Genomic DNA, 60,948 nt, shown 5'->3' with positions numbered 1-60,948 from the left:
TCAGTGTAAGAGTTGACTGAAGTCTCTTGACTGACCTTGTATTCTGATAAATGACCTTAGACCTAATTAAAATTAATGATGTTAGACCTAATAAAAAAGATGAATCATTCATTCACACTCCAGTTTGATTGGATGTACTGTTCATGGACTAATCAGACAGTGCTTCCAACCTACCAGCTACGAGGTACTAAAATCAGTTCTGTACCCATAAAAGTGTGTTTATGACTCATGGATGCCCAGTGGATTGCTCACTCTCAGATTTATTACCTCAGTCCTGAAAAAAGGTTTGCGTGTACTCATTAAAGATCACTGACATATTATTACAGATAAAGAGGGAATACAGATGAGCGAGATGAAGCAATACACACCCTGTGTAAAATGCCATTCATATTCATCACCTCCTTACTATCATTGTTTCTACAGCTAGCAGCTCACCTTTTGCATCTGAGTCTGACATTAAGCTGTGTGTGTATGTTATTTATGAATCCAATAAACCCATATATCCAAAATATATCCAAGTTCAAAGAACAGAAACAAGACAGATATAGACTTCAACCTAGATTTTTACTGAAAAATCCATTTTAGAAACATCTTTAATGCTCAGTGCTGTACTGCTACAGGACAAGGTAAAACCATACACTTCAACTGTGTAAGTACAGCGTTACAGTAAATCTGTAGAGTTTAATACAATTTCTGAAATAAATAAATATACTGGACTAATAAAGATATAAACCATGAGTTAGCTCATTGTTCTCTAAAGTATCAAAATTACCAGAGGAGTCGCTTAGTTCAACACTGGACCATTCAAAGTGCCCTTTACTCCTCACTTTTCACTTCTGTGAGCTGACAACATGCAGCGCATTCATGATGCTGCCAATCAGTCGTGATTTAATCCAATCATCATCCCTGGAGTCATTTAGAAAAGAACGATATGGCAATGGGCCAACCAAAAAGACCTTAATCTTCACGCCTCCTGCAAAAGGTTTCATTTGCGGTTTGATTATTCAAGGCGCCTGTGAGAAATGATTTCATATGAATCATTACAGCCCACTTTTCCGAGAAGCAATCAGATGGTCAAAAGGACCTCAGTGTGACTTCTTTCCCGACCTTGAACATTAGTGTGAAATTTTTGCTGTGCACATTTCACCCCATTTCGTCAAAAATAAAGCCAGACCCCTTAAAATCAGTATGCACTCATCCTGGACATCAAACCTTAACTATATAAGTAATGCTTTACTTTGTAAAGTGGATAGTGTTCATAGAGATACATGACACCTCAATAAGCCCCAGCATACAGTAAACCTATATAAACATTTCTATGGGATTATTTCAACAGTCATAAAAAGTGTTTTCTTCGATTTTGTTGTGACACATAAGCTTGTGTTATGACACTTTTGGGGCTGACTTGAAGGAAAAATCAATAATCAATAAATACTATTGAGTGGTTCAATGGAGTTGACTTTTTTTTTGCATCAAATTTCTTTCATCAACATTTTGGTCTATTTTCACTTCAGTGGACATACAGTTTACCCACAATGCCATTTGACTACCTGCTTTTTAGTGGTGCCAGCGGGATTTAGCTCTTGCTTTATCTCTACCTAAAGAGAGTGATGCAGCGGTGCTTTAGTCCCTTAATCTGTCAAGCTTTCTCACCTCCTCATCTGTACACTCTGCTCAAACAGTTCGGCTTCCAAAGCTTCAGCTTTCATGCTACTATACATGCTAATACCATTGTGCTTGTCATCTTAGATCGCTAACTAGCCAAGCTGAGTTTCTGCCGTAATTCAACACAACTGTGGCCCATAGCTGCGTTGCATTCTGGAACTTTGAGTCCAACATTTGCTGTCTCCACTATTTCTACATTGGATTTCTCATGAATGTGAATGTAACTGCGCTAGCAATAACAATGTCCCCCTATGATGTCAGAGTGGTAGACAACTGCTAACTTCTCATGACAGTAATGAAAATACAGCACCAACCAACAAATTAGCACCAACATCTTTAAGATATTTAATATCTAACATATTTAATGTGGTTCAAGGTGGAACTTTCCTTTAAGTTAGGATGTCATGTCACAGTCACATGATAGCGATGTGACATTGTTTGCTAAAGGAGGTTAGCTGGAAAATTGAACACTTGGGTGTTTCCTGTAGTAGGCACTTGGTTTTAATAACACTGACATGAAAACCTGCTGGGTAACACTGTTAACTACATCGGGAAAGCAACGCTTAAGTTAAGCTTTTCAATAAAGGGGATGTATACTGTGACAATTCCATGATAACACAATGACAGATATGTGCATATGTGTGTATTTTCATTGTCCCTTAAGTAAAGTGAGTTTAATTTTACTATTTATATGATCTATATGAATACTCAATGGCAAAACCATGACACCATGATGGCAGGTAAGTAATGTATATTTGCTCTTTAAATTAGAGAGTGATGTTTGACATGTCATGCCATGCCATCACCATTATGTGACTCTGACGTACCAGAAGTGCAAAGAACTACAAATTGTCTTTAAAATTTAGGATAAGTCAGTCCTAAAAATGTCATACCATAATCATATGTCAATAACAAATCTAAGTCACTTGACGTAGCTGTTACGACTTGACATCAATATTGAAAAAAGCCTTTTTTTTGTTGGGGTTTTTTTTTTTCAACTGAGGAGATAAGACTTTACAAACATTTATGTAGGTTAATATCATTTGTCATGAAAGGCTTATGCACACTAGGCTTATGAACACTACCCTGTTACCACTATATATCAATAACATATTAATAAAGTCAGTTTATAATACCTTCTAAAGTTAAATCTCACAAGCACTAAAGGACTTTGCTGAACAATAAATAGTGTCCTTAGTGTAACATTACATTAATTAATACAATACATCTACAATTACAGTTACTATCTGTTATCTGTTAAGCATTTTTGTCCTGAGTCTGATCCTAAACATTTCTGTGTTTCTCACACTCTCTATTGCGAAACCAGTGTCAGTGATTGATTAAACAATAGTCTGAGATACACATGAAAACATATTACACATACAGATTGGTCTACAGTTAATGTCACAATGTCTATTGCTACAAAATATAGCCGTGAATTCGAAGACATCTAGTGAGAGACATGCAAGTTTAAAACTTCCTTTGAGCTCAGAGTCCAGTCTGATGGAGGTGATGTAATTCATGACGCAGAAATAACTTCCATCATTTAACGATCTGCTAAGTCTCACAAACTCAGTGTAATATCACACTCCAGGTTTAGGTGAGGCATGTGTGTTAGTCACAGTCACACGGTGTCCTGTCCGAGAGATTAGTGCCCAACACCCAGATGGTTCTACGTCTCTTGCTGAGTCCTTATGGTTCTCGCATGTGGCTGGCTCTGAGCCCAGGCCTCCAACAAGCTGATTAAGGTCAGTGGTATTGTTCTTGTTGACCTACATATCCTTGGCTCATACGTACATGGATATATCAGGAATGCAACCAGGTAGCAGAAGAAAAACTAATAGCACAGTGCTGGAAAAATAAAAAGTGCTATACATGAGTCAGTGAGCTAGCAGATTAAATGTAGTCCTCTTATTACAGGATTGATCAAATTTAACAGAGCACAGAAAATACACAGGTGGTTATTATTACAGCTTATACCACAGCATTGTTGAATTCTTTATATTAATGCGCTTGTTCTAATATGTTGTTGTTCCTATAGTATCAAGGACGCTCCATACAAATGTATTTAAAACATGTCTAATTGTTTTCTGTTTAACATTTAGGGAAGGAGTCTCCAGTGTCAGTGCTTTGTAACAGTCAGAGATAAAGCTAGAACTAAGCTTTTTAACACAGGGAAGTCTTCAGGAAGGATCTTATTAACTTAAAGAGAAAGAAAAACAGGATAACAGGAAATAACTTGTTTTTGGATGTTCCACAACATTAATTGTAACTATAACTATAACTAACTATAAACAGATAAAGCGTACAACACTGGAGAATTGCTGTGGTATAAGAAGAATAAAACCCTTTGAAACATGCTATTATTGGAAAACAATCAACTTCGGGGTGTTGACAATAGCTCTGCTTCGTGACAGGCTGCACCAAGTCGTTGATTATTTTCCTATAACTGCACAGCCTACCATATTTTATTTATGTTATTACTTATGTTTAGGCTTATGTGCATACAGAAGCAAATGGTGATGTGTCCATATAAAACAAACCTCCTATTTTACTGCCATAATTAAAGAAAAAAACTGAAAGACTTTAAATCGTGATCTAAAAACTATCACAGTAGCATTTGGTTGGTAATGCTTATGATCATAAAAGAAGTATTGCGAAGAATTGCACCCTTTAACCTTATGTTATGAACAAGTATCAGTTAAGGTCCTTCCTTCTAACATTACAGAGATGGAGGTCTACATTAACAAAGGATCAATACACATCTGAACAAGTAGGAATGTACACACGTACATGTATGAGAGGTTTTACAACAATATCAGAGCAATCCTGCTCTACACTCTGAATTTCAGCTTATCAATATACCTCAATAATCACAAAACATGAAACAGTTTTAACTAATATTAACATCTGTCTAGGCATGTGCCTATAGGAAATGTTCTAATCATTTAAATGACCTAACTTTTTATCATGTTATACAATATTATCACAATATTGTTTTGTGATATTTAAACAGTTAAACTTTTCATTTTCAAAAACTTCCTGAATTAGAGCAAGAGATTTCTCAAGGTGTGTTTTATACACGCTCATTAAACACTCTTCCAGCGAACCAAATTATCATCTCAGAGAAGGATCCATACAATGGTTATTGTGAATCAAACAAAACAAACAAAAAAAAAAGATACTTAATTTTTAGGCTTATTTGTCATTTGGAAAAATAATACTGTAACAAGTTAACACAAAGGTTTAATTTTTTTCAGTGTGCGAACATGATCCCATTATAAATTCAAGGGGAATAAGATTGGACTTTGCTTGACCTCATGCAAATAAATTTGTAAGAAAAGATGAAAAATACTAATTCTAACCTTTCATCATTGCAAATTTACATATAACTTAAGTCATCTGATTTGTTTTGAATTTGCAAGTGTGAGACCATATTGGACCAAATGCTGCACTGTCACTTTTAATAATATTGTCGAATATCATGACGTAACATATAACTCATTTTTGGCATAAACCTACATCCAACAGAGACGACGGTTTTAAATCTGGCATCTGCTCGGCAAATTTATAACAACACCCAAGTTTATTCAAGCGTTCATATTAGATGCCTGAAAATCTCCACTATGAAATTCTAAATTCTAACTCTATGGAAATCTAGCACACACGCTCAAAAGAAATTCTACATTATATTTTGTCTGACCTCTTGTTTCCGCAACTCCCAGTACTCCTGTTACTAATTCTGAATCATTGCTGTCTACCAGCCTGTTCTCTTTTGGAGTGCAGAAGAAGGTCAGGGAGGTTACTTTATAAAACCTGAGTTCTCCTCCAGAAAAAAAAACAGGCCATATGTCAAAAAATATCAATGCTCTGAATAAGCACGGAATACAATGACGAATTTCTCGACTACAGTACTATACGGAGTCCTGTGAGATTAGTAAAATATGTGTTTATTTTACTGTCTCTACCTGATAAAGAACATATACAGTAAGTACTTAGTTTCTAAAGAAGACTCAATCGGAAAGACCGAAAATGGTCCCTGTTGGTTCATTACAACACAGCTACACAGCTACTCAATAACAAATGTGGCTATGTTAGCTTCCTCTCCAGGGACGTCCCTTAAAAATTCAATTTCTGTTAAAACACATTATTAAGTTCTATACGAACCTACCATCCATCACCATTATCCGTTACATCTCTCATTCTTAGGTGAGAGTTCAAAAGGTCTGGGCATACAAATGGCACCTTATAGCAATGGCTGAATCTCCTGCCTTCATCTGCATGTCAGAGCGAACTATTCAAACAGCCGTCTTCATGCTTCCTCATCACCTTCCTCCAGCTCAGAGCATTCACACTGAGGCTCTAGAGGGGAACACAGCCACGGTAGGGCTCTAAATGGAGCTACACGCCTCTCTCGGGCGCTCTAAAGAGAAAGGACGAGATGTCACAAAAGGTCGTCGTAGTCGAGGAGTTTGGAGTGCTGCCGGCTCTTCCACAGTCGGAACAGACGGAAGTCAAAGTACATCTCGATCATCTCCTTCCCTACAGCAGCAGGAGGAAGAACACTTTCACTTGCTGAGACTCAAGACACGGAAAATGTTACATAGTTGGTTTATGGCCTTATATTGTAGAGTTTAAATACAGCTTCTTATTTAAAACACAGCTAATTATCTACAGCAGTGAGACATCTGATCAAGCTGCGCATGAAGCCATAGGAGATAAATAAAACAGAGACAAAGTAAATGAGGGAAAGAAGGAGAATTAGACGGAAGGAGAGCAGGAGGGAGCTCTCCTGGGACCAATAAGGAGAGCAAGTCTGTAGAGGGAGATAATGAGAGTTTAATTGGAATGTAATTAACAACCAATCAATAGTCGTGGCCAAAAAGATAAGCATGAGTTCAAGTCAGATTTGTGCACATATCCGTGTATGCTGACCACCTGTCTTGAACGCACGTATGATTCATGTGTGTGATTCTGCTTGTCTGTCTTTCTGTCTGTGATGGATGAGCATCATTTACTGCCCCACACCATGACTTAGTAGAGATATTGGAAACCTGCTAAACAGGCCACATGACTGAGCACCACATCATGTTTTTTTTGATGAGACTATTATTCCAAGTGTGCATGATTGTGTGAGCGTGAGAGTGTGAGTGTAGTCACCTTGTGCAGAGAGTTCCAGAGGACTCTTAAACTCCACAGCATATGGTCTCATCAGCCTCTTGAGGTTCTGCACAAGCTGAAAGAACAACAAAGTCCTTTGCTCATCACTCGTTCCAATGTCATGCACAACAGAACAGCAAATCAGCATGCACATTTAAAGGAACAAAACTGTTCTACGAGTACATTATGTCTAAATTCCAAACAGCTGAACTTTTTTTCCAGACAGTATTAGATGAAACCTACAGAAGAACGTGATGGTTATCAGTGTTGTTGGGAGCCTGAGGGAAGCGGAGGCGGTATGTGTGTCACGGAGCAGAAGGAGTGAAATTACAAGGAACAGTAGAGTGCTAAGCTGCCGGTTTTAGTGAGGATTAAGATTGACCTTTGCTGGAAGGGGCTCTGATGTAACATCTGTGAGAGCCCGTTCTCTGTGGATCAGATTATTTCTCTAAACCCATGTCCCAAACGGAGCGCTCACGGTTTAACAGTCTTCCTTTTCACGTGTGGTCTGCAAGGCTGTACGGTTTTCTATTTTGAGGTTCATCTACATATGTAGAGAATAAAACATGATGGGACATACTGTTATTGGTAGATGGAGTGGTGTGATACCACCCTGAAGTTGATTATTTTCCTTTAACAGTACATCCCAAAGTTACTCTTATACCACAGCAATTTGCCAACACTAACCTTTTTTTATTTATTAAATAATGAAGTGTCATACTTTTTATCAGTTTATAGTTATATTTAATGTTGTGAAATATCCATGAAACTAGTTAGTTCCTGTTATCACTAATGTATTACTAGCTATAAACTGTTGTTCCTTCACCAACCTCTGCTTTTCTCTCTATTGAAGGTAATAAAACGAAAAAAATGCACGTTGAATACTTTCCTGTGTTGGAAAGTTTCAGCCTTATTTCTGACTGTTACAAAGCACTGAAACTGGAGACTCCTTCCAAAAATGCCTCCTCTCAGAAAACTACTATTTTTTTTAAATCAGTTAAGTGGAGCGTCGCTGTATATGCTGTTACTATATTAGAACGAGCATATTAATACCAACCTTACAGCCAAACTACTGTTAGATCTGCTGTTACAGAAAATAATCAACACCTTCTAATCAACTGAAATCAATCCACCAGCACTGTGTTATACAAGCCCTTAATGTACCCTTTAGCAATATGTGCATGGTGTAGACTCAACAGTGGTTTCTTTTCCAAAACCCCTGGTGAAAATGTGGATTTTGTCATTAATTTAATTTCAGTTTGCAACTTAAGACATGCCTGGAAATCTAATTTCTAATTGTATGGAAATCTAACACACACACACACAAAATACTATTAATTTGTTTTAAATTACTGCTAAGTGCAAAAGTCATTTCATAAAACCTGATTTATTTTACAGTTCAAAATAAACAGGCCACTTTTAAGAACTGTCTATCGGTGCCCTCAATGTGTAAGGAATACAGTACTGGATGTTTCCTGCAAGTTTTGTAAAGACGATGAGTCTATTCTGCTGTCTCTTGATGACTTGGTAATTAAGCTGCGTTCACGTCATGCTGTAATTACCATAATTAGGAGATTCCGACTTGTAAAAAGCGTTCACCTCCTCGTAGAACTAATAATTACAACTTGTAAACTACGAATTTTCTGAGAGCTCCGACTCGTACCACCTGACAGCTGCAACGTCATGTGGAAACTCTCAAAATGGTGGCGGCTTCAGCAGTAAAATGTAGTTAAGTAGTTATCCTGTTACATTTCTGGGTAGTAATTCATATAATTGACTATTATTAATGTCTTAATAATGCAAGATTAATCTAAAAATAAATGAAAGACATGCAATACAGTTTAATCTAGCTAGCACAGACTGTTACATGTTGTATAGTGGTTTTATCTATTGATATTGATAATTCCGAGTCCGAGGACATGAACAGCTCTGAGTAGAATGCTCAGGTTGTCATCTAGTAATTACGGTAATTCAGACATGGCATGAACACAGCATAAAGGACGACCTAAAGTCATCTATACTCTACATCATTTGATACAGAGCTAGTTCATAGGCTATAAATATTGTTTATCAGCATGGTACAACATCCATATTTATCAATGTTATCTTGTGCCATTTCTCTTTCGGCGAAGGCTCTGATAAATTGACTCATTCATCCTAAGATGGAAAATGTCACCCATCATCACACAAGCATTCGAGTGAATTATGACACACCAAGTTCATAACAACTTTTGTTGTCCCAAATGATCAGTTTTCACACTTGAAGACTCTCAATGTCTTCAAAGTGCAGACTGGGAAGAGGACTGTGGAGCTTAGAGCGTCATCTCACGCATACCTTTTCTGTTCTCAAATCATTTTTCTTTTACTCTGTAAATGCTGTCTCTACCATTCTGTCTATTCTCTTGAACATCAATCACTTGAGCCGCAGCCAGACTAATCAATCAAAGGCAGATGAGTTAAAATCGATCACACCAGACTGTCTCGGCATTGTCAACTGTTGGGCCGAGGTCTAGATGCAGACCAAGCAACATATTTCAGTGGACCAACTGAATACTTGAAAAAAATATGGTAGCAGGGTCAAAAGTATAGCGTTCACTATAGTTCACTGAATCTAGTTTTCTAAATATGAAACAGTAGCAGATCCTCTATTGTGGTTTATCCATTCACATTCATTTAAGTAAATTATTTAGCTGAAGGCATCTCATTGAACCAGAGACTAGCTACTTGGCTGTAGACATTATGTCAGTAAAATGAGTTTTTGCAGACTTTTCATTTACTTGCATCTTGTATTAGCAAACTTACAACATGGCTGATGATCTGATGATGAAAACATTCTCCCTGCATTAAATAATAGATGTGTCTCATCTCATCATGGCACTAGTCAAAAGTGGTAAAGTGAAGCCATCACAAAACCAAATAAATCCACTTTGAACGGTCTTATTTTTAGTTATAAACTAAAAATTAATGATTAAGCATTATAAGATAAAGGAACTGTTGTTACTATTCAGTAATGTTAGTCACTTATCCAGACCTTTGTGTCTGGTTCTTGGCCTATTTTCATAACCGTCCTTTTTTATCAAGCTGATCTAAGACTAAACATAGTCATAACTACAAAAGTACCAATAACAACCATAGCAATATCATAAACAATAGCAACGTTCCCAGACACAACAACACAAACATTGCCACAACTGCACCCAATAGTATACAAACTGAGAACTCAGGCTGCCATTTTGATCAATGTGCTCAGTACAAAAAGCCCTCTACAAAGAAATATAATGTACATTTCTCCTAAAACCTTCCTAAAGTCTTCCTATAATGATAATAATAAAAAATAATTCACAAGACAAATGCCTCCATGCTGGTAGCTTGGCTCAAAAACTGCCCTAAGACTGCATTCTAAGAATACATTACTCTTATGTGACAAGCATCTACCGCTCTCTAGAGAACAAAAAGTTGCGTCAAGCGCAGTGTGGCACGGCGCTCTGAAGTGCTGCAGACATGTAGATGAAGCAGGGCATGTATTTATAGAAGGATGACTAAAGTTTCCAGCTGCCCCCCCTCCATTAGTAAAGAGCTGAGGTAGTACAGGTGGGAGCGTTGGGGCAGAAAATCTCTATAAGTAGCAAAAAAAACAAGAAATGGCCATGTTTCTTTCCCCATGTAGAGCTTTCAGGAGGAACATAAGTGCAGAGGTACATACAATAGTAAAAAGTGTGTGTGTGCCATGTGAGTACATAGCTACAGTAAAACACTCTCATATCCATCATCTGGAGGAAGCAAAGCTTAGTGGCAGAGGTATAAATGGACTAACAGGGCTAAGCTCCCATCTTTCAAAGACATCAATATAAGGTTTCATGTTATCAAATGTCTTAAGACTGATTAGTATTTTGGACTTTTATGGAAAAAAGTCCAACAGCTCCACCAATGGTTTTAAGAAAAACACAGAGAATGGTATGAAGAAGTGAAGGTAAGGCTGATTTCTTTCTAGCCCAAGCTGTCATCAGTGACAGATACATCCGTAACACGTCGTCATCCTTTTTCCCCCACAAAATATCTTTGAAAGGGAAACTAAAAGTAGATAGACTAAGCACACATTGTCCAATCAAAGTACAAATCACACAAAAGGACAGATGACAGAAACAGATGTTTAGTGTATTGTTTTTAGGTTTTTTTTTTTTTTGAATGAATGAAAGTGTTACAGCTTTCTGTTTATTATTTTTGATATTCGGAGGAAACATGGCATGAACCCAGTAGAGCATTTGAAATATTTGATATAATGCATCAAACCTAATGTGCAAATATAATGCTCAAACCTAACTATTTCATTGGTTATTGCAAATGTGGTTCGTCATTAGCCATTTTTTGGTCCTGTTTTCTCCCAATTGCTGTTTTCATGATCAGAAAAAAGTACATGAAGTTTTGCAACAGGGACTGGGAAATCTGCCAGCCCAAATTGGTGCATGAGTTACTGCTTTCCAAGACTTAGGCTTAAGGCTTAATGTCCTGTCCCATTTCTTACAACCTGATTTTGTTACCCCACTTTAATATAAATAGACTATTTTACCCAACGACTCACTAAATACAACAGAATAAATTGAACAAATAAGAACGAACATCTCAGTTATAGGTACTGAATGTGAATCAGACAGATACATAATGTACAGTATGTGGGTGGAATTTGCACAAAGTATCATATATTCTTCAGAAATAAAAGAAATGTTTAACAAAAGGAAGTAAATATCAGCTTTATCAAGCTTATAGCCATCACAAAGACAATGTATTAGCCGTTGTAAACACCCACACAAGAAAATAACAAACATAAGATCTACAAGGTTCTGTACATTCTTAAAAAAATGATAGGAGCTGAGTTGATTCTCTGATCCTTTATATAATTATGTTGATTTTATTATTTGCCAAATTACCATCTGTGAGGATAAAGAATATGCTAACAGCACAATGCCTAAGGTAACCTGTAAGTGTAAAATACATTAACAAATCAGCAATTTTAGAAACACGCAGCAATGCTAAATATACAGGGCAAAAGTAAATAACATATGATGTTATTTTAGATATGCTTTCAACTGTAAACAGCATTAATATGATTATGCAAATGCTGAAAACCCTAAAGGACTCCAGCCTAAAGGAATCCAGATTATTTGTGAAAATGTTAAATCATTTTCACTAGGCTAACAACTGGATAACAGACTGAAAAAGTGCAATTCTTTTTCCATGTGATAGTCATACACTGTGTCCAACAGGCATGTGATGTACAATAAGGACCTACACTTTCTGTTTTGAGTTGTTGATGATGTATTTCCAAATTTGCTGTTGTGTTTTGGTTTCGCTGTTGTGTTTTTGAATTTATTGTTGTGTTTTCTGATTTGTTTCATTTTTAGTTTCACTGTTGTGTTTTTGAATTTATTGTTGTGTTTTCTTAATTGCTGTTGTGTTTCTGATTTGATGTTGCATTTTTAGGTTTGCTGTTGTGTTTTCTTTATTGCTGTTAAGTTTTCTGATTTGATGTATTTTTAGTTTTGCTCTTGTGTTTATTGCTGTTGTGTTTCTGATTTGATGCTGCATTTTTAGTTTTGCTGTTGTGTTTATTGTGGTTATGTTTCTGATTTGATGTTGCATTTTTAGTTTTCTGATTTGTTGCATTTAATGTGCCATATCTTTATGTTTGCATTGTGATAATGCTAAAACCTTAATAGATAACTAATAAACTAGCAGTTCAATGTGAAGTTCTGGTAATCAGAGGCAACCATGCCTCAGTGTATATGGTGTGTGTTTGTGTGCATCTTTGTGGTTAAAGTTATACAAAAAAAAAAAGAGTAAGACAGAGATACAGTTATACAGCAAGAACATGAAGCGCAGAGGTGGGCAGGTCAGTGATGACAGAGTGACTCTATCAGTCACAGCATGTCAGTGTCTTACACACACATCTTTCACACACCCCCACCTCTCACTCACTATAGCTTATATAACAGTCCCAGTATACAGGTGTGATTAGCGCCTATAGACTTCATGCACATGTAATTCAAACACCCAAATACTTAATGTGCAGTATAAACTGAACAATGCAATTAATGTAAACCACTTAAAGATTTTCAGCTGATGGATATTAGATGTTGTACCTTTTCTCCATTAGCATTGCCCAACACATAACAGCCCATAATATGAATGTGATTGGGCTCAGGATTCAGCAAACTCATAAGCCGAGCCAGTTTCTTCCAGAACCTGCACACAAGGAGATAAATCCAGAAATAGGCAGTAGGATTTAAAGACCTGAAAGAGGATTATCTTACAATAGGTGTAATATAGGACTGCTGTTGGTCTTAATAATCCATGCATGGTATCTCGTTATTATTTTATAAGTAAGTAATAAAGCAGGATGGGACGTGTTTTATAGCACAATAATCAACGATGGGGCAGTGTGATGTGGGCCAGCATGAAGCAGAGTTACTGTTACTCGAGTTGCTGAAGTATTTTATTGCTCTTAAATCAAGAAATTTGTCAGTGATTACACTTTTTTTTAGTTGATAAATGACACATTGCTTTTTTATCCATTTATAGTCATTTTTGATGTTGATGTTTTGGAAAATCCATTGTACTCAGACTTGGGAAAAACTCAAGCTCCGGCATGGAAAAGTGAAATGGAATGGTCATGTAACTAGGAATTCCCAGTCAGGAACTCAGGCAGTATCCACTTTGCCCAAGTTCTTTGACATAAACACACCTGACGTCACAACAATAAGGTGCACACAGCCAACAGTAAATATAGTTCCCTTTGCATCATTTTATACTTGATAAAACTTGATTTTACTTGGTATATAGCTTTTGCATTGTTAAAGGATGTTTTAACAACTTTATAAATGGAGATTTGTAACTTCATTCTGTTGATTTCTAGCCAATTTTTCTACCACAATGAGACCACTGTGACATAATTTTTTATGAGCAAACATGAACAAGACAGCTGACTTATTTTATACATTGTTTCTTATCATGTGGAAAGAATTCATGTAGATCTTCTGTATATTGTATGTTTAGTAATTTTAGACATTAGCCATACAAACATGATCATGCTCTGGGAATCAATGTTCTTCCAAAAGGACTGGAACATGTTTAGATCAAAACTTGGGAAAAAAATCGACTTGAAACTTTTCGAGTTCTGAGTACAATGGATTGCAGCATTAGTTCCTGTTCCACTTATGGTATAACAGCTACAAACAATTGTTCTCTCACTAGCCTATCTTTTTCCCTCTCTTGAATTTAATAAGACAAAAAAATGCAGCTTGGCATGTTACTGAGAAACCGCAAAGCCTAAAGTCCAGTGTCTTGAAGACTTTCTTGTGTCCAAAACGGAAAGCTTTAACTCTACAAAAGCATTGACACTGGAGGCTCCTTCCAAAAATGCTAGCTGAAGTCTCATCAAAGAAAATTTCACAGTAACATTGATTACACATTTATGTGGGGCATCCACCATACAAGTCCCTGCGTAAGTTATTACTATCTGTCTGCCCATCTGTCCATCTTTCTGTCTGCCTGTCTAGCTAGGGTTGCTGAATTGTTTATATTGTAATCATGATCACGTTTCCTCTTCCTTTTAATTCAACTTAATCAACTGTGATATAAGCTATGCTAAAGTTTTCTTTTTAGTTCTTTTAGTGCATTCACATCATGTCATAATTAAGGTAATTACGAGATGACAGCTCTTCTACTCAGTGCTGTTCATCTCCTTATATTTAGAAAATAGTTCTTTCCATGGAAATAATAAGAGTTCAGTCCTGAAATTAAACTTCTAACTACTTTAACTGCGGAAGCCGCTGTCATTTTTGCGTTGGAGTTTGTTTGTTACACTGTCTAGTCCTTTTAGAAAATTCAGAGCTCCCAAATGGTAGTTAATTTTAAGGCTGATATGATGTGACGCCTGTCTGTCTGTCTGTCTGTCTGTCTGTGTCGGTGAGTGGGACTCACTGAATCATGTCCTCCTCCTTCTCCACTTTGGCAAATGTGGCCACTTTGTTCTTCAGGAGGTAGAGGTGCCCAGGTCCTCCCTAACAGTTTATAGAGGAGTGATGTATTTAGGCACAGTATACAGACATGCACATTCTTCCTCATTAGTTCACAATGTACACACACATACGCATACACGCATGCACACACACAACTACACAGACTTCTCACCTGACAGAAAATAAGCATGTTCCAGATTTTGCAGCCTTTTCTGTAGGCGGTGAGTTTCTTTTCAATCTCCTCTGGGTATAGCAGAAGTGAGATGAGGACAGAGAAAAACAGAAACAGAGAGGCAAAGCAACACAGAAAATATAGAAAAGACAAAGCAAGAAAGAGGGAATAAGGGAGAGATGGAGACATATAGAATGATTTAGTCGACAAGAGGTAATAATTACCGCTCATATTAGATGAGAGAGCTTCTCGTGGTAAACATCAAGCAGCTGATAAACAGGTCACAATTATTAACACTTACCCAGTATATCATCAAAAGTCGCATGCTCGTGGTCCTGCACGAACAAACACAAGAGCATTTCAGAAGAGAACATTACCACTTACTGTGCATTATTGTTTTTAAAATCCTGAAGCCTAATTATGTGTGATTTATTCAAAATGCCAGAATAATCCTCTTCTCACTTGTTATGTTCAAGTTCAGTTATGGCAGCCTTACAAACACATCATTTACATTACTAACACACCCTAAAAGCATGGACAAGCATCAGACCATCAGGGCATTAGCATTACCAAGCATCTTTCATAACATGCCAGACAAAAGCTGCTTTGATCTGTATGAATAATAGAGTGTAGTGAAAGACTCACATAGAGGATGGGAATGATGGATGGGTCGTTCCTGCGTATGATGTTGGGCACATACTCCGCTTTGGGAACCTTGGATGAAATCAGCTACAAAAAAAAAAAAAAACAAAACAAAACATGACAGCGAATACAAGATCAATCAGTGGAATTGGCTGTAGGCAATTATGCTGAAGTGGCTTGTGTTCCAAGGAAAATGGCTGGTTGTTTCCAACCAAGTAAGGCATCGAGAAGAGGAGTGACATTATACTCATTACTATACTGTTTTGTGATTAGTTGTATAGATTTTATATATTTAAAAAAACTACAAAAATATACACTCAAGTAATCTGATAATAGGAAACGCCTTAATGAGTCAGTCAAGCATATTTCTTTCTAAATAAATAACATCTTAAAGACTTAAAGAGGTGCTTTTCATCTACTTGGAAAACTGACCCTAGTGCAAGGCAGATGCTAAAAAGACTTTTTTCAAGAAGTGCATGATTAGTGTTCATTTAAAGGAAAACTCTTCCCTGAAACACATTAAATATTAAAATATTTCTGATGTGTTCTGTGATTCTTGTGCTAATTTGTTGGTTGGTGCTGTATTTTCATTATTCCTGTGAGAAGTTAGAGGTTGTCTGCCATGCTGACAGCACAGTTACAATAATGTTTATTAGTTTCTGCTACCTCAAACATAAGCGATAACAGCCAGGTTTCGCTGTTAGCTCTGAAAAAACAAAAGAGCAAGAGCTTTTTTTCTCACCCACCATTTTCCAGCAACATTTACCATTCAATTAATTAGAAATCCAACACAGAATTTAGAGGAGACATTGGCGCAAACATTGGACTCCAAGTTCCAGAATGCAATGCAGCTATATGAGTTACGGCAAAGACTCGGCATGGCTAGTTAGCAATCTATGAGACGACAAGCGTAAAGTATTAGCATGAAAGTTGAATCTGAAGAAATCCCATTGCCAGCACTATTAGCAGGTAAACGGCATTGTGGATAATGTAGGAAACTGTTAACCAAAGTGAAAAAGAACAAAACAAAAAATTCATCTTGGACACCAGTGAAGGTCACATGGTAATTATAATGATTAATGTGCAAGTTGTTCAGGGTGGATTGTTGTGGAAGTGTGTATTAAAGAGATGGACCATCAGTCTACGTTTAAAGGCATTTGGGATGTTTAAAAGCCATTCATTTTACCTTCTAGACACCAGTACAGAGAATCTAAACACTTTTTGGGTCAAGCTGAACTGTACTTGTGGGTCAGACGGCTGAGATATGACATTTTCTTTTCTGGAACTTTGTGCATAACCAGTTTTACTCTGATATAAGACATCACAGTACACTGTTTAAATCACCTCTTAAATAATGTGGTAACTACCAAAATTTCTTAATGATCAGATGATTAGTGTGCATGTAAACCCACTTATTTTGGAAGAAGAAGTTGGGTGTCTCTAAATCACGTGTGTGTATGCGTGAGTGTGAATTCGTCAATGCGCTCACCATGATTTTGGGAGGAATGAAGTCATCGCCTTCACAGGCCAGCCGCTCCAGCTCCTTCTCCTCCTCCCAATCCACATCATCATACTCTCCTTCATCCAGAGTGCCCGAGGACGCCTGCAGATCTCCACCTGAGACAGAGAACCAGAGAAAGCGAGACACAGAGACACAGACAGACATAGATAGAGACAGACAGAGTGAGGATAAAGAACAGAGAACTGTAGCCTGCGATTTCCTGCTGTTTAAAGAGGCAGTTTGCAATTTCTGGAGCCTTCTACTGCCTGTGAGGATAACAACAATTGCAACAAAACTCACTCCACTTCTCTGTTAAAACTATGCATGTGATGTATGTGGAGGTGGAGCTAATTTCCAGCCCAGAAAACTGGAATTTGTACAGGATTCAAACCCTGAAATGAATAAACTAGCCAAATTCACTGCAAGGCAATACTGAGTTTTATAAAGTATCATATTACAGACTTATTGTATGTATAATAAAAACATTTGAACATTACAAATTCCAGCTTTAAGCAAAAAAGTATGAGAAAATCAGCAGGACAAACACCAGATTGATCACCCGTGTCCTATATAATATAGAACACACAACCAGATGGAGTATGTAGATGAGATATGAAATTACACACACACACACACACACACACACACACACACACGTGCACACACACACACACACACACACACACACAGACAGGAGCTGCCATAGTGAGGTGACACATACACACGGCCTGCTACAGGGGTTTGTGCGTGAAAGATAGACTACATGAAGCATGTTTGTGTACACACGCTCCTGCACATTTTTAATTTTTATTGTTGGTGTGCGTGTAGGTGAGTGTGCGCACACTCACTGTCTCTGGAGTCGTGGAGCGAGTCTGGCTTGATGGGTGTAGGGTCACTCCAGGAGCGGCTGAAGCTCTTCGCTTTGCGATCGGCGAATGCTAATAATGGAGCGGAGGAGGAAAGCATCACACACACTGCCGTTCACAGCGCGCACACACACGCTCACACACACAAACACACACATCACACTCATCTGGCAGGATCTCGCTGTTGTTGGTACAACTGCGAGAGTGATGCGCCCTGATAGGACTTCCTATCAAGCTGTCAAGCTTTTCAGATGGCTGCTTGGAATTTACATCCAGACTCTTAGGATGTTTAGTTAAATTAAAAAAAAAAGCTCTATTTTCGTGCAGGTGCAAGTATGGCTTAGTGAAATACCAGCAGAGTTTTTACACTCTGTCAGGGTAGTAATATTTTCAAACCCAAATTAGTGCAAGTTCGTGCAAGGAGTTTGTTAACAATTAATGGGACTTCATCCTAGCACAAACGCAAGGCTAAACAATATTTTTTAGACTATTTTTTTATAAGACAAAGTCGTCTGTCCTAAAGAATTTCCCAGACCAGAAAACATCAAGCTACAGCTTTACTTCTGACTGTTACAAAGCACTAAAACTGGAGACTCCTTCCAAAAATGCTGAATAACCATCACCGTATCCATGATTACACAAGTGTTTAAATCTGTTTATGTGGAACTACACAAAAGTTACTATAAAAACAACATTAGAATGTTATAAATATTATCATCAATATAAACCTGTGATTTGAATTCTCAAATTTGAGCAATTAGATTTGAGAATTCAACAGTGCAATGGTTCTGCACACAAGAAGACTGATAAAACATTTGCTGTAAGTTATATCATCCAGAAAATGAAATTTTACGACTAAGATCTGACATGGATGCCGAAATGAAAGAAAATGAGAGGAGATGACTTGACTGGATATCTCAGCACACCTAACCACACCTTTTTACAATGATGCTGCACTTCGCCACCAAATTACCGCGTGTTAAAAATACAAATAATCTATCTGCCAAAGCCACATATACTTGCACCTTATTCTTTGTTTGCATTATGATTACGAAAATAGAGCCCTCAGTCTGGTGTCAGGAGAAAAAAAACATAAAACATAATGTTAAAGCTTGAAAATAAATTCATTTGATTTATTTTCAGAATTACAGTTTGGTTCGAGCAACATGTAATCCGAATGACAACAGTAAAAATGGGCGCAATTACCACACACACACCCCCCCACTCACACACACACACACACCCAGTGAACGCATTACTCACACTGGGCCTTCATCCTCCTGCTGCCCACCATCCGCAGGTGCTTCCGGAAGTTTCTGAAGCGCAGAATATTCGATGAGGATGAGAGGGTTGAAGAGACAGAGAGGTGAGAGAACAGAAAGAACAGTAACACCAACACACATGGAGAGAAGACAGAAGCAGAGGAACGTTTAAAGATGATTCATTCAGATGTGGTCCAGTCACTTATGATAAATGCAGGAGGACGAGTGTTTGAAGTTACAGAAAAGCATCAAATCTGAGTTTACACTTGATTTGTTAGTTACTAGGGGAAAAAAGTAACCAGTTTAAATTTTTATTACAGCCATATTAACAGAAGCTGTAGCAACAATTTAAGTAATCTTAATGGATAATCTGTTAAGAACACGAAAATCAACGAATTAACAGATGTCTGGTGCAGTATACCCTCAATTTAATTCGAATTTATTTGTATAGCACTTTGAACACACTGTCACACATTGTCACAAAGCAGCTTTACAGAAATACAGATGCAGACTTAGAGTTAGAGCCCTAATAAGCAAAGCAGAGGCGACAGTGGCAAGGAAAAACTCCCTGAGAGATCATGAGGAATGGACTCAAAATGGAACCCATCCTCTTCTCAGTGACAGCAGATAGTGAGATTATAAACCATTACAGTATGCAGGTGTAGAAGAGGAACAGCAAACAGTACTAAGTGTTTCTGGGTACTAAACAGTACTAAACTGCTTTTAGGAAGATAAATCTTTAGGGTATCCATGTGGAACCATCCACAGAGATACTTATCTGATCACTTCTACCATACAAACCAATAGAAACTCATGTTTTTTTTTTTACTGGGAATGGAGTAATGCTCAAAAATCAATGTAACAGTTTATTAAGCACATCCTGGCCATTTAGGAACTGCATATGGTTCTGACCTCAATGCAAAAGTGATCTCACCTCTACAGACAGCACAGCAGAGAAGTCTGACTGACTTTCCAACAACTGAGGCACTGCCAAAAGCTTTGGCACTGCAAAGTGGTAATAGATTTACAAAGTGTTTTCTTCGGTGCTGAAAGTAAATAAATAGATTTTGGAAAAAAGCCCTCTTTTCGAACATGCTGTCACGGTAGCTATCAATATCACTTGCAAAAATAGGACAAGCCTCATGGGTGTTAAACATTGCGTTCAATCACAAAGTTACATTACAGGTTCATTACAATTACAGGTTCAATACAATAAGCTCCACCTAGTAGTTCGTGTTTTAAGAGAATAATTCGGTTCCCAAGAGCATTCAATCTTTGTTTTTTCTCATTTAATGGTAAGAAATACTAAAACAGAAAACAACAATGAAATACTTCAGTCATACAAAGCATCTCGTTCATACAAATCACAAAGAAACTCCAAGAAATTAGCCAGTGTTCTGCTACACGTGAATCTTCATGAAGGTTTTTTTGTTTTGTTTTGTTTTTGCTATTGTTTTTATATAGTGTCCTGAAAAGGCTATTAAGAACCATCGATCGGCGCAGTGATGAGTACGCGCTGTCCAAAACCATTGTGTTTACCACATGTCTTGATTTTTTGAGTGCTTTCTTTCAACGCTGCCTGGCAGGTGTAAATAAATAATGCACAAACAAATGCAGAAACACACTTTTCCCTCGTGAGCCCTGATCCTAATCAAAAACAAGCCAGGCTGCTGTTTTCTCCCATTTCTCTCATATCTCTCCCACTCTGTGTCTCTTTGCTATCCTTCTCTCCACTGTCTTCTTTCTCAATACAGTCAACCAAGAGACCTAGATTGCTGATAACATTAGTCTGCATACTGGTCCTTCTTTTTGTCTTCTTTTTTAAACAGTTCTCAATGGATGTAATATAAATATATTACAAAACATGTACATATATCCAAAATGCCAACATTTTCCTGCAATAATTCACTATTTTGATATTGTTACCAGAAATGTAATGTGTACGTATTCATATTAGAGTTTTACTTCACTGATTTCAATATTGTGAGAGTGGTGCTAGCTTGCTGATGTAAAAACGTCAAAAAACTTTATCTAATGAAGTAAAAATATGCTGAATATATGAAAAATAAAAGATGAAAAATAATCCATGACGGCATGGTGTGATATGGTCCAACATGAAGCCTATTTAATGTTGCCACCCTGAAAGTCTGATAAAAGCACACCCTATCCTATAAAGTGTCTTATTCCTCATTTACCATAGCAATTTGCCAATTATTACTTTTTCAAAATTAAAGAATAGTATACTTTTTATCCATTTATAGTTACATTTAATGTTGTGGAATGTCTGCAAAACAAGTAAGTTCCTGTTATCACTTATGTTACAGCAGCTATGTTAAACAGTTATTCTGGCTCTTTTTCCTCTTTCTAGAAGATAATAAGACAAAAAAAAAACAGCTTATCATGTTACAGAGGAAAAACTCACCAACTGTTACAAAGCACTGAAACTGGAGACTCCTTCCACAAATGTTAAATAAGTGTCTCCTAACAGAAAACTTCACTATTATCAACAATTATACATTTTTCTTTGTAAAATAACAACACATTTGTAATCGCTCTTAGATTATGTGGAGCATCTGCCATACAAGTCCCTGGGAAATAGCTGTTACTATAGAAACAAGAGCATTAATATAACACTGATATAAACTACAGCTGGAACTACTTTCAGACCTGCTGTTAAAGGAAATTAATGAACACCTTCTAAGCGATCAGATTTGAGAATTCAGCTTTCCCGTTATTTTCAGATTATGAAAAAACATATGTAAGATTAGGAACATTATTTCTAGACATTTCCAAACTTGAAATTATGTTCTGTTGGCAGATGTTCTAAAGTTGCTTCTTTCTAAAAGTATGTATGATGTAAGAAAATTCTCTGCCAGGAGCACGAAATAATACTGCTATGCTGCTTGGCTAAAATGACATTGTAATCACTACACTGCAGTGCTGCACAGCAGCCGAGCTGTATGAGTAGCTCATTACTTCTTCCAGCGTGAACACTCTTAACTATAGTGATGTTGACATCCTCATGTCCTCATGCATTTCCACTCAGTGCTGATGGATATATAAGCAGGACCAGGTTCCAATAATTCAGCACTGCTCGTCTCTGAGTCTGCTAGTGTTATTAATTCCTTCTTTCTTCACCACTGTTAGAAAGCATGACAGGTGATGAGAAGTGTGGATCTTTAACACATTTCAAAAATAGAAATTTCCTCAAGAAAGGTAGGTATTTTAAGAAAGAGTTTTTAATTATACGACCTAATGATCTGTCTGCGACTGTGAAACAGAGTGCGAGTGTTTAAAATAGAGAGATGACTCAGTCTCTCTGCGTGAGTGTGTCTGACATGTTCATTGTTTGCTACCATGAAGTCTTAAAATAAAGACAGCTTTACTTACACACACATTCAGATGATGTGTGTTTCAGATGATGATGTACCTGATCATTCTGATAAACATTCTCCCAACATTTGCAGCAGTAATAAAAATACATGAAAACAAAGCTCGAATTCTCGCATCCAGATTGTCTTATGTGTCGTGAACAGTGGATTTTTTTGACATTCCTATAACCAAGAGCAACAATACCACCAATGGTTGTAAGTAAAAATACACAGAATAGTATGAAGAAGAGGCTAGGGCTGATTTCTTCCTAACCCAGGCTGTGATTACACAGAGTGAAACACTCCCTAGATTTGATCTATGAATTATTATTGACTCTATCAAAATGCCCTTGGAGGAGAAACTAAAAGTAAATCGACTAAGCACATATTGTTCAAAAGAAAGTAAACTAACAGCTAAAATACAACGATAGCAAAAAAAAAAAAAAAAATCCCAGATATGAATTAGATCCCAGAGTTTTTAAATATTTAAGCTTACACGGTTGAGTACATTTATATAGATAGGGCTATGCATATGTGAAGTGTATTCTGTCAGTTTTATATTTGCATTTTGGTTTCTTTAACGAAGACAATCTCTTCTACAATCCAATGTTACCTAAGCAGCCCAGGTGCAAAAGCCGGCCAACTCTCTTGAGATCAGCCAAATTGAGCTTTTTTGATGTGAAGTGCAAAGACCACAGGGACACACCACAGCAATTTACCCCCTCTGGCAGGCATTTCAGCAAAATAACACCTTTTACTATTCGGGACAGTTGACGTTGTTGAGCTCTGTAAAAGCATCAGCACTCTCTCCTGGCCTTTAGACACACTGTAAGCGCTCTGCCACTTCATTATTTTTGACACATCTGCAGCATACTCAAAAAGAAAACTCCACGTGTGACATGTGCAAGCACTACAGGTAAGAATTTCAACACACTTCTCTGTACCAAAATGTGACAATGACCAAGCCAAGACCAAGCTCTGTATCAGCACAGCAGCAAAGCAAAATAACAATAACTGTTCGACAATAAGAAAGAGAAAGTAACTAGGAAATAAACTAATGACAAAAAAAATTGGCTGAACTATAAATGTTAAGGACAAGCTTGTAATTGTCTTGTCCTTGGCAGATGTTTCTTTTTAGGGCAAAAAATGGCCAATTTGAAGCTTTAAATTCCTAATCTTGTATCCAGTGGCAGCTCATCCAAAGGGGCAGGTTGGGCAGAGCCCCACCATATACATCAGCAGTTCTACAATTCTTATTCTTCATCAAATCCTCATTCAGAACTCCATATATTTTACATACCGTTGAAGTAGCAACTATATCTTTTGAGTGACCAGTGATGCAGAAAAATGTCACTATTTAACAGATATAAGCTGATGATCCATTGATTTACTCGCCTTTCTAGATGTTGTGCAACCATGGGGCAGCATGCTCAGCACGCTATTTTGCACTATAGAGATATTATTACACCTAGTCGTCAAAAATGGGAACTGCAACAACCACTTATAGAGGCCCACTGGGGCATGAATCACACTGCCCCATGCTCATTCTCTATGAACATTTTTAGTGGAGGAGCAGACAGGACAGTTAATGATGCATTTTAGGGAACATTATACGTAGTTCACTGACCAAAAGAAATTCTTTAGTAGACCAATATACAACATAACAACTCTAGAAAAAATATACTGTATATATGGATTTAATTGGGATTATATATCATGAATGGAAAATGCAAAAGCTGTGATTATCCACAATGCTATATAATCCCAATATTATCCACAATGCTATATAATAATTAGTGATTTTGGAAAGAATCATGATTACAGTGGAAAAATGTTTAGTGTGCTAACAATGAATTATGATCATTAGCACATTTTGTCGGACCAGTGCCAGCCCACGGGCCATTTCTTTGGCATCCCTGAGCTAGTCCTCTGTACAGATCCACTGTATTATCTGTACAGTGTGTAGCCGTATGCCTGGTATTATGGTTATGAATCTATATGAATGGGATAGCCATATAAATGCACTTAACTTCTGATGCTTTCCTCTGATGTCATCCTGTAGAATTCATTTGTGGAATAGTGAGCTAGATTAATTAAAGGAGTCCTTGAGCTGTGTCTTGCTGACAGCTACCTCTTGATCTGCTCATTTTCTCTCACTTGCTTCTGTTTTCTGAGTGTCTGTGTGCTGATTGCTGATGTTAAAGGCTGCAACCTGGCTATTAACTGTGGCATGCCTTGTGTTTATGTGTCTTTGAATGTGGTTTAGGTGCATCTGAATATCTTTTTTCATGATCCCAGCTAACAAAGAATGTAATGAGAACATTCTGTAGAATATGTGACAGGATCTCAGAAGGTTATGCTGTAAAGTTAAAAAGGATTGTAACAGCAGCTCTGAACATAGTGTCAGCTGTAAGGTGTTATATTAATACACTAGTTCTAAGACGTTATTGTTTCTATAACAAGTTAACAAGTTACAAAGAGACTTGTATGGAGGACGCTACACATAAACAGAATAAAATACTCTGTGTAGTTCATATAGTGACGTTTTCTTCAATGACATTTACAGAAGGAGTCTCCAGTGTCAGCGCTTTGTAAAAGGTGGTGGAGGTTTTCCGCCATGGGAAAGTCTTTTAACTTGTTTTGCTGATGTTCTACATCATTAAACATCACAATAAATGGATAAAAATGTGTCGTTATGTGTCGCTCTTTAATAAATTGTTTAAAAAATTTAATTTTAAGATAAAACGTATAATAAAACATTTTGGAGCATGCAGTTATAAGAAAGTAATCCAGTGGAGTAACTGTTAGGATGCATCACACCATCCAATTATTTTCTTATAACAGCATATACATTTGTGTTTTTTTCTTACATGCTGTAATAACAAGTTTCCTTCACAATGTTATTAGAACATTGATCACACAACACTACTATTTTTTGAACAAAAGATTTTGCAACTAACAATGTTGCAGCAATACTGTAGGAATGTTTGTCATCTATAAATGTAAAAATGCACAGAAAATACAGAAACCTTGGCAGATTGAACATTCTGAAGACAAAACGTTTCTACAACTAGAATGTTTTGCTAGCCTAAAACTGAAATAAGGAGTATTGTGTATTATGAAGGGCATGGATATGTGTCAGTATGCACCATTATTTGAATGTACATTGTTGTATGTGGATGTGTGTGAAGCACTACAAACTACACATAATCCAGCATTATTATTCAGAAGGCAGTAGGTCTGAACACACTGCAATTCCAGAAAGCCTTTACCATCAAGCTCACAAAAATAAAACACTGCATGTACAATGTAATCACTACAATAAAGCACTCAACCACTACAAGGCACACTTTAACCAGTCACAGCACACACACACTGCAAGCTAATGATAACAACAGATACAGAATACTGCAGTTCAGTGACCATTTACAAAAAGACCGGTCTCATTCGCCAAAGAACACAATCATTCTCTCATTCCTGTCAGTGACTCAGCAAATTACACTTCTCTTATAGATCAGCACATTGCCTGCTTGAACAAATTTGACTGTCAAACATTAACATTAGCTCTTTTTTTTCACTTCTGCCTTGTGGAAAGAAACAAAGAGGCACTTTGTGGAAGTGGAGTGGCACTAATCGAGCCAGCTGGAGTGAATTCATTTACAATCACAGAGCTCGACTTAGAAGGCATCATGGCACAAACGTTCTGATTAAAAGAAATCAACAGAGGTTGCCAGAGGATATAATCCTTTTTTCTTTATTGTTATAAGCAGTTTTTACCAAATTATTGCTTAAAAAATACACTGTGGTGCAGTGATGGAACAAAAACTGAGTTCCTCCAGAGAGACAAAGGGTTAGATGCTGACGTCTATAACAAGTTTTTATCTTTCATAAAAGATGCAAGAACCTTAACCATCCAAAGAATCCTTTTCTATAATGTTATGATCAGGTTTTTACCAAATTATAATAAATTATTATATCAAATTACCCATTTTTACCCTGCTACATTTAATTCTTTTTCATAAGAACATAGTAAAGGTGTGAGCTGTGTGATAAAATAATGAGCGAAATATTCCTGATTTTGTTTTATCTAAGTGTGTGTTTATCTAATACAGACCTGTATTGGTTAAAGTCTATGTTTTGGTGAATGAGCGACGATGGCTGAGTTTTTTTTTTTTTTTAATCTCCAATTACTAGCATTTAAGCATTCCCAATCTTCTCATTTATCCCTCATTCTAGATGAGAGTTATTTGCTAAAAGGTGGAAAATGATTTACATTGATAAACAATAAATTAGCCCTAATAAAAGAAAGGATTTTTTTTCCTTTTCAAAGGATATAAAAAAGGAAACATATTTTTTTTTTTAATTCTTATTTTTATTAAGTTCCCTTATGTTTTATTACAGAATGCAAACAATTTTTGCAGTCTGACCAAATTACTTCCCCAAAGAGATTTAATAATAAATAAATAAAACATAAAGTCTAAGACTAAAGGGCACCCATGCAATTAATATTAGTGGGCACTAAAAAAACAACAGTGTCCTTGGACATCTATTCAGTGGAGGTTCTGGACCGGGGGGTGCCAGGTTGGGGCCAGTGGTTCTGTTAAATGGGGCAGTTACATAACACCCTTTTGTTCTCCATATTTTGAATAACGTTATATGACTGTGTTAGAATGACACAACTAAAGTGGTACCCTGGGATAGACAGGGTAGAAACATTTTGCTCATCTTTATTGTTTCTTTGTTGCTATCTCTGTCATCTGTCTTGCTTGGTCTTTTTCTAGTGTCAATCATCCTTTGCTCCACTTCACTACAACTTGGTTAAAAAAAAATTGCCTTCTGACCTACATAGGAGACCTGGTCCACTGCCATAACAAGTCTGAGTACAAAACGTGTTGGATTTTTTTTTTCCCAGTGCCACTTTGCCCCTGTATGAGTACAAAACGTAATCGGGTTATATATAATCATTATTATAAGAGATGATTCACTCCACATTTAGGGGAGCTGCAGCTTGTTTAGCTTGTTGTTTCAGGAGCACTGCCCCCCACAGCCCCCACCACCCTCTCCACCAGCCCTTTCCCAGAACTGCCTATTCATCTACTATTATGCTAGATTGGAAATGACTTCAATTGAAGATATTGTTATTGGTCAGCTTTGATTTTGTTCCATAAATATATGTCTACTTTTGGTCCATAGCAATTTTGATGTCTTGTATACAAGCCAAGACTCTCTTTTCAACCACTCCCTCAAAAGACATTAAAAAAACTTTCATTTTGGCTGAAATCCCATGTCCTACTACTGCCCTGATAATGTCTGCCAAACATGTCGCTTTCCCAGCTTTTAAATGTGTTGGTGCGCACAGGGAAAAATTAGACACTGAGCTACTTCCACTTTTGAAGTTATAACGTTTTTGCAGCACACCAACAATATGTGTGTGTTTGCGTGTGTGTGTGTGTGTGTGTTTGTGTGTGTGTGTGAGTGTGTGTGTGAGGGAGGTGCACAGCACAGTTAGTGAACAGTACCTCTCCATCAGTGCGGCGGCCTCCTGCTCTCTTTTCCTCCTCTTTCTGTCAGCAAAGCCGCGGAAAGCCCTGCCAGGACCGGTCACATTGTTAGTGTGTGTGTGTGTATGTACACAGTGGGCAGTGGAGGATTAGTCGAGGGGAAAAACCAAGAGACCACATAGTGTTAGAACCACAAGAGGTATCAAACCACACGCCCACACACCCACACACCCACATACATGATGCCAGGAGTATGGGGAACAGCAAGTGCCAAATTAAATATATATATATATATATATATATATATATATATATATATATATATATATATATATATATATATATATATATGTATGTATGTATGCTCCAATAAATAAATAAATATATGCTTCATTTAATAATTTACTTAAACGTTTAATTCATGATTTTTAGAACAATTTAAATGCTTCAATATATATGTCAATAAATCCTTCTATAAATTGATAAATAAATCCATAAATAAATGTTTTTATTTATTTATGTGTTTATTGAAGGATATCAGTGTAACTAACGACAGATACATTTTGTAATTTGGCTCTTTCTGTCCTCCATACAGGAGTAGCACAACTCGGACAAACACACCGACAGGGAGGTCCAGTTGGTTTTGGACTACTAACCTCAGCTTATGTGAGAGCAGGGGTGCACGCACACACACACACACACACACACACACACACACAGACAGTCTATTACATCTAATACAGTGAATCATTGTCTTTGACAGGGTGACAGCCCTCATCACTGACAGTCCACGGTAAAATCAAATTTGTGCCCTCAAGTGATGAAGTTAACGACAGCCTATGCTGCGTGTCCATGAGTGAGAGAGACGGAAATATAGACAGAATTCTGCTGCCTGGATGTGATAACTGCAAATACAAGGGTTACTGAACACGACTCCAACTCAGATCACCTTCACACTGCAGCCAATACTTTATATTCACCTCCGGAGCTTCTCATACAATATTAAAAACCTGACACGTTTAGTATAAAACACTCTGTACCTACACTGAGCTATATTTGAATACCTAGTCATAGTGATTTTATTACAGTTTAATTACTGTTAGCACCACAGACAACACAAAATGGTACAACATGACAATCAAATAAGAAAAATCCACCACTGAAGATCCGGTTGCATTACTGTCTCTGCATCACTACATGTAATACTTACTAACTAACTATTTACTTCCCTTCATAATTTATCTTCATTAATTAATAATATTAATTAAGTGGGTTGATTAAGCAGAGAGCAGGTGTGCATATTACATTAATGCTTCAGTATAACTTCAAACACTCGGTGATGGACAAAGGAGGGGAGCAGACACCAGGAGACATGGAGGACATCAGCACAGGAGGACAGTGGCTGGGGACGCTCTTTCAGACTGTTACTAAAAAACAGTTACTCACGATATTCTGTCCCGGAGAAGGATCAGAAAAAAGGGGAGAAAAATAGAAAGAGAAGTCAAGTGCAACAGCCATAGTTATTCATAATCGCAGATTAATCAGATGAGATTAGATGAAGGGTGTAAACATCTTTTCACCAGGCCAGTCATGGGAAAAATATTTCTTCAAAATCTTCATGAATGACTGAAATAAGAGTCTTGTTGCGTGGAAAATCAAGACTGACACTTTTTATGTGAAATAACAAGGATTTGACATTTTTCTATGGAGTGACAAGGACGAAGAAAGACAGCTCTAAGCATGTCTCCTTCTGGATATTCAGCAGACGGAAGGAACAAATGAGTGTGTCAAGATGCAGAGACAGACAACGCAAATGTAGAGAGAGAGAGAGAGAGAGAGCGAAAGAGAGAGAGAGAGAGAGAGAAGAGATTGGAGTGTCAGATGCAGAGAGAAAGACAGTGGCTCAGCAGGAGGCTCAGTATGTGGGGTCTGTCATTAAGGCATCCAGCGGGCAGGTGATAATTAAGCAGTCAGGCCTAGAGAGAGCCTCAGAGGGCTGAGAATAACCCAGCTCTACTGTGAGCCAGAGAGAGAAAGACAAACAGAAAGAGAGAGGGGGATGACCTCAGATTTCCTGAGACGATTCTACTCCTGCATAATAGTGAGATTGGACACTGGGGATTGGTCACTGGGGATTTGTTAGATTTGCAGAACCCGGGGATTTAGTACTGTGAGCGTCATATACTCACGCTTGCATGGTGGTGGTGGCAGTCTGGAAACTAAACATGTTCTCTTTGGGTAACCAGTTGTTGGCGTGCTCTTCTAAAAGATTAAAAATGACAAAAATGGAATCAGATAAGACCAACCACTTAGTTAGAGGGAAACAATTTTGACAATTGGACAGTAAATGATTATCATCAAGGGATTGGGCCTTATTTAACAAACTGGATATGAATGAATTGATTCAGAAATTGTTTGCAGGAGCATATACACAAGAAATCCACGTAGTTGGGAAAAACTTTGTATGCTACAAGAGTTTGTGAGTTTGTGTAAATTTATATAGAAAGAGATTCCCTACTGTGAACCTCAATTGATTGTCCTGTAATCAAGAATTGACATGAGTTATTGCAAATTTTAAACACAGATTACACTGTCAAGTTTAAATCGCTTATTTATCTCAATTGTACACATGAATTTAAGTAATTTTGTCAACCATATTAATGACTTGAAAGAAAATACACCAAGATTACACATATGATTAAGACCAACAAACTGTGCCCAGTAACAGGAGGAAAAGTCAATGTGTGTTTATGGTAGCTGATGCTCTGCAGTGGCTGAGCTGCATTACTGGAAGATTTAGGAGGTGTTCTTTCTTCATATAGTCATCATTTTGTTGTTTTCGTGCTCCCTGTCAGCTTTGCTTATTTGGGGCTGTTACTAAATATAAATCAGCTGTGCTGTGAACATGCATGGTAATTTACACATAATTGTGATTTATCAACATATGCACATGAATATGGAGAAAATTGGAGTTGGTAAGGCTTGGTAAATCTTGCAGGAATTTTTAGTTTAGTTTAGTTTACACATAACTCTAATAAAAGTTTGATAAATGAGGCCAACTGAGGAAGAAGAAGGACAAGAGTTTCCATGTCCTCTTTCTCTCCCTATATTTCTCTCTTTTTTGTTCGCTCTCTTCTTCTCACCTCGGTCCTCAGTGGACACCCGATCCTCACTGTACATCCTCTCAAGTTTCTTGCGCTGCTTGGGGACGTCTCTTGGCACCGTATCGAGGTCGAGTGAGCGCTGGCTGTGACATGACGGCCGTGGGCAGTCCTCCTTCGAACCACTCCGTCTCGAACCCCAATCCCGGATGTTATGTGCGCTTCCTGAGCTCTGTAGTGGCTGAGAAGATGGAGCGTGATGGTGGTGGGCATGACCACTGCGATGGCTTGTCCTCTGGTGGTTGGTGCGAGCCTGGGGCCCCTTTAGGACCTCTAGCTCCAGGCTCTCCTCGCTGCCCCTGGCTCCCAGCATGCCGCCTTCCCTGCTGATGGTATAGACACGTGCTGGCTTCACTGAACTCTGTTGGGGCTGCTGGGATTGTGGCTGATCCTCAGATGAGAGGCTGCGTTCCACCGAGAGACGACGCTTGGCACTGGTGGACACAGGAACTGGCACAAGGCCCGGATCTGGCTGATCTTGCGTGTGCTTGGCTATGGGAGATGTTCTGGAGTACGGCTGCAGATGGTTATTGTTGTGCAGGCAGCTAATGCTTGGGGATTCAGAGTCTTGGCCAACAAAGGTGTCAGACAGCAGGTGATCTGGGTACAGGAGAGACAAAAAAAGGAGAGAGAGAAAAACAGAGAGAAGGAAAGAGACAGATGGAACAAGTCATCTTCTGTCAAAAAGAGTCTTGGCAGCAGTTGACCCAGACCATGGGAGCCAATAAAGCTCTTCCCTAATGAAAGAGAAAAAGAAGGCTAGCACAAGACAGAGTGGAAGCTAAAATGACAAAGGTTGAGGAGGACATTAAACTGTAGCGGTCAAATATGTAGCTAATATTAACAGTAAAAGCCTTTGAGAAATTGTTAATAAGTCCTGAGAAAAAGGATGGCAGAAACTGTCAAGAAGAAGGATTAGAGCAGAGAGAAATCTAGAGCAAATAGGAGTGTGTGTGTGTGTGTGTGTGTGTGTGTGTGTGTGTGTGTGTGTGTGGTCTGACCTGATCCGTTGCGGTTCTCAGGGTTGCTTTGAGACAAGTATTCTCCAAATGCTCGAGCTGCTCTGGAGAGAGACAAACACAGGACAACTAATCAAACTGATGACATCATATTAACTGGCCATAACATTACTGTTAGCAACATCAAGCATTTACCTCTAGGCTCATATATTGATTATACCTCCTGTTTACAGCATGCATCATGACCCTTTAACACTTAACACTTATGAACACTTAAGGGTAGTTAATAAAGCTACACAACACAGCCTCCATGATAACCAACATTAAAATCTGTGCTGAAAGTGTCATCGTGCACCCTTATGTCAAAAAACTGTCACTTAACCCAGGTGTTATGTCAGCGCCATCAAACTGACACAAAATGTCTTACAAATTGTGCATAAGCTTACATCAGCTCTCATAAAACGCTGTCACATAGTCTTAAGTAGTGGTACATAATGCATTATAACTTACAGCACATATACACTACTGCATCAGAGCCTGTGTTAGAGCACATTACAACATCAGCGTCTACAATGTTTCTACAAAGAGATATTATCATTTATAATGACATCATGAGGTCATATATTCATGGTTTATAAATATGATGAGCAGTTATATAGTTTATGTGAAGGCATTATAAGGTATTATACCACAGCACTGGTAAATTCTCGATTCTGACTGTTCAGTAGTAGGTGTTGATTAACTTTCTATAACAGCAGCTCTGACTGTAATTCTGGCTGTAATCCAAATCACAGGTTTATATTAATGCACTAATATGTTATTGGTTCTATAGCAACAGTACGGATTTGTACTGCAAATGTGCTATATAAATTAATCCAAATAATTAATGAATTTCGTTAGTGTTGCTGTTTAACAGAAAAAAAAAAATGTAATGTGACAAGATGCTTATTTCTCATTTTTGGAAAGAGTTTTCCAGGGTCAGTGTCAGAGTTACAACGTCTTTGGAGCGGGATTATAATTCCCATCAGCCATTTCACTTCACAGTCACGTCACATGACTGTTTGCACTTGATTCACACTTCGGTTTAATGAGCACTAGTATTTAAGTCAGGTTTGCACATCATACACTGTCTAGCGTTTGTCTTTTGTTGTCGTTTGCTGCCGAGTGCACCATCTAGTCAGTGTACGGTTCTTGCCATGAGATCATAGTTCATGTTTTTGTATCTGGGTTTGAGTTGTGTTAGTTCGTGTTTTGTTTAAAAATAAAGGTAATCTGCACTTGCATCCACCTTCGCCTCCCAATCGTGACAGTCAGTGATAACAGGTTAATGCAACGTGTTATAAAGCAAGGGATTGATTCCAGAGCCATAAGTCACGGTGTGGTGACCTTTTGAAAAATAGCTTAAAAAAATTGAGTGTATGTGGAATTAATGGAACAGGATGATCCAGCACTGAGAGACATGCATTTTTAAAGAAATTCGGGCACGAGAGAAATAATTTTATGAAAGACATTCTGCAAGGTTCATTAGCGTGTCCTTGCATTTCATTAGAGTTTCACCGTCCTCTCACTGAACAGGAACCACAAGCAGATATCGTGTTTATTTTCAAGATATAGGAGGAGCTGCGGCCAATATTAGTGATTAATGTGCTGTGCATTGCCATGATGATGTATGTTATGTTATGATGGATGACAGGCACAAGCAATATAACCCAAATCTGTCTGTGTGTTTATATGCTGCTCTTGCTTGAAAACCCACTGCACATCCTAACAAACCTGATGAACCATATCTTTGAAAAACAATATTTTATCTGTTCACTCCCACATGCATTTGCAGCTATCACCCCAGTGACCTAGCCTAACCACTGGAGAAATACACAATCACTGAAGTGTATATGGAACTCATCGTATTTATCATTTATTTTATAATTTTTTTGTAACTGTCCTTCAGAGACTTTATATAGATTCATCTAATGTTCTCCTCCCATTGTCTCGAACGTCTTAGAACTGCTCTAATTGCTTTCATGCACTGCTTTGGTACAATCTGTCCCTCTCTGCTTCTCTCTCGCAGTCCATCCAGCGATAATGCTAATACCTTCCCACACACACATGCTTTTCCTGTAGGCACAGCTCCATGTACTCACACATACACACACATACACAAACATACTCCTGCACATGCTTACACATGCACACATTTACAGATGTGCAAAGACTCAGCCCTGACCTTCCTTATGGTCTCCATTTTAACTATTAACACACACACACACACACACACACACACACACATACACCCTATAAGCGACTGGCTCAAGGCAGATTGTGCAATCTAGGCGCTATCTGGGGACACAGGGAAATGGAAGTGTTGGTGTAGTGACGCTTGCCTGCAACTACACACTCAATAATTAAATGCCAGCCTGCACGTGCATGCAGCACTCACTTACTCGCTCTCCCTCCCTCCATCCCTCCTTCCCTCACTACACACTGTAAAACTGTGTCACTTAAAAAAAAAATGTGTGAACAAATCGAGAGGGATGCAGTGTGTAACGGAAAAGCAAGCCTAGTCATGTCCACTACCTGACAAATAGGTTTTAGTTTTAGTTATTGAGATTTGTTCTCTAAACAGAAATTATTAAGATTGGGTGCATCAACAGAGGAACAAATTTCTACTCTGAGAACATATTTGATTTTTTAAAAATCCTATATGTGACTTAAAGGTGAGTTAGAGATGGTTTTTACATCACATTTCTTATCCATCATAACACGTTGGGATTTTATGTTGATTAGACAGCTTAAAGGTGCGATCCATGATTTTTAGTCATAACACTTATTTTTTAATATGTGGCAAAATTATCTTTACAAATCAGAGTGGTAGGATAAATTACCATTTTTGTTCCATTTTATGCAAAGACAGGGCAGGAAAATAATCTACAGTGGTGTGGTGTGATATGAGTACTGTATACTGTTACCACCCTGAAGTTGTTTTCCTATAACAGCATGTCCCAAAGCATTTTATTCCTCTAATACCACAATTACAATTTTTTATACATTAAAAAATGACACATCATACTTTTTATCCATTTATAGTAACTTTTAGTGTTGTGAAACATCCTTGAGACAAGTTAGTTCCTGTTAACACTTATGTTCTAATAGCTATAAACAAGTTCTTACTGAGCAATAAGTGTATTTTTCTTGTTTATTTTTTTTTCTTTCTAAAATGAGACCCAAGCAAATGACATGCATTTATATTCATTTATATTATTTATGAGAAAACTTTGTTTGAACTTTCGTAGAGTATGGTAGAGTATCTATTTATAATAAATAGCAAAGAAGGAATGTAACACCTTTTCAGACCTCTTTGGCTTATGTGTAGATGCTGTTGTATTGTTTCTGTCGATTCCAGAAGTTATACTTCCAACTGCACAAATAACAGCCAGCACACTTTGTATAGAAAGAGACGTGCAGCTCAAAGTGAAAGAGCCTACACAGAATACTATATATACTTATGTGCACTGTATGCAGAAAATAAATGCCCCTTCAGTCAATTGAGGAGTTGGCAGGGTCTCAATTTTCCTTGCAAGTTTACACACAAGGCAGAAGTGACCCTGTTACAGACAGATGGAGATTATCCACATAAAAATTAAAATGTAAATGCATCCAAGATTCATTTAAAACAGATTAAATAGATTAAAAAGTGACTACCAATGTTGACATGTCAACCTTTAAAATATTAGTGATATTAAAAACAGCATTAAAATAAATCATTTTTGATGCAGCAAAAATTTTACACATAACACAACTAAAAACGAGGAGCAACACTGGAAGTTAGTGGTTGAACGCAATGAGTTAATTTGCATATTACCACGCAATACAGCTATCGGATTTCAATCGGACTGGACGCATAAACAGATTAAATCTTATCAGAATACAATGCAGATATAACATACATAGATAACTACCAATGATACATACATATATATATATATATATATATATATATATATATATATATATGTGTGTGTGTGTGTGTGTGTGTGTGTGTGTATACGTGTGTATTGCTGTATATTTCTGCAGACCTGGCAACCACAGTGTACATGGATATGTTTTGGGTGGGTGGCTTTAGAGGGAACACTAAAAACTAATGGCTTCTGTTTGGATTTTGAGTAGCAATACATCTAGCTTCAACAAACTTGCTAAAATTGCTGACTACACCTTTAAACAATAAACTCTGCAACCTTTCAGAGGCCATTATTCTTTTGGCTGGTCCTCTCCTGTAGCATTGTACTCAACTCACACTCGCTGCATAATAACAGGACAAAAGCAATTACCCTGCATTAATAGTAGATCTCCAAAGGATCCAGGATTTTGAGTAGACAAAAACAGAAAGCCAGTCAGGCAGGACGAATTAAAACATGAATTAAACATCATGTGAAAATGCAGAATGCATTTTCCTGCATTTTCACACACACACACACACAAACACACACACACACACACACACGCACACTGTTTGCTAAGTCTCCCTCTCTTCATCTTATGCCCTCGTTTGTACAAGGCTGATTTGTGCTTCTGGGAGCATCTTGCATCATGTGTGCAGTCATGTGAGAGAGAGAATGAGAAAGAATGAAGGACTGAAGGAATAAAAAACAGGTTGGCTTAGGAGAGAGTAAGAAAAGAGGGAGACGTGACCCAGAGAAGGATCCAGAAAGAGTTAAAGTGAGTAAGAGTGGAAGAGAGAGGATGAATTCTGTGATGATGTACACTCTTGGCTGAAGAGCTTTGCATGAGTGATTAAAAAAAAAAAAAAAAATCTGCAAAAAATGTCTAAGAGCCAGATATGGACATGGTCAAATCACACAATCACACAAACTTCACAAGTATTGTGCATGGATGCAGACATAGATTTTGTCTTGTAGTTCTTGCCTCAGTGGCCTGCTAGCATGGAGCTAATTCTCATAAAATCAGTGTGTTTATTCTCAGCACTCCAGCTTTGCCGTACACTGAGCATCTACACATGACATGACCTCGTTTTCTTCTCTTCTCCACCTCCTCACACACTCACGCCGCTCTCAGTCTCCTAACCGGCGTAATTGAGCGTCAGGGCCAGCTGAACTGGTAAACACCAATTTGGCCGCTTCGATCTCTTGATCTGCCGTTCTTATAGCCTCCCACTTCACTTTTTCTCTCTATCCCTCACTTTCTCTCATACCCCCTCTCTCTCTCTCTCTCTGTTCCCTCTCCATTTCTCTCCCACACTCTCATCATAGTATATTGCATTTGTGAGACAGTAATATCTGTAAGATAATATTGAGACCTGGTTGCTGAGTCATGCTGGATAGCATCCACATTTCTCATCATAATCAACTCTACTGCAAAAAAATAAATAAATTACTTTATTAAAATGAGCCAGACAGCCAGGACAGTTCTCGTGCTGACCTGATTCTTTTAGCACATAAAGAAAAATACAGTCCTGGTGATTACAATACAAAAGCATACTTAAAAACAGTTCCAAATAGCTTACTTTTTTCTTAATGTATTTTTTTTATGAGACCTCATTTAATGGTAAACATTTGGGAGCCGAAGGCTATTGAATGCAATTGCTAAGCAAGGCATTTCTGAAAAGCATGGCTAATACTGGCAGGTGTAATGCTGGTGTTACATCAAGGTTAACAGTGATCTCAAAACAACTGGAAATGCCTCAAGTAATAAGGAATAAAACATAGCAGGGCATGCTGTTATAGGAAAATAATAAATAAATGCAAAGCGGAGTACAGCAATTTGCCAACGATTACAATTTTCAATTAACTACATAATGATGTATCATATGTTTTATCCATTTATAGTAAGATTTAATGCTGTAGAACATCCACTAAACAAGTTAGCTCCTGTTATCGCTTATGTTATAGCAGGTATGAACAGTTGTTCCCTCACCAGTCTGTCTTTTTCAGTTAAGACAGCACAAATCGTACCCTTAAAGCTATAGCTTTAACACTGGCTGTTCCCAAGCACTGACACTTGAGACACCTTTCCAATGCTAAATAAACATCTCCTCACCAAAAACGTCACCATATCAACCATTACCCATGTTTTAAATCCGTTTACGTAGCTCATTCGCCATTCTCTATAGTAACAGTACACACTGGTGAAATTTATTATATGACAGTGCTGTCATATAATAAATTTCACCAGTGTATGCTGTTGCTATAGAGATGATAATGTATTAGAACAAGTGCATTAATATAAACCTGGGACTTGCAGCTGGGACTACTGTCAGAACTGCTGTTACACAAAAAAATAATCAACAACTTCTGACCAAGCAGAATTGAGAATACAACAGTGCTGTCATGTAATAAATTATAAAGGTTGAGACCACAAAGCATTAGCACTTTAGGGAAAGCATGGGTTATTGTAGCTATATACTGGTGTATAAAGAACACCAGTAATTACAAGCTTCATCTGAGCTAAACAAGCACAATCAGTTTCATGCAAGATCTTTGCCAAAGGACTCTAAACCAAAACCCAGGCAAAGTCAACTACACATGGGTGAAACTGATGATCGGGGGGGTGGAGCTAAAGCTGTGTCCAAACAGAAAGTTCAGTTCAAAAGAAGGGGCAAGGGTTCTGTGACATATATAAACATAGCTTTCTATAAAAAACAATAATTGAGTCCTACTGCATTTAACACTCGTACATAAGGCAGGATGTACAGATATAGACAAACACCATAGCATTAAGAGGGAGTAACTGCCCTGTCACAATGACATAAAGTCCTGACCTTGTGCCTCACACAATGGCAATGGGACACCAGTAATTACAAGCTTCATCTGAGCTAAGCAAGCACAATCAGTTTCATCCTTTAATTAATATAATTACTGTACATCCAGCTTTTTACAGAAATACACTCCCCTTTATTATTTCAACATCAGCTTGGCACCATGCCTTAGGCCACTTTTAGAATTATACTTTTAGCATTGAGATTCATAATACACGAGTGTGAGCGAGCGGTCAAACATGAAGCCTGTGGGACAAAGAAAGAACTGCAAAATGCATTCACAGCATTCAATCATTCATCTTTAGTAACTGCCTGTTCAGGGTTGCAGTGGTTATAACTGAGAACACTTATTTATTTATATTTTGAGAGCTAAATTTCACATAGATTAAAATAACAACTCAAGGGATGTAGCTGAAGTTGAGGAAATGTCATACACCATGCTGACAGCGCTGGCCAATTACCGGTTTAAATCCGGATTTTGGAGCACAAAACAGGTAGAGATACAGATGATCTCAACAAAAGATACATCTTGCAAATGTGCTACTTGTACCAATACATATACAGGATACTGATCATTACCCTCAGAAACTATCAAATCATAAATGTTATGCATCACAACCACATGTGTAACTGGAAAGCAATCGATCATAAAGCAAAAAAAGAAAAGAATCCATTTGGACATCGAAATAATTTCATGACAGGACTGTCTGTGAGATACACAAAAAAGACCTGCTGCTATTTTGCAATACTGCAAAAGCTAAAAACTGAGAAGTTGAGTTATTAAAATTTATTTTTACAGCTCTGAAATTCAGCACCTATAGAAAAAAAAAAAGAAAAAAAAAAGGCTATTTTTCAGGTTTACTGTTATTTAATTTAAAATGCATCATTTTGTCTCATCTCAGCTGTCCTACAGTCTCACTACTGCTATCTAATGATTCAAATGAGTACACACAAATTTTTAAGCACTTGAGTGAAATTCAGGAAACAGGTTTTACAGTGTATAAATTATCCATGCCCCAAACTCACCAATTAGTTTTTACTGTTCAACCAAATGGAAGCCATTAGTGGGTATAAATATAAATAACAGTCAGGTTGTTGTTTTCCTCTTTGTCTAGTGAAGTAGCATGCTTGTTCCTTGTTACAAGCTAATGTACGTGTCTCATTAAAAGCCAGCCAGTTATATTTCATCACTTCCATGAGAGCTTGAAGACTTCATATTCATATCTTTATATCATCTGGTTTCAGGTTAAATGAGCTCTCAGAGGGCAAGCTGTCATGTCCAGTAAAATAATCAAATTTGTGAATCCGTTAAAAGAATGCTGTCTTTCTTTACTGACATGACATTCTGCCAAAATAATAATCATCACAGTTTGATGCATCACCTAAAGTCAAGCAATTACAACACTAACCAATGAATCATGCCTTAAGCTTTCCATCCAAGAACACATTACATAAAACAAACTGCTTTTCAGAAAGCCAATAGAGAAGCCATGTTCCCACAGGTCAGCAGTGTAGTGTCCGGTTCAAATCTGTTACGCAATGATAACAATAATGCACCATTACCACTACATTACATCAGCAGCTGAGAGAGATGATTTAGAGAGATGTTTACTGTTTCTTGCTTGAAATATCAGCGGAAAATCATGTCCAGACTAACAAGGACAAGGATTTCTGGTTGCCATTTGTGTCCCACTGATACTGTATTTACAAATATGTATGCAATGTAAAGGAAAAAGTCATTTTAAGTACTTTTTAAAAAAACCTATAAGCATGTTAAAACATTAATAAAACATATCTACAACACATTTGTGCCTGACTCAGCCCACTATAATTACATTTACCTTGAAATATAATCAATAAAATATTTCAAAAATATTGCTCGAATACTTAAAACATCATTTCCCATGAGTCGTCCATTAAAGGTTATAAAAAAATTACATTTTAGCTCCACAACATTCACTGAACCCGGTTACCTGAACACAGTCTTATGAAATATTTGGAATAAGTCACATAAGTCACAACGAAAATGCATCATCGAGGCTCATGGGAAAAGAAATGTATATTCTCTGAATATATTTTTAACATTTCGATGATATTTCAGTGATAAGGACTCTAACCCAAACAATCACGTTATCCAAATCCTATATTGAAAGCAAATATTATTCATTGGAAAATATTAATTAAAAAATTAAGTAAATCATCAGAAAGTCCTTAATGTCCTCATGCTATTATTATTTTATGTTTTTGCTAATTCTATACATAAAAACTAAACACCTGTTACTTTCATTTGTGTAATGCAACCAAAAACTAAACAAATGATATCGTTACCTGAGATGGGGTATCACAATTAGTTAAATGCAAGTTTTATTAGATTTACCATTGAATTTTTTTTAATAAAGTCAATTTTTAAGTGGGCTAGATAACACCCTAATCATAGAATTACCTTTCTCAATATACACCTAGTTCGGAAAAAACAATAAACAGTCCATGCAATCTCTCTACCTGTTACATGCTACACATTCTCTAATAAATGACATTATTCATTATTCATGAAGACAGAAATGCTACTGATTTGGTGTCATACACTAACGTCACGCTGCTCATGAAGCTGATTCTGACAAGACTCGCCCAGCCAAGAGAATGAATTAGAACGAGAGGATGAATAAAAGACTGCCAGCTTGTAATTACTGTAATTGTGTAAGTCAGTGAATTACAGCTGTGCTATGAAGGAGCAGCAGAGCAACGTGCTCCAATAACTTAAGCAGCTATGGTTCAGTAAATGAGTATGTGAATAAGCTAATAACTGCTATCTGACACATTGATAACCACTCTGGGCCAAATGCTAGAATTTATTTCTAGTTAGTGTTGGTAATGGAATGTGAGCCATTTTAAAGAAATGTCCCAAGTTACAGCAGGAACTTTCAAGTGAGTGTGTAATAAATAAAAGCAACACTTTTTTAGCACCTCTGTGTTCTCTGTCAAGATTATTATTTATGATAATCAGTGATGGGTGGTCATGATATTTAATGGGGAAAAAATTCTACTACATATCAGGAACTTGATGTTACTATTACGAAACCACTGTGTGTGTATGTACATATATGCACATTATTTTCTGTATATATATATATATATATATATATATATATATATATATATATGTGTGTGTGTATATATATATATGTGTGTGTATATATATTATGTGGTTTTATTATAATACAACATACAACAACTATATAACTATAGTTTAGTGTTATAGCATGGGGTCAAATATGGGGTCATTTTTATGTCATGTGTTTCAAAGTCTATAATCATGCAATGATGCTTCCCAACAGCTACTTTGTTCATTCAAACCAAACAAATCCTACAATCCTACAAAGCCTGTTAATCACTGCTGATTACATGGACACAGCAGTGAAGCAAGCTTCAATAAATTAACCCCAAAGCACACAAAATCTAGGGTGTGTAATCACTTGACACAACTGTTACTGATAAGCTGCATGTATCGGTGTATTTTTACTTATAACCACTGGTGATGCTGTTGTTCTTGCTTTCACAAAAGTAAAAAAAATCTACTTTAAGCAATTTGGTGTAACATTTTAACAGATATAAGACAATGTACTGTAGATGTCAAAAACTGAAATAACGAGAGGCTCCTTGGCCATTTATACCTCTCTACTTTATGCAAAATCTACCTATCTAAAATATTGCAAATTTATTATGGGTTGGATTTTTTTTTTCTTTTTCTCTAATGAATTCTTTGCAACTAGGGATGCACCAGTACAGTACCAGCTGGTATCAGATTGGATTTGTAATATTTTATGTATTTTATATGTGTGATGATTGAAATGATCTTGCTTGTGTATAAAGGATAGAAGCTGTCTAATGCCACATGTACGATTTTTCACATACCTGGACAACAGAAGCCTGCAGAATGGCTTGGTTATGAGGAGAACATCTGTATTGGATTACTCAGACCTGTGATATCTATTTGCAACAAAGTACCCATGTCTGTTATTTGTTCTTTTTATTTCTTTTCCAAATAAATGCTACTTGACAGAATAAATTCTGTTGCTCATATTAATCCATTAATTGCTAAATCTGCATAGACAGTGAAACTACCACCACCATGTTTTATATATGTTATAAATTGTCTTAAATTGCATTTATCTCTTTCTCTAAACTTTGCTTGTGTTTATTATAAACATGTCTATCCATTAATATTTGTTTTAGAAATCTGCTAGTCTGATCAAAAGAAATCTGTTCTCAAACTCCTCTGTCAAAGTCTATTGTTTGGAATACAGCTAATTTGTGCCTATTTTATTGATGAAGCTGATAAAAACTGAAGCTTTTCTGCGATACACATTGTGCCAGCATCAAGATATCTGAGGGAAGCTGAGTGACGTGTGACTTCAGTCAAAGATGGCATCAGTGCCAAGGAAGTTAAGCTGCCATTCTCACAGACAGAGAGAGTGTGAGGAAAGAGAGCCTATGAAAGGGAGGAAATGGTATTAAAATGGATTAAAGAGATAATCTGACTCCCAATTCTATCATAAGAGTAAGCTGAGCCTGAGCCCTTGCTGTCTGTGTGAGATTAGACATTTTTAAATGCCTCAGTCGCTTGTTTATGATCGCCTATAACCTTTTATGGTGTCTATTTTAGTTAGACGAGACTCCATGGCCACTTAATGGGATTAAGTAAGGCGATAATTAACTCTATAGAATGGGAAGAGAGAAGACTGAAAGAAAATTGGTTATGATGATAGTTTTATTACCCGTGTAAGGTCAGCTTGGTTCATTAGTCTCTCAGGTCAGGCAAAAATCACAGGACAGGTTTGAATTTCAAAAACAGGTTGGCTAATTGGCTTACTGTGGAGCCTCTGAGGTGACATAGTGGTTATTTTTAATAAGATACGGCCATGAATTACTATATTAAGACCACAAGTTAATATTTGTAGGTCACAAACTACATGTCTCATGGCCACAAATGATTATGTTGTGACCACTTAAGCACAGGATTTTATATATATTGTGGAAATGACATAATTAATACATGGACTGTGGTTAATTATTTGGCAGAAGCTGGTGAAAAAGTCTAATTGCTTTGAGAATTCACTTAAGGTGATTCCAGCTAATGGTATATTCATATTGAAATGCCAGTGACTCCAGTATGTCTGTATGCATCAATCCAAGATTGAAGTGAAACATTAATTATCATCACACTTACGTTCCTGTGATTCATTTGATTTCTCTCTGTGTTAAAACACAGTAGCTGCCATGAGTTAACTACTCTGTGGCCACAAAATAGATCTTGAGAAACGTAACTGTTGGCTAAAATATGATAATTCCTGTCCACGCCTTATTAACAAATAATCAACATGTCACATCAGAGTCTCCATAATCTACAAAGGCTAACAAACACTATAAAATGGAAGCAGGCTTGGCATGTATGAGCATTAAAATTAATACTGGCAACAAGAGACTTATTAGTCAATAACCCCCCAAATTACTGGCAATATTTAAAAAATAATAATAAAAAAAAAGCAAGTTATAGTATAAATTCTTCTCATAAAGGAAGGGTGGAGAAAATATAGACATCCCCAAGCAACTAAGTAATATTTAAAAGAATGCATACAAATTTCCATCTATAAGAAATGTTTTGTTGAAGTCAGTATCCAGAAAATGTTTTGTTGACTAAACATGAGGTCACACACATACATGTGCAAACCCTTAATCATCCATATATCCATCCCTTAATCATCCATTACAATGAGAAAACCAAAGACATTATATCTCAAAACATAGAAATCATAACACCTGATGATTATGAAAATGCACACGCAGTTAAAAATATGAGTAAGAGCAATCAGGACCATAGTAAATAAATAAATAAATAAATAAACTGCAACATTGGAATATTTGTCAGAAAACTTTGCCATAAATAGATAGAACTTTCACCAAGATAACAGCCTCATCCAGATTAACACAGGAATACAAATTAATGGTTTAGCAATGGCTACCTCTATCTCTTTATATGAACCCTATCTAAAGCCTGTGCTGTGAAATAAGAAGGTAGTCCACATGCGTAATCCTGAAAGGTGTAAAAGAGCTTGACGTTCTGTGAGTCAGAGTGGACCAAGATCCCGCTACAGTCTTGTCAGGAAGTACAGAGGGAGACTCAGTGTTCTTGTTCTCACTAAGGGAGGTTTTTTTTCCTCAGAAAGAATTGCAACTACTTAAGAAAACTTTTTATGTTTGGAGGGAAAAAAAATGTGTTAAAATAAAAATAATAAAGTAGCTCCAAAATATGAAGAATAATGTGGTATTCCTTTTTACTGATATTTATGGAGCCTTATAATTTTGGAGTTTAAAGACTGTATTTAAAGAATCTTTATCTTAAAGAATGTTTATAGACTCTTTTGTACCCTTACAGAAAAGTCACATGAGCTTCATATGTGAAATATACATGTGTTTTTAGTGTTTTTTAGACATATAACATGTGGTTGACTTTTAATATGTAGTGCATTTATGTGTATATATGTATATATATATATATATATATATATATATATACAGTACTGTGCAAAGGTCCTAGGCATTTAATTTTTTTTAGTACGAACTTTGTTATAGATTTTTATTTTATGACTTCTACATTATTGAGTCGGTACAAAAAAAAAAAAAACATTTTAGATTTCCAAACATTAGTTTTCCAGCACAAAATTAAATGCTACAGGAAAATGTTTGTATGTCATTAAAGAAAGCAGCCTATTATGTAAGAGACCACCTTTCAGACAAAAGACATAATGAAGGCTGGTGGGGTTTGATGCAAAATATAAGAAGCAAGTGTGACAGTCAAAGTCTCCAGAAGAACTGTGGCTGGTTCTGCAAGATGCTCAGTAAAACTTACCAGCTAAATTCCTTGTAAAACTGCAAAAATGGTACCTGAGACTGCTATTTTTTTTTAAAGTGAAGGACCAAATATTGACTTTGTTTCATTTATTACTGTTTACTGCTCTGTATAGTTTTTATACATTTTTAATGTAGAAACATGCATTTAATTTCATTATTTTTGAAGGCATCTTTGCTCTGCAGCAATTCTTTGCATGTGCCTAAGACTTTTGCACATAATATACATATACATATATCATATCATATTTTTTCACATGTGGTTTTATTTTCTCAGATATAATTTGCTCACATAAATCATTCTTTTTCACGTGTGATCACATATTATTCATCATCATGTAAAAAAACTAATGATCACATGTGAAAGGTATGTGAATTGCATGAAACTGAAAGAATGGAGGAATATATTTCAAGGCATTAGAAAGTGGAACTTGTGAAGAACATGTTGAAGAGACTTCAAGAGATCTTTCTACTGCAGAACTGAGCATGTAAAAGAAAAAAAGGCAAAGAATGTGCAAGGGAAAGAATGCAAAAAAAAAAAAAACACTGAGCTACCTTCCATACAGCCTTATTATTAGAGGAAAATAACACAAATACACTAGGCTGCATGAGTAATATGTAAGGTCACCAAAACTGCACTGTAAAACGCAGTGTGTTGTGAAAAGTAGTGCTTGAGGAGCTTGAGGAGCTGGCACAGCTGCTGAGATGTGACTAGAATATTCAAAATATTGCAGAGGAATATGCAGCATCCAGCTTTAAACTTCTGCAGAATTCAGGAATTAAGTTAGGATCGGATTTATGCATGCTGTACAGATGTATTGCATGCAAACACATCTGTTAAGTTAAAGATCAGAATAAACACAGAAACACTGACGCACTGAGAAACCAGTTTATTAGACAGACCTTTATATTACCTTATCACCTTAGTGGATTTGGGATATTTTCTCTAAATCCTCCTTTATTTGTTAAAAGCATTTTTTTAAGTTGAGAAGGCTGCAAAATATTCAAACTGCCTGCAAGAAAAACTGTCATGAAATGCAGAGAAAAGAGGATCATTACACTATGCAGGATTTATTGCACAGTTAGGACTTTAGTTCCTATAATAAAATGCAATTAAATAAAAAAGGCTGCACTAAGAAATCTGCATGATGCATGAAGAGGTTAAAAAGACACCAGTGCCCGTTTAAGGACTGACTTGGAGATGTGCGCAACGACGCGTTTACTCACCTAACTTTTGCGGCGACGGAAGAAATGGCATCGTTCCTTAAATTCTTTCTTTTGGACACGGCAGTTCCCATACTGCACAGGAAACAACACCGGGACAAAAGCAGCTCATTCCACTAGTCCGCAGTGCAAGAAGACTGAGAAATGACTATATACCAAAGAAGGGGGAAAAAATAGTCCTCAGGAAGAAGGCGCACATTCACCGCCTCCTGTAGATCTCAGACTGGACTGGAGAGATATCCGGCTAGTTCCTTACTCTGAGCTGAGGTGCATGGCTCTGTGCTTTCTCATGTCCCGAGATGAGTGGAATGATGCGCAATCTGGAGCTCCGACAGTCAAGTACCGCGCTGCCAGCATCATGCGCTCCGGGTGCGCGCACGCGCGTGCGTGTGTGTGTGCGTGTGTGTGTGCGCACGCACCAGTCTTTTACTACCAGAGCTATCACAGATTAATAAGCATTGCTGTAACAATAGTAATAATACCAGTAACAAACTATCAACAGACAGTGTCTTCATCTAAAATAACAGCATTTTCCTAATCCGCTACTGTAACAGTTAATCATTGCATGTTTCATACATGTACTGTATATAACACATCAATCAATGCATGTACTATATATAACACATCCCTAACTGCATGTACTGTATATAACACATCCCTAACTGCATGTATTGTATATAACACATCCCTCACTGCATGTATTGTATATAACACATCACTCACTGCATGTAATGTATATAACACATCACTCACTGCATGTACTGTATATAACACATCAATCATTGCATGTACTATATATAACACATTCCTAACTGCATGTATTGTATATAACACATCCCTCACTGCATGTATTGTATATAACACATCACTCACTGCATGTAATGTATATAACACATCACTCACTGCATGTACTGTATATAACACATCAATCATTGCATGTACTATATATAACACATTCCTAACTGCATGTATTGTATATAACACATCCCTCACTGCATGTATTGTATATAACACATCACTCACTGCATGTAATGTATATAACACATCCCTCACTGCATGTACTGTATATAACACATCACTCACTGCATGTACTGTATATAACACATCCCTAACTGCATGTATTGTATATAACACATCCCTCACTGCATGTATTGTATATAACACATCACTCACTGCATGTAATGTATATAACACATCACTCACTGCATGTACTGTATATAACACATCAATCATTGCATGTACTATATATAACACATTCCTAACTGCATGTATTGTATATAACACATCCCTCACTGCATGTATTGTATATAACACATCACTCACTGCATGTAATGTATATAACACATCCCTCACTGCATGTACTGTATATAACACATCACTCACTGCATGTACTGTATATAACACATCCCTCACTGCATGTATTGTATATAACACATCCCTCACTGCATGTATTGTATATAACACATCACTCACTGCATGTACTGTATATAACACATCCCTCCACTGCATGTACTGTATATAACACATCCCTCACTGTATGTACTGTATATAACACATCACTCACTGCATGTACTGTATATAACACATCCCTCACTGCATGTATTGTATATAACACATCCCTCACTGCATGTATTGTATATAACACATCAGTCACTGCATGTACTGTATATAACACATCACTCACTGCATGTATTGTATATAACACATCCCTCACTGCATGTACTGTATATAACACATCCCTCACTGTATGTACTGTATATAACACATCCCTCCACTGCATGTACTGTATATAACACATACCTCACTGAATGTACTGTATATAACACATCACTCACTGCATGTACTGTATATAATACATCCCTCACTGAATGTACTGTATATAACACATCACTCACTGCATGTACTGTATATAACACATCCCTCACTGCGTGTACTGTATATAACACATCCCTGACTGAATGTACTGTATATAACACATCAATCACTGCATGTACTGTATATAACACATCCCTCCACTGCATGTACTGTATATCACATCCCTCACTGCATGTACTGTCTATAACACATCCCTGACTGAATGTACTGTATATAACACATCCCTCCACTGCATGTACTGTATATATCACATCACTCACTGCATGTACTGTATATAACACATCACTCACTGCATGTACTGTATATAACACATCCCTCACTGCATGTATTGTATATAACACATCACTCATTGCATGTACTGTATATAACACATCCCTCACTGCATGTACTGTATATAACACATCCCTCACTGCATGTACTATATATAACACATCACTCACTGCATGTACTGTATTTAACACATCACTCACTGCATGTACTGTATATAACACTGCCCTCACTGCATGTACTGTATATAACACATCCCTCACTGAATGTACTGTATATAACACATCAATCACTGCATGTACTGTCTATAACACATCCCTCACTGAATGTACTGTATATAACACATCAATCACTGCATGTACTGTATATAACACTGCCCTAATTGCATGTACTGTATATAACACATCACTCACTGCATGTACTGTATATAACACATCCCTCACTGCATGTACTGTCTATAACACATCCCTCACTGAATGTACTGTATATAACACATCAATCACTGCATGTACTGTATATAACACATCCCTCACTGCATGTACTGTATATAACACATCACTCACTGCATGTACTGTATATAACACATCCCTGACTGAATGTACTGTATATAACACATCCCTCACTGCATGTACTGTATATAACACATCCCTGACTGAATGTACTGTATATAACACATCCCTCCACTGCATGTACTGTATATCACATCACTCACTGCATGTACTGTATATAACACATCCCTCACTGCGTGTACTGTATATAACACATCCCTGACTGAATGTACTGTATATAACACATCCCTCCACTGCATGTACTGTATATATCACATCACTCACTGCATGTACTGTATATAATACATCAATCACTGCATGTACTGTATATAACACATCAATCACTGCATGTATTGTATATAACACATCACTCATTGCATGTACTGTATATAACACATCAATCACTGCATGTACTGTATATAACACATCAATCACTGCGTGTACTATATATAACACATCCCTCACTGCATGTACTGTATATAACACATCCCTCACTGCATGTACTGTATATAACACATCCCTCACTGAATGTACTGTATATAACACATCCCTCTCTGCATGTACTGTATATAACACATCCCTCACTGCATGTACTGTATATAACACATCACTCACTGCATGTACTGTATATAACACATCCCTCACTGCATGTACTGTATATAACACATCCCTCACTGCATGTACTGTATATAACACATCCCTCACTGCATGTACTGTATATAGCACATCCCTCACTGCATGTACTGTATATAACACATCCCTCACTGCATGTATTGTATATAACACATCAGTCACTGCATGTACTGTATATAACACATCACTCACTGCATGTATTGTATATAACACATCCCTCACTGCATGTACTGTATATAACACATCCCTCACTGCATGTACTGTATATAACACATCCCTCCACTGCATGTACTGTATATAACACATCCCTCACTGAATGTACTGTATATAACACATCACTCACTGCATGTACTGTATATAATACATCCCTCACTGAATGTACTGTATATAACACATCACTCACTGCATGTACTGTATATAACACATCCCTCACTGCGTGTACTGTATATAAAACATCCCTGACTGAATGTACTGTATATAACACATCAATCACTGCATGTACTGTATATAACACATCCCTCCACTGCATGTACTGTATATCACATCCCTCACTGCATGTACTGTCTATAACACATCCCTGACTGAATGTACTGTATATAACACATCCCTCCACTGCATGTACTGTATATATCACATCACTCACTGCATGTACTGTATATAATACATCAATCACTGCATGTACTGTATATAACACATCCCTCACTGCATGTATTGTATATAACACATCACTCATTGCATGTACTGTATATAACACATCCCTCACTGCATGTACTATATATAACACATCACTCACTGCATGTACTGTATTTAACACATCACTCACTGCATGTACTGTATATAACACTGCCCTCACTGCATGTACTGTATATAACACATCCCTCACTGAATGTACTGTATATAACACATCAATCACTGCATGTACTGTCTATAACACATCCCTCACTGAATGTACTGTATATAACACATCAATCACTGCATGTACTGTATATAACACTGCCCTAATTGCATGTACTGTATATAACACATCACTCACTGCATGTACTGTATATAACACATCCCTCACTGCATGTACTGTCTATAACACATCCCTGACTGAATGTACTGTATATAACACATCCCTCCACTGCATGTACTGTATATATCACATCACTCACTGCATGTACTGTATATAATACATCAATCACTGCATGTACTGTATATAACACATCCCTCACTGCATGTATTGTATATAACACATCACTCATTGCATGTACTGTATATAACACATCCCTCACTGCATGTACTATATATAACACATCACTCACTGCATGTACTGTATTTAACACATCACTCACTGCATGTACTGTATATAACACTGCCCTCACTGCATGTACTGTATATAACACATCCCTCACTGAATGTACTGTATATAACACATCAATCACTGCATGTACTGTCTATAACACATCCCTCACTGAATGTACTGTATATAACACATCAATCACTGCATGTACTGTATATAACACTGCCCTAATTGCATGTACTGTATATAACACATCACTCACTGCATGTACTGTATATAACACATCCCTCACTGCATGTACTGTCTATAACACATCCCTCACTGAATGTACTGTATATAACACATCAATCACTGCATGTACTGTATATAACACATCCCTCACTGCATGTACTGTATATAACACATCACTCACTGCATGTACTGTATATAACACATCCCTGACTGAATGTACTGTATATAACACATCCCTCACTGCATGTACTGTATATAACACATCCCTGACTGAATGTACTGTATATAACACATCCCTCCACTGCATGTACTGTATATCACATCACTCACTGCATGTACTGTATATAACACATCCCTGACTGAATGTACTGTATATAACACATCCCTCCACTGCATGTACTGTATATCACATCACTCACTGCATGTACTGTATATAACACATCCCTCACTGCGTGTACTGTATATAACACATCCCTGACTGAATGTACTGTATATAACACATCCCTCCACTGCATGTACTGTATATATCACATCACTCACTGCATGTACTGTATATAATACATCAATCACTGCATGTACTGTATATAACACATCAATCACTGCATGTATTGTATATAACACATCACTCATTGCATGTACTGTATATAACACATCAATCACTGCATGTACTGTATATAACACATCAATCACTGCGTGTACTATATATAACACATCCCTCACTGCATGTACTGTATATAACACATCCCTCACTGCATGTACTGTATATAACACATCCCTCACTGAATGTACTGTATATAACACATCCCTCTCTGCATGTACTGTATATAACACATCCCTCACTGCATGTACTGTATATAACACATCACTCACTGCATGTACTGTATATAACACATCCCTCACTGCATGTACTGTATATAACACATCCCTCACTGCATGTACTGTATATAACACATCCCTCACTGCATGTACTGTATATAGCACATCCCTCACTGCATGTACTGTATATAACACATCCCTCACTGCATGTATTGTATATAACACATCAGTCACTGCATGTACTGTATATAACACATCACTCACTGCATGTATTGTATATAACACATCCCTCACTGCATGTACTGTATATAACACATCCCTCACTGCATGTACTGTATATAACACATCCCTCCACTGCATGTACTGTATATAACACATCCCTCACTGAATGTACTGTATATAACACATCACTCACTGCATGTACTGTATATAATACATCCCTCACTGAATGTACTGTATATAACACATCACTCACTGCATGTACTGTATATAACACATCCCTCACTGCGTGTACTGTATATAACACATCCCTGACTGAATGTACTGTATATAACACATCAATCACTGCATGTACTGTATATAACACATCCCTCCACTGCATGTACTGTATATCACATCCCTCACTGCATGTACTGTCTATAACACATCCCTGACTGAATGTACTGTATATAACACATCCCTCCACTGCATGTACTGTATATATCACATCACTCACTGCATGTACTGTATATAATACATCAATCACTGCATGTACTGTATATAACACATCCCTCACTGCATGTATTGTATATAACACATCACTCATTGCATGTACTGTATATAACACATCCCTCACTGCATGTACTGTATATAACACATCCCTCACTGCATGTACTATATATAACACATCACTCACTGCATGTACTGTATTTAACACATCACTCACTGCATGTACTGTATATAACACTGCCCTCACTGCATGTACTGTATATAACACATCCCTCACTGAATGTACTGTATATAACACATCAATCACTGCATGTACTGTCTATAACACATCCCTCACTGAATGTACTGTATATAACACATCAATCACTGCATGTACTGTATATAACACTGCCCTAATTGCATGTACTGTATATAACACATCACTCACTGCATGTACTGTATATAACACATCCCTCACTGCATGTACTGTCTATAACACATCCCTCACTGAATGTACTGTATATAACACATCAATCACTGCATGTACTGTATATAACACATCCCTCACTGCATGTACTGTATATAACACATCACTCACTGCATGTACTGTATATAACACATCCCTGACTGAATGTACTGTATATAACACATCCCTCACTGCATGTACTGTATATAACACATCCCTGACTGAATGTACTGTATATAACACATCCCTCCACTGCATGTACTGTATATCACATCACTCACTGCATGTACTGTATATAACACATCCCTCACTGCATGTACTGTCTATAACACATCCCTCACTGCGTGTACTGTATATAACACATCCCTGACTGAATGTACTGTATATAACACATCCCTCCACTGCATGTACTGTATATATCACATCACTCACTGCATGTACTGTATATAATACATCAATCACTGCATGTACTGTATATAACACATCAATCACTGCATGTATTGTATATAACACATCACTCATTGCATGTACTGTATATAACACATCAATCACTGCATGTACTGTATATAACACATCCCTCACTGCATGTACTATATATAACACATCACTCACTGCATGTACTGTATTTAACACATCACTCACTGCATGTACTGTATATAACACTGCCCTCATTGCATGCACTGTCTATAACACATCCCTGACTGAATGTACTGTATATAACACATCCCTCCACTGCATGTACTGTATATAACACATCACTCACTGCATGTACTGTATATAACACTTCCCTCACTGCATGTACTGTCTATAACACATCCCTGACTGAATGTACTGTATATAACACATCCCTCCACTGCATGTACTGTATATAACACATCCCTCACTGCATGTACTGTATATAACACATCCCTCACTGCATGTACTGTATATAACACATCCCTCACTGCATGTACTGTATATAACACATCACTCACTGCATGTACTGTATATAACACATCAATCATTGCATGTACTGTATATAACACATCCCTCACTGCGTGTACTGTATTTAACACATCCCTCACTGCGTGTACTGTATATAACACATCACTCACTGCGTGTACTGTATATAACACATCAATCACTGCGTGTACTATATATAACACATCCCTCACTGCATGTACTGTATATAACACATCCTTCACTGCATGTACTGTATATAACACATCCCTCACTGAATGTACTGTATATAACACATCAATCACTGCATGTACTGTACATAACACATCCCTCACTGCATGTACTGTCTATAACACATCCCTCACTGAATGTACTGTATATAACACATCCCTCCACTGCATGTACTGTATATAACACATCCCTCACTGCATGTACTGTATATAACACATCCCTCACTGCATGTACTGTATATAACACATCCCTCTCTGCATGTACTGTATATAACACATCCCTCACTGCATGTACTGTATATACCACATCACTCGCTGCATGTACTGTATATAACACATCCCTCACTGCATGTACTATATATAACACATCACTCACTGCATGTACTGTATATAACACATCACTCACTGCATGTACTGTCTATAACACATCCCTGACTGAATGTACTGTATATAACACATCCCTCCACTGCATGTACTGTATATCACATCACTCACTGCATGTACTGTATATAACACATCCCTCACTGCATGTACTGTCTATAACACATCCCTGACTGAATGTACTGTATATAACACATCCCTCCACTGCATGTACTGTATATATCACATCCCTCACTGCATGTATTGTATATAACACATCACTCATTGCATGTACTGTATATAACACATCCCTCACTGCATGTACTGTCTATAACACATCCCTCACTGAATGTACTGTATATAACACATCCCTCACTGCATGTACTGTCTATAACACATCAATCACTGCATGTACTGTATATAACACATCAATCACTGCATGTACTGTATATAACACTGCCCTCATTGCATGTACTGTATATAACACATCAATCACTGCATGTACTGTATATAACACATCCCTCACTGCATGTACTGTATATAACACATCAATCACTGCATGTACTGTCTATAACACATCCCTCACTGAATGTACTGTATATAACACATCCCTCACTGCATGTACTGTATATAACACATCACTCACTGCATGTACTGTCTATAACACATCCCTCACTGAATGTACTGTATATAACACATCAATCACTGCATGTACTGTATATAACACATCCCTCACTGCATGTACTGTATATAACACATCACTCACTGCATGTACTGTATATAACACATCCCTCACTGAATGTACTGTATATAACACATCCCTCCACTGCATGTACTGTATATAACACATCACTCACTGCATGTACTGTATATAACACATCCCTGACTGCATGTACTGTCTATAACACATCCCTGACTGAATGTACTGTATATAACACATCACTCACTGCATGTACTGTATATAACACATCAATCATTGCATGTACTGTATATAACACATCCCTCACTGCATGTACTGTATATAACACATCCCTCACTGCATGTACTGTATATAACACATCACTCACTGCATGTACTGTATATAACACATCAATCATTGCATGTACTGTATATAACACATCCCTCACTGCGTGTACTGTATATAACACATCCCTCACTGCGTGTACTGTATATAACACATCACTCACTGCGTGTACTGTATATAACACATCAATCACTGCGTGTACTATATATAACACATCCCTCACTGCATGTACTGTATTTAACACATCCCTCACTGCATGTACTGTCTATAACACATCCCTCACTGAATGTACTGTATATAACACATCCCTCCACTGCATGTACTGTATATAACACATCCCTCACTGCATGTACTGTATATAACACATCACTCACTGCATGTACTGTATATAACACATCCCTCACTGCATGTACTGTATATAACACATCCCTCACTGCATGTACTGTATATAACACATCCCTCACTGCATGTACTGTATATAACACATCCCTCTCTGCATGTACTGTATATAACACATCCCTCACTGCATGTACTGTATATACCACATCACTCGCTGCATGTACTGTATATAACACATCCCTCACTGCATGTACTATATATAACACATCACTCACTGCATGTACTGTATATAACACATCCCTCACTGAATGTACTGTACATAACACATCCCTCTCTGCATGTACTGTATATAACACATCAATCACTGCATGTACTGTATATAACACATCCCTCACTGCATGTACTGTATATAACACACTGACTGCATGTACTGTATATAACACATCCCTCACTGCATGTACTGTATATAACACATCACTCACTGCATGTACTGTATATACAGTGAGAGTAAAAAGTATTTGATCCCTTGCTGATTTTGTTGGTTTGCCCACTAATAAAGACATGATCATTCTATACTTTTAATGGTAGATGTATTCTAACATGGAGAGACAGAATATCAAAAAGAAAATCCAGAAAATAACTTTAAAGAATATATATTAATTGATTTGTATTTCATTGAGGGAAATAAGTATTTGATCCCCTAGTATGCATTAGGAGTTCTGGCTTTCACAGACCAGTTAGACACTCCCAATCAACTTGTTACCTGAACTGAAGACACCTGTTCTAACTAATCACCTGTATGAAAGATACCTGTTCACAGAATCAGACAATCAGACAGATTCCAAACTCTCCAACATGGGTAAGACCAAAGAACTCTCTCAGGACCTCAGAGACAGGATTGTTGACCTGCACAAATCTGGAATGGGCTACAAAAACATTAGCAAGATGCTGGGTATTAAAGTAACAACCATTGGTGCAATTGTGAGAAAATTTAAGAAGTATAACGTGACCATCAATAGACCTCGGTCTGGTGCTCCACAGAAGATTTCACCTCATGGGGTGGCAATGATCATGAGAACTGTGAGAAATCGGCCTGCAACCACACAGCGGGAGTTAGTGAATGACCTCAAGGTAGCTGGGACCACAGTCACCAGGAAAACAATTGGCAACACTTTGCGCCGCAATGGATTAAAATCCTGCAGTGCCCGAAAGGTACCCCTGCTTAAGAAGGCACATGTGGAGGCCCGCCTAAAGTATGCCAATGATCACCTCAAAGATGTACAAAGTGATTGGGAGAAGGTTCTGTGGTCAGACGAGACCAAAATTGAACTATTTGGCCTAAACTCTACTCGTCATGTGTGGAGGAAGAAAAATGCTGCCTATGACCCCAGGAACACTGTGCCCACCGTCAAGCATGGAGGTGGAAGCATTATGTTTTGGGGGTGTTTCTCTGCCAAGGGCACAGGGCTACTTCACCGCATCAGTGGGAAGATGGATGGAGCCATGTACCGTGCAGTCCTGAGGGACAACCTCCTCCCCTCTGCCAGGAAGTTGAAAATGGGCCGTGGTTGGGTCCTCCAACATGACAACGACCCGAAGCATACAGCAAAGGCAACAAAGGAGTGGCTCAAGAAAAACCACATTAAGGTCATGGAGTGGCCCAGCCAGTCTCCGGACCTCAATCCAATCGAAAATCTATGGAGGGAGCTGAAGGTCCGAGTTGCCAAGCGACAGCCCACCAACCTTAATGATTTAGAGAGGATCTGCAAAGAAGAGTGGGCCAAAATTCCCCCTGATATGTGTGCTAACCTTGTGGTTAACTACAACAAACGTCTGTCCGCTGTGCTTGCAAACAAAGGCTGTGCCACCAAGTATTAAGTGCTTTTGGCTAGAGGGATCAAATACTTATTTCCCTCAATGAAATACAAATCAATTAAAATATATTCTTTAAAGTTACTTTCTGGATTTTCGTTTTGATATTCTGTCTCTCCATGTTAGAATACATCTACCATTAAAAGTATAGAATGATCATCTCTTTATTAGTGGGCAAACCAACAAAATCAGCAAGGGATCAAATACTTTTTACTCTCACTGTAACTCACTCACTGCATGTACTGTATATAACACATCCCTCACTGCATGTACTGTATATAACACATCACTCATTGCATGTACTGTATATAACACATCCCTCACTGCATGTACTGTATATAAAACACTGCCCTCACTGCATGTACTGTATATAACCCACTCACTGCATGTACTGTATATAACACATCCCTCACTGCACATACTGTATATAACACATCCCTCACTGCATGTACTGTATATAACACATCCCTCACTGCATGTACTGTATATAACACATCCCTCACTGAATGTACTGTATATAACCCACTCACTGCATGTACTGTATATACCACATCACTCGCTACATGTACTGTATATAACACATCCCTCACTGCATGTACTGTATATAACACATCAGTCAATGCATGTACGGTATATAACACACTCACTGCATGTACTGTATATAACACACTCACTGCATGTATAACACTTTGCTGGGTTATACAATGAGTCATGTTTTTAAGCTGTGCATTTTTATTTTAGCACAATATATTTAACACAAAGTTCCCCTGAAGACAACAGCACCTCTTCCTGTGATTTAAGTCTGTTCCTGCATCAGTTAAGGTTTGCAAAGAGATCTTCTCCATTCAAAACACTCAAAGCTCTTCTGTATTCTTCAGTTTGGACATGTGCACTGAAAATAATTTGATATCCCACAGACATTTCTGCCTTGATTTGATTGATGCTTGATCGTTATCTTGTAAAAGAGCCATCCACATGGGCAGGAATCTGTCAGACATTTAGGGTGGAGTGACGTAAAGAAAGAAGGAATGAGCAAAAAAATGGAAGGGAGGAAAGAAGAAGCTTAATGAGAAGGAAGGATGGAAGAAAGGAAGGAAGGTAGGTAGGAAGGGAGGAGAAAAAATGGACAAAGGAAGAAATGAGGTCAGGGAGGAAGGAAGATAGGAAAGAAAGAATTAATGAAAATAGAAAGAAAAAAAAAGAGAGAGAAGGAATGAAGAAAGGAAAAAACCATGTATGGCCAATAAGGCTGTAGTCAAGAATGCCATTGTCTAGTCCAAGACAAGTCCAGCATGAGGACTAGCCAAGATAAAGTCAAGACAAGAGTCTTAAAGCAGCAACGGCAAGTCAACACTGATTCCAAATGATAGAGAGGTGGAGTCAAGACTGAAACTAAACACCATCAAATCCTTTTCGAGGCCAAACCTTTAGTTCAACTAGTTGACTTCATTTGTGCATTGCAACTATGATTAGGCTGATTTCTAGAAGAAGGAAACTTCTTTTCAGACTTTGGCATGCAAAAAGCCAATACAAAACAACATTAATTTTACAAATTTTTGGTCAAGATCAAGACTATATTCAGAGAAACAAAAAATCCTAGACAATTCCAAGTATAAATGCCAATATGCCTGAGACAAGTCCAAGTCAATAAAGAAAACATCTCAAGATTCAAATCCTACAGCCCTAATAGCCAAAGCTACATCTCCCAGAGGTGTTCAACTGGGTTGAAATCTGGTGAATATGAAGACCATGGCATATGATTTGCATCATTTTCATCCTCATTAAACCAATCAGTGAGCCCTCGTGCCCTGTGAATGGAGGCAGGGTCATTCTGGTAGAGACTATTCTCATCAGGGTAGAAATGTTTCATCATAGGATAAAGGTGATCGGTAGTTGATTGACAAATGTTTTGAAATTATTAGTGTGAATAATTTTGACAGAATTTTGTCATGTATGAATACTCTCCAACTATTTGAGTGAAAAAAATTGAATCATTGTGTGAAAATGTATTTGCCCATTCTCATAAAGAATACCAAAAATTGTGTATTTGACTGCATATGTACTGTATACAGGATAACATGGACAGAATATAAATTTCCAGGCCATCACAGAGGTCCTCAGTGTGTTCGCCTAAGAGAATCAGTTTCTTCACTCTCGCTTAGGCTATGACAGGCTGTGGGACATTTTCCAGCAATGGCAGCATTG

The 60,948-nt window shown here is 37.3% G+C and overlaps 1 protein-coding gene across 2 annotated transcripts; it reads right to left on the bottom strand.

The window, feature by feature from the left end:
* Nucleotides 1–545: 545 nt before the first annotated feature.
* nsmfb (NMDA receptor synaptonuclear signaling and neuronal migration factor b) lies at nt 546–47,562 on the bottom strand. Of its 2 annotated transcripts, none has more exons than XM_026931582.3 (14): nt 47,178–47,562; nt 32,318–32,379; nt 31,299–31,916; nt 30,345–30,417; nt 19,285–19,337; nt 18,004–18,093; nt 17,144–17,271; nt 15,658–15,741; nt 15,314–15,347; nt 15,013–15,083; nt 14,803–14,882; nt 12,963–13,065; nt 6,826–6,901; nt 546–6,207 (listed from the first exon to the last, which is right to left on the bottom strand). In XM_026931582.3, the coding sequence occupies exons 1-14, from the start codon at nt 47,246–47,248 to the stop codon at nt 6,110–6,112; spliced, it is 1,641 nt and encodes a 546-aa protein (XP_026787383.1). In that variant the 5' UTR covers nt 47,249–47,562; the 3' UTR covers nt 546–6,109. The 2 variants fall into 2 exon arrangements, with proteins under 2 accessions (XP_026787383.1, XP_053085147.1); XM_053229172.1 differs by having other exon boundaries at nt 32,318–32,374.
* Nucleotides 47,563–60,948: the final 13,386 nt, after the last annotated feature.

The sequence above is a fragment of the Pangasianodon hypophthalmus genome, chromosome 24 (assembly GCF_027358585.1).
Source record: "Pangasianodon hypophthalmus isolate fPanHyp1 chromosome 24, fPanHyp1.pri, whole genome shotgun sequence".
Classification (NCBI taxonomy): domain Eukaryota; kingdom Metazoa; phylum Chordata; class Actinopteri; order Siluriformes; family Pangasiidae; genus Pangasianodon; species Pangasianodon hypophthalmus.
Note: the sequence above shows the minus strand (reverse complement) of the source record. Positions and strands in the feature narration are given on the sequence as shown.

Coding starts and splice junctions, on each gene's coding strand:
- nsmfb (XM_026931582.3), bottom strand. CDS start 47,248: ATGGGAACTGCCGTGTCCAAAAGAAAGAATTTAAGGAACGATGCCATT. Junction 17,272..18,003: donor GCTCCACGACTCCAGAGACA/GTGAGTGTGCGC, acceptor TCTCTGTCTCAG/GTGGAGATCTGCAGGCGTCC. Junction 15,348..15,657: donor CCATCATTCCCATCCTCTAT/GTGAGTCTTTCA, acceptor TTGTTCGTGCAG/GACCACGAGCATGCGACTTT.